At 45.5% G+C, this 72,089-nt stretch overlaps 1 protein-coding gene across 1 annotated transcript; it reads right to left on the reverse strand.

Moving 5' to 3' along the window:
• Positions 1–8,052: 8,052 nt before the first annotated feature.
• PRR5L (proline rich 5 like) lies at positions 8,053–41,467 on the reverse strand. The gene is made up of 8 exons (XM_075152367.1): positions 40,324–41,467; positions 38,850–38,930; positions 35,361–35,409; positions 23,363–23,420; positions 20,209–20,300; positions 16,729–16,869; positions 15,160–15,286; positions 8,053–8,564 (listed from the first exon to the last, which is right to left on the reverse strand). The coding sequence occupies exons 1-8, from the start codon at positions 40,491–40,493 to the stop codon at positions 8,182–8,184; spliced, it is 1,101 nt and encodes a 366-aa protein (XP_075008468.1). The 5' UTR covers positions 40,494–41,467; the 3' UTR covers positions 8,053–8,181.
• Between the last annotated feature and the right edge of the window lie 30,622 nt (positions 41,468–72,089).

Genomic DNA, 72,089 nt, shown 5'->3' on the forward strand with positions numbered 1-72,089 from the left:
GGGCAGAGCGTGCAGCAACATAACCATGTACAAAATCTATCCTTCTCCCTAGCCTTTGATCTCCCTGTACCCACAAAATCTGTGGCTCAAAGCGGGGGGGAACTTTCAGGGGATGACTTTACTAATTCATTTGCTTGTCCAGTTTCCCAGACACCGTTTCTCACACCCGGACCCCAACAGCTCATCACTGACTGATGGTAAGTGGCACAGAAAGGAATGCCTCTGAAACAAGCAATTCTGATACAAAGCAAGCTAGAAACAGGGTTTTTTTCCCTTTGCAGTGTGACCTTCAACCCTTAGAGCTGTTCATGCCTGTTGTTACCCTCTGTTGATTGTCCTTCAGACATGCAAGCTGATCTCTTACCGTTCATTTAACCGTTCATTTAACCTGCTTCCCTTCAAGGTCACGAGATGATTGCGCTCTACACCTACCTGAAAGGAGGTTGTAGCGAGGTGGGGGTTGGTCTCTTCTCCCAAGTAACAGCGATAGGATGAGAGGAAATGGCCTCAAGTTGCGCCAAGGGAGGTTTAGATTGGACATCAGGAGAAATTTCTTTACTGAAAGAGTGGTCAGGCCTTGGAACAGGCTGCCCAGGGAAGTGGTGGAGTCCCCATCCCTGGAAGTATTTAAAAGACGTGTAGACGAGGTGCTTAGGGACATGGTGTAGTGGGCATGGGGGTGTTGGGTTGGGGGTTGGACTCGATGGTCTTAGAGGTCTTTTCCAACCTCAGTGACTCTATGAGATAAACTTACATCCAGCTGCACGCTGAATCCCTGGAAGGCTGACGGACAGTTTTCCCATATAACAGAGTCCCCTGCTGTCCAGGGACCTAAATAACTGACCTCTGCCGTCCAAGGCTTTAACAATATGTTTCTCATGGGCAGCTTGCTAACAGAGCTGGCGGTTTTGGTATCTATTTTCTGTGTCCGAAGCAAAAGAAGATTCCAGCGTTAATGGCAGGACCACGTTAGTCCCACTGCCACCCCTTCCCTGAAGGCTGCCCTGCCTGTTAGATCCAAGCCTGCTTTGATGCCACAGAAGCCGCGCCTCAGCCAGCATTTTGACCCAATTGTTTTATGAAGGGGTGATTGCAGAGCCTGCTGGTGACATTTGTTACCCATGATTTCTCATAATTTAAAGGCAAACCCGAAAAAACTGAACCGGTTTAGGTCTCCCAATTTGGACTTCACGCACCCCTGCGGTTGGAGAAACTTTGCACGCCGGCAGCGAGCCCCGTAGGGCTGCCACGAACAGGAGTTCAGTGGTTTCCACTGGTTGCATTCAGAGACACCCTCTTTGACCAGGGAGTGACCAGATGGTGGCAGCCCCTTTTTGCCGCAGTGCTGTTAGGGATGAGCCACCGCTTTTAACCAGGACGGCGGGCGCAGCGGGCAGCACGCCCCCGGTCTGCCGCTGGGCTTGCAGGGAAGAAAGATGTCTAACGTTTAAGAGCCAGAAGAGAGACCGATGATCTCCAGCGCCAGGCCAGACGGAGGAGCTCAGAGGAGCTCCATCTGCACTACCAAACGCAGTGATGCTCAGCACATCATAGCTGCCCGCCGCTGTCTTCTGAGGAAAAACTGAGGATGGGGGAAAAATCACAAGAAATCCCCTGCTTTCTCCCCTCCCCAGCACTCACTCAAACATGTAAAGGAGAGTCATTCTGAATCCCTGAGATACAAAGTCCCAAACGCACATCGGAGCTCCCCTCCCATCCCCACCAAAGGGAAAAAAAAAAGTATTAGAGATTTCTTGTAAATACAGTGGATATACCACCTAAGGGGGACTTTTCACACGTACCGACAAGTCCCTTCCTTCAGAACAGCCTCTCCCACCCTCTCATCTCTTATTTCCAACCACACAGCAAATAAACGATAATTCATTGGCCTGAGATGAGCCCGAAGACAGACGGCAGGTTTAGGACTTGTAATAGTGAAGATGCCCCTTAGAGACAGATACACGGGAGACAAGGGAGGACTTGTTTCTGCTCCAAGAACCATTGATACATGCTAGTCGATAAGCGTTTAGTGTGAAGTGGATTAAAAACCCACAGTGGAAAAGAGGGCTGGCTTACCAATAATGGGTGTAAATCAGTCTAAGAGGCCTACAGGGTAGGTGATGTATGGCACAGATTCTGTGGTTTCTCGCTGACATTTAATATATATAAATTCCGTTACTTTCCAGGTAGTCTAGTGCCGTACTGACTTGAACCCGGAGCATCTTGTAACTGGCCTTCTGCTCTTTGAGGAGCCCAAGCATTTCTCACAGAACTCATGCTTTCGGGCTAAAAAAAAAAAAAAAAGAGGAAAAAATAATTTTCAATGATGATAGCAACCACAGAAAACTCCTGGGTGGGAGCCAAAGCAGCTGTCTTCATAAATTTTGAGATCAGAAAGAATGATTCTGTGACTCTAATTTATTTTCCAACGTAACAGAGGTTGTTACTGCAGTCTGTAATAATTATGCCACAAGAATTATGAACTAGCTCTTGGCATATGCGAGAGTTCGCTCTGAAGCTTAACGACAGACACTTCAAACAGCGACTCCCTGAATATTGCTGCAATTTACAGCTACTGCAAAGCTGCTCTGTACTATGGTAGGAGTTTAGGGTAGGTGAGACCCTTCAAGCAATTGTATTTTGGGTTTTTTTTTTTAAGGAGTTTGCTTTCCTTTTGCTCATTGGAAAGTCTGATGACCAAACTATAATTAAGCCTCTACCCCACCTTCTGTTATACCAATTATCTGGGAAAAGATTAATCTAGTCAGCTATTTCCTTTACCTGCATAGATTTCTTCTCCCTTGCCCTCTCCCACACAGATGTGTCTCCTCCACGCGCACCCATATTTGCGGCCCAGAGAGCGTGTTGGCCATACACAACTAGCAACTACTGATTAACAACGACAATTTCCAGTTCACTTATTTCCTCACTGGAATTGCTATTTCTTTTTATCATTTGGACTGGAGAAATGCAGCCCAAACTACTGCTACGCCCCGAGCTGCCACTCCTTGTGTGCTTAGGACACTTTCACTGGACCTGGAGAAGTGCTTGCGGCAGGATTCGTCCCCTGGAAGGGATGAACTTACACATAGGGGAGACGTAAACCACCACCCCAATTATACAGCACTTGCTCTCCCAGGTGGGAATACTGGTTGGATATAACTAACGTGGGTACTCAAGGTATTTCAGGTGCAAGTAATGAATGAAGGGCAGCCAGATCTCAGGTGGGAAGTGGCAGCTATTTTACTGCGTGCAATTTTGAGCACCGTATTAATAGGAATGTGCTGCTCCTTTGCTGCTAAGCTGCTTTAAAAGCTGGCATTTCTATTTTGAAGCTTTTGTTTATTTAGTTAAGTGCTTGGTGCCCTCACCCGGAGCTGTTGGGATTGCAAGGGGGGCAGTAAGCACTCTCCAAATGGGTGGCTAAATCAGCTAAATCCCATTTAAGCTGTTGTCGTGCTGCCAGATCCGCCTTCCACATTTGAAAAATGAATAGGACGACTAATTATGTCCTCTTTGCTTAGGGAGATACCAAACACTAGCCCTGCTCTTCCCACTTTTAATTAAGAGGAAAATTTGCGGCGACTTTCGTACGGAGCTAGTGTTTGTGAACAAGAAACAAGCTGACTGCAGGCTGAATTTCCAGCTCACGTTCCCCTGGGAAACTCCCTGGGCTCCGTGGGGCACCTGCGCCAGGGTAAGTCTTGCTTTCTCACCCGCTTTCCCGAGCTCCGCCGCCGGCTGCTCCGCGCGGGAAGCGGTGCTGGCTCTGCAGAGACCCGTCCCACGCCGGGGAGCGCAGACAGCCTGACCCCCACCTCTTTGGGGAGTTTAGACGCCCAATTCGTGGCTCGATATCACGCGGACGTTCCTTTCAGGAGTGGGTGGTTTACCAGAAAGGGCAGGCTAGCAGGAGATGCGCTCCCCCAGCCTCCACAGCCCACTGAAGACATGCCACTGACCAAACCGCACGGGAGATCTGCGGGGCCGTGGGAAGCTCCGGCTCGGTGAGGAGGGGCCCCGGCTGATGGCACAGAGAGGTGCCTGCTGCACTAAAATCACCGGATAAACCACAGTCACTCGCTTCTGCTGGCTGCAGTTTCCACAGCTGAATAGATCTTTATCTGCCTCTATATTTCAGTTGTGAATGAGGAGAGGAGCTCACTTTCACTTGTATAGCACCAATACTTAAAAATCACCCTTCTTCAGCCTTTCCTAAGTATGAGAAAGACCCATAGAGAGCGTGAGCGTCGCGGCAGGGCCCTGCCTGCAGCCCTCTGCACAGGCAGCACCTTTGCTCTGAGCACAGAACTTGCAGTTCTGGCTCTGGCATCTCGGTGCAAGTCAGCGTCATCAACGTTGGCTGAGTTTCTCCACCGCCCAACTCCCCTTTCTCTCGCTGGAACCCCCCCACACACAATACGAGGGGCCTGGCCCAGGAGCCCGGCTGCTGGCACGAGGAAGGAGCCAGGTTGGGAAGGAACAGGGAATCCAGTTAGGGAAACTGGCTCCTCTGGGTCTATAGCAGAATTAAGAAGTTCAGTAGGTACACCATAAACACCACGATTTGTCCCTCACTAGACACTCAGTTTCTGCTCTCTGGGGCACACAGGCTGCCTGTAAGAGCCCAGCATTTTCAGTCTGTCGACTCAGGGTTGTAAGCATCAAAAAACCATTCCTTCCAGGGAAACTCATTGCCATTTGGATCCAAAAAGAAAGGGCAATACCTTACCTCAGCGTCAGTCAAACCCTGCAGCACTTCCCTTGCTGCCACCAGTGCCAGCACCAAGATCTTCAGGTAGAAGAAACAAAAAATAAACCAGGTTGCTGCCCACCCAGCCGGGGACTGAAGCAGCTCTGCTTGCTGGCAATAAAAACATGCTGCGTGCCTATGGGGGATGTCAGGAAAAAGGCCGGTTGTACTAAGAACAGCTTTCTGCTGAGGCCCCCTCAGTAAGATTATGACAGAACTGTAGAGACACGGAGAATAAATCAATCACTTACCTTAAGAAGAGGAGACAGAGTAAAAAGAGAAGACAGATTTGGTGTGATGGGAAGTTAACTCAATCAAGGTAATTACCCAGTTAGAAGGTAACAGATAGACTTTGAGAGATGGTGAGAGAAATCCCTTCTTCCCATTCTGACAGCTCTTCCAGGAGGTTTTCTCAAGTGGATGACAATGAGGGTAGAAAAGACCTGCCCTGTGCCCCTGTCACAGCTGTGTGACATGGTGAGTGGCGAAGAAGTGTAGCCCCAGACCAGAAGCCCGTATCCAAAATGCAAGTGTTTCTCACGCCGCAGCTCTGGCCCAGGGACAGTCTTTGCTCTTCGCTTCCAGGGGACTGAGCCTCCGCAGGCTGAGAGCATCCTCAGCGGAGAGCGGCCACCCGGCGTCTGCCCCCACAGCCCTTCGGTGCCAGCCTCGCACGGCAGCCGCAGGGTGCAGCCTTCCGACCGCTTCCAGTTCACCCAGTCTGCCTGTAAAAGGTATAGGCTTACAGAGGCTTGTGCATCTCACGCGGCCGTAAAAGCGGTGCTCAGGACCAGACCCTCAGTGTGGTTTACAGAACAAGTTTTGTTTACTTCAGTTTACAAAGTAAAGCCACCAGCTTTAATTCTCCCTAAAAACCAAAACAACTGGGGAAGTGCATGATTCAGAGTGGCTTGGTGCAAATTTTTGCAAAGTAACAGACACAAAATCAAAATAATTCAAATTATACATACATGTAAAACAAAAGAAATTCAAGTTAAAACCAGGACTGTATTCCTATTAGCCCTAGAGATGATCCAAGAATATGTCAGGAAATAAATAAATCATTCTAATTTTCACCATAAAAGAGGGCACTGCTCACTAATCCGAATGGTTTGGGTATTTACAGAAGGCAAATGGGTTAGAGGAAAAACAGAAAGAAGAAAAGCATTCATAAGAGTGAACTGAAATGCTGCAGGGTGGTCACCTCCCCACATGCCCCACTATGACTAAGAGAAGGCCTTGAATCACTGCAAGGGGCCAAAAAAATTCCTTTTGAGCAAGATGCCATCATCTGCCCCACGCTGGAGGGACTGTGCCAAGGTAAGACCAGCACGGTCTGCGAGGTTTGGCTGTCACCACAGAGATTCTGAAGCTCCACCACAATCCATGTGGACAGATGACAACAAATAAGTTGGTCTGGTCAGTCCAATTTATGAATAGGAGGGCAATTTATCCTAGAATCCATCTGAAGGGAAGGGTACTTAAAGCCACATCTTCCTGGCCTTCGCTGGACAGTGCATGCTCCGAGAAGGAGGCAGCCAGCACAACTAAATCTCTGTTCTTCAACATGTAAGCACAGCTGGTGACCGAAAGACTTGGCATTTCCACAAAGGCCCATAGCTAGGGTGCCTTAGGTGACTGCAAGAACAAGCAGGCCCTTTCAAGTATCTCTTTCAACATTTGCAAGCCACAGGAGACAAAGCAACACCCTCGTTTACAAAGGCAGTGTGACTTGTGCTCATCGCTGGTATTTCTGATGCTTTGTTACCAAATAATAGTCTGCTTTCTTTTTGCTGCATATGTTACTAAGGCCAAATCCTGACAGGTCGGAGCTGTACTTTCGGTGCAGCCAGTGGAGCAGAAGATGCTTAATGCCCAACAGAAGCACGGCAAATTCTGTAGTTAATGTCAGAGCACGCAAAAAAACATCCTGAAGGCTCATCCTAACCTTCTGTTTCCTTGTCAAGACAGATTTATTTACAGTCAGTACCACAGAGACTAGATTCGAGTGGCAGTGGTGTTATATCCATATTTTTAATGGGATTTGACATTTAAGGCAGCATTTCAGTTCACCTCTAAGCCTGTAATTACACTTGCAAATCTGCTTAGCAAGACATCAGCCGAGTATCCTAGGGGACTGCTCGAACAGATCGGTTCTGTTCTCATAGAAGCAGCATTTGAGTACCAAGCGATGCCTCAAAGCAGACACTGTGGACTGCAGTGCCTGCCACAGACACTTGCAAACTCGACCCACTCCTAATCTTCAAAATAGAAACAAAAATAAAGACTGCAAAGAGCCCTCACTTTATCTTAACAGCAACACCGCGCTGCATCAGATACCACTGGAGGTCAGGAGCACTTCATGAATACGCTACCGAGACAGGACTCCTTTCTACACCCTGCTGGTTATCTTTGGTCTTATGAAATCTGCAAGTGCTGAAAGTACCAGAGCAGCCCAAGGACGAAATCCTGTTCGTCACCTCCTGGTCTGGAACCACGATGCCCCAGTGTTGAGAAGCACCTTTACGTCTCCCGCACAAGTGCGGACTCTGCCCAGCGTCTCCTTCCCAAAGGAATCCATTTAGATTTCTCCTGTCATTGTAGCCCTACCACCACTGAAATTTTGAGAGCAAATTGATGCCAAACGCCAGGATGCTCAGGACTACATTTTGCCCCCAGTTTACACACCCACCCCTCCTTTGCACCCAGTTTACACCACTACCCCCAAAGATATGACTGGAACCAAATACAGTACATATGAAGTACTCAGCTGGGACTCCATGTATACTCAGTTCTCGTGGGGAAAAAAAAAGTCTGATTTGTTCAGATTTGGACTTTTCATCCATGCTCATGGGAGGCAAAGTGAAGGATCTCCTTCTCTCACAAGCCACCTGAGCAGACCTTTCTGCAGGATGCAAATGGTTTCATCCCTGAGTTCAACTTTAAAAGAGAACAATGCAGTCCTCAGCCATCACCACCCTAGCGCCAGAAGCAAAGAGAACATTTAGCACAGGGCTCTCTGCTGCAGGAACAAAGAGCAAACAAGCAGCACAAAGCTGGGAAAGATGGAGAAAAGCAGAAAGAGGCTAATTTGTATCATACCAAAGAAACAGAAGGAAACCTGAGGCCAAAGGGTTTGGACTAGGAAAGGAAGAAAGCTTACAGAAGGTAGACTGCGCTGTTCAACAGCGAAACCTTTGCAGCCCTCAGTGCTCATTTGGGAGCAGCCTGGTACCTCTGTCAACAATGATCCCAGACAGGCAAGAAAAACAAATCTAGAGAGCGTTCCCAAAGAGACATAAGATCCCTCAAAGCCATTTCAATGACATCAGCAAAACTCGATTTTTTCTCTTTTTTCCCAGCAGGGATGACACGACACTTTGTCCAGCTTAGTGCATACAGTTCTCCACCCCTCAGCAAGACTTCTTCTAGCTGACCGAGGTGCAGTTCAGCTCTGCAGGGTCCTGCCTACCTTCTGCCATGACTCCCTCTGGCCCGTCGGCAATACTGGGCTCACTGGAGCACTGCCTGTGGCTAAAACTGGGCTGCAGGAGGAGGCATTTGTCGGTACTGTCTGACTCCTCAATCACCATGCCTGTGTGCATCATGGAGGCCATTGCCAGGAGCTGAATATCTGAGTGAGCGTTGGCAACAGTGTGGCGACGGATGCTACCACATTTCTCCAGGTAAGCCTCACCCTCCTGCTCTGTCAGCGGGGTCAGGGCCATCTCGCTGGGCTGTCGGCTCGTCACCACGTGAGATGAATAATTCAGTCCACCAGTCTTTAGACGGGATCTGGAGTACCGTCTCTCTGGAAGAGAAAAAGGGAGCAGGAACGGTCACTAGGGCACAGACAAAGCATCGCCCCAACTGCTAGGCTGGCCTCAGGGATCAGAGAGGACTCGGCGTGCAGCCACAGAGCACCCCACCTCGTTACTGCCAGGGAACAGTCAGGTGCTCATTAGTTCATGCTGCCAAGGGTTTGGAAAGGAGGTCTGCCTCTCCCCCGGTGAGGAGACACCTCCCATCCTGCTGTAAGGCAACGGTGCCAGGGAGCCAAAAAGTAACAAGAGCAGCAAAGGGACTTGCTTCAGCATCCTGATGGTCTCCTCTCTTACCCAGGGGGGTGAGGACCGCGTAGGAGCTTTCACGTGCAGGTTCACTAAAATCAGTGACGCTAAAGTGGCACGAGCCCCCGAGGAAACGTTCAGTGAGGACCTGAGTTGCCATCCCTTTCTCTGGAAAATTTCTCTCAGGAGATGCCGTTTGCTGGTGCCAACATGAAATTCCTGACGCTTACATTGCGCTGCCTCTCCAGCTGCCTAGGGAAAGGCGGTTCTGCTCGTATTATCCCACTGTATTTTTTAAAGATTATGCAAGAAAAAGAACATTTCGTCCACTTTAAAACATGTCTGGTTTTGGGGCTAGACACTGAAACGGTGCACAGCAACAGCCCGGGGGGAAGGCGCAGAACAGGAAGGCAGTACTTGTGGAGCACTGGGTGAAGGCGGTGACACAGAATTGATGGGTGCAGGGTCTACGATCTGCTCGACAAAAACATTAAGGGGAAAAAATGCCCGGTTTAAAACTCAAAGCCAAGGTGCAGTCCCCAACCCCGTATCATGAAGCACCATTTCAATTCTGACACTGAAAGCTTTAAGAAAAGCAGGGGCCTGAGTTTGTGCCTTGGCTCGCTGTAATTCACTCCCTAGCAGGCTGAATCAGACAGTATTACTTTTCACCTGCTGGGAACGCTTCCGCCGCCGTGCAGCATTGCCATGTGGTGTTAAACACCTCATGTGGTCTATCCCCGAAACAGCTGAGAATGCTATTCCATACCCATGTCTCTGTTTCTCACCAACTTCCTTCAAGTGCAGGGTCTCATTTCATAAAGTCGGAAGCCTTTAAACCGTATAAAACACTTCCACCAAGAATGCAGAGCATGAGAGAGAGAGTAAGAAAATGCAAAGCAAAGCACTCATCACTGAAGGTTATGAAAGAGTTTTGGAAGCTTGCATCAGGAAGAAAAGCAGAAAACAAACTCTATATTGTTGCAGGGAGGAAAGGGGGAGCAGCCAAAACTCCACCACTGGCAGCAGCCAAGCTATGACAACACTTCACCCCGCTGCTGCCAGTAATACATTCATTCAAAACAGTTCATTTTGTACTTAAGAGTATGTGCAAATAATTTTTGAGGTTGGTTACATTAAATATACTGTTTAGGTGTCATCTGCAGCTCAAGCCACAGCAAGCTGTAGTGTCGAAGGGCATTGGGAAAAAGTAATTTGGGGGGGGAGCCACACAAGCATCCTTCCGCTCTGCACCTCCTCGCAGCTCCGTCGGCAGCGGCAGGCAGGGCAGCGGCAGGCGAGCATCCCAGCACAGCACCAGCGTCACCAAACCCCATGCACTGCCTTAGCGTCCTGCTGCTGCCCGGGCCTGGGTCTTGGGAAGTTACCCTGGCATAGACAAGACCAAAATAACACCGGTGTCATTAGCAGTAGCTGCTTCTCCACCTTCACCAGCACTTACCAGGGCTTCTTCATTTCTGACTTCTGAACAAAGTGAAGTATTGATACCAAAAGAGTATCCAGTGGTGGGGGCAGTTATATACTTGCAACGTGACCCACGCAGGCTGAGATCTTTAAACGCATTTAGGTGCCCATCTCCTGTCTACGTTAGGAAGTCAGACACCTTTGGGAGCTGTTCAGCTCTTGGGCTGAGAGGAGAAAGAGAGCTCAGTAGCCTCTTGAGGTAATGGTTCATTGCACTCCCCCATCCCATGATTTAATATTTACGTTATGCCCATCCTGCAGTGGCTTCAGCTATGCAGAGGTGTCTCAGCTAACTAGAGAGGTCTGAGGAGGTTAAACTGAAACGTGCAAAACGCTGCCGACTTTCCAGACTCCACAGCTGCAGATTTTGTAGGCAAGGGCTAAATCTTTGTTCTCCTCTGTTCCTATACAACACATTCAAAATTAAAACATGCTTCATTTAAACAGGGACAGTTTGCAGCCCTTCCCAAACAGCTAGGATACACAGGAAAAAGAAAAATCATGGCCATGGCCTGGTGTTCACTTAATAGATAAATAAAAACATTCCCGTGAGAAAAAAGTGCCATTTTTGTGTGTAAACTTTTAGTGCTGCTGAAAGAGCCAAGTCTGATGACCTGAGAGATTAAAGTCCACTAAGAGCAAGCATAATATAGGAAGCAATAATACAAAACTTTTCCTGCCCAGCCTGGTGATCCTGCCTTCATATGAACTGGCAAAGAGATCCTGAGATCCTTTTCTGTCACGTCCTTGGCTGCTGTGGTAAAATGGCCTACTAGTATCATTAGTTACATCAAATACCACGGTAGTTTGCAATCCAGCCAGTCTGTGTTCATCATTTCACAGGCTAATACACGACGTATGCACTCGGGTACGTGTTGGCGTGGGTGTGTACGTACACACACTCACTGACTAGCAGACTGCACAGAGCTGATGCACATGCCAGTGTTTCAAAGTCTGACATCATTCAGCTTTTGAATATAATCAGGACCTGGATGGGGAAATTGTAAAAACCTGCTAGTATCAAAGGAAACACCGACAGTAATTCAGAAGACCTCACTCTTCCCCTCAGACCTACATCGGCATGGAAACAGGAGCATTGCACCGCCTCCTGCGTGCAAAAATAAAGCAAAGGTCCTGAGTTTGACTATACTGAAGTAACTACTGTAACCCCGAGACGTCCTACAATGAGCTGAGCCCAGAACCGAGCAGAGGTTGCAAACCCACCCAGGACTCTGGACGGACAGGCAGGCAGCGTGCGCTGGGGCCCGTGCTGCCGCAGCACGGCTGCTGTTCGCCTAAACCATGCAGCTGGTTACCAGCGTGAGCATATTTATGCTAAAAGTAGACCGACATTTAGTCAGCATTCACATGGCATGTTTTTTAAGTAGGCAAGCAATCGATAGCAGTTTAGCCCCATGCATACGTTAGTTTGGAGAAACTAAACTTTAATTCTTCTCCTCCCTTCTATTCTGCTACAGTCAAGCTGCTACTTTCTGTCCCAGAAATAGTAGCGTTTCACCATACTCTTCTTGCCACCATGATCTTTTGCGATGATAAGGGTGCTGCTCAAACAGACACTATGCTTCAGGTACAGCTGAATGTGAAACACTCTAGTAGGCAGCAGAAGACTTAACCAAGTGAGAGAAAACGCCAGTTTTGAAAATTACCAAAAGTCCCCTCCAACTCCTCTTACAGCAATCTTACCCACCAGCCAGGACAACGCTAGCACTTCACTGGCGGACTTGGAAACCCAACTGTTTAAGTATCTGAATGCCTTTGATAACCTAGACCTTCATCTGTGTCAATCCCTGACCATAAAATTTCACAGAAGTTGGGACAGAGGAGGAAGGAGGAAGGTGGTGGTGGTGTGAAATAAACTAAAGAGGTTAAAGGACAAAGTGCTCAAATTTTATCTGATGTAGCCACAGGAATTATCCAGCTTCACAGCAGCACAGGAATGGTCCAGTATCCTGCTGTCACAGCAAAATGGGTAGGACTCCAGTGAAACGTGTGTTGCAAGCACATGTGAGAGAGCTGGTGGCACTCAATGGAAGAATTTAGAAGACTTCTTTGTTCTCCACCCAGGAGCAAACTTTTTTCCTGAAGTTGTAGCTGTAAGAGCTAGGACTAGGAAGGCTTGCCTAGGTTACAGGAGACCAGGTGGGTGTAACTAACAATAGAAGAGGAAAGGCAGTTTGGTCGCCATCTACTAAGGCTACTCAGTCTTCAGCTTGACTGAGGAAACAGGCCTGGCTTTTGAGTTCTGAACTTGCTAATTCAGTTAAGACCTGATAAGTCTCTGCTCTTATTTTCTCCCCACAACGATAGCGAAGACATTCTTAAGACATTAAGCAATGCTTTCTAATGCCAAGGGTGAGGGCTGCAAGAAACTGCATAGAGGAGTTGCGGAGCTTCCCTCAGTAGAAGTTTTTAAGAGCAGGTTAACTGTAGAAATGGCTTACATATGACTGACCAGGTAGTGAAAGAGAGATGGACAGTGAGGAATTTCTCAATGTTTACCGAGAAATAAATCTGACTCTTTTGAGGAAAAAATACCCACAGACAATTTTTGTGCAACAAAGTTAAAATCCTTTATGATGGGAGGTAAAAATTAGGCTAAACTCTGAACATTCATTTATTGCTTTACTTTTCCCCCTTTACTTTCTTGGCCACAAAAGACAGTCTCTTAGGGGAGTTGTCATGCATAGTTTAACTATAAATTTTATTTCTATTTTGGTGTGTTATGGCCAGGAACTCCCATAAACTGGGAGGAGTTTTTAAGGGATTTTTTGCAAGCAAACTCAAATCAGCAGTGATGTTAGGTTTAATCCATAGGGAGAATAGGGTGAATGTTTTATCTTCTTCCCTATTCCCAATTTAAACATTGTTTCTTAGACAACTGGATCCCTTCAGCATACTCCATCCTTACAACGCAGGTTATGGCTAATTTACACGGGCAAAGCAAGAAGGGTGGTAACAGAAGAGCAGGTGGGGACGCTGCCCTCTACGAATCCCCTCTGTGAGCTGTCCTGCCCCCTTTCACACCTATACCTGCTGCACTCTTCCCTCACTTTAAATTAAGTTTAAGATACAGCAGCCTTGCAGGCTGGAGCCTTATGTGTATTCACAGCTGTGATCAGACACCTTCAGTCACATTTTTCAACACGTTCATCCTGAAGGCTCCAGTCCAGAGGGCAGTTCGGCCTCCACAGCATCTGTTGAGACTGCAAGCGTACCCAAAGCCTAACAGTGCCTTTCCAAAAAGCTACTACAGGGAAGCTACTGGGCTTCATCGTCATTACAGGCTGCCTACTGAGAGAAGAAACTGGTTCTGAGAAAGCAAAAAGGTGACAGAAAGAGGGAGAGAGGAAGAGAAAGAAGTTTGATTAGAAGTGGGAGTTAAGGAAAAGAAACCACCACCACAGCAGCACTTTGAAAATACCAAGATTATCTGCAGAAAAGTGCTGCTCTGCTGTCAGTGTCATGTAATGCAAACACAAGTTCTTTCTTTCCTCCCGCTCAGCACAGCGTGGAGCAGGGGCAAAAGCCACCTTCGAAATACACACAAATAACAGCTAAAATCAGAGTAAATACAACGATTTTAAGGCACATACACTTTACAAGGCCAGTTCGTGTGAAATTTTTTTTTAATGACACTAATGCCTTGTTCAGCTGGCGGAAATCCAGGATGGCTAGAAACTTCAGTATAGGTCAGGCAGCTACCTTTCAAACTATCCCAGCAGCATGCAGATGTCCATAAACAGCAAAACAATCAAATTTGTCAAAGATCAACTTTTATGGGGGAATGCGGTCTAGATTTAGCCTCAGGTTAAGGTCTGCAAATCCATGCTGAACCGTATAACCATGTTCACTTGCATAAAAGATACTTAATTGCCCGACAACCACAAGAACAAAAAACCTGAGCCATAGCTTGCCTAAAGTGATGCCATGAGTTTGTTACAGGCACAGAACGACTGAGTCCTGGTAAGTCCTTCTACTGCAAGACCATCTTTTCCCCTGTGCTGCTAAGGTGTAGAACAAGGCAGGTTGTGCGTCTCCAGCTTGCTACAATTTGCATCGAAGCAATGGCTAAAGCTTATAAAAACAGAGGGAGACTGAGCTTTCTTCACTTGTTCTATTTAAATCTTCTTGACTATCAAATCAGTATCACTATATCCATTTCTTAGCTAGCCAATCTATTCTGGCTGGCCACGCGTGTAAGCAAAGCTCCTGGATCATGTGCGGAGAAGTTTTCCACCCCTTCCTGAAGCAAAGTGCCAGTTCTCTCAGCTAGACCCATTTATCCACAGTTTAAACACAGATTTTTTTTTTTTCCCCTAAACAGAGTCCTCAGATGGAAGGAAGACTCCATGCAAAAAAAACCTGTAATCCCTCAGAGTGAGCATGCAACAGTTTTGCTGTTTGCAAAGGCTGGCTGATGCAGCAGTGAGCGTGGGAATCCCGGCAGCCGAAGCGGGTTAGCAAGCAGGCACAGAAAGCAGGCAGCGAAGGACCGGGATGAGAGCAGCACATCAGGCATGGACCAGGGAGTTTTAAAATCCAGCCCATCTCCAGAGAGAGGGGAGACTTTGCACGTGTGTGTGTGTGTGTGTGTGTGTGTGCAGTGGTGGGGCAGTAATAGTTCACTCGGTCATGGAAAATAAAAAGCCCATCACAAAAATCTACATTCAGAAATACATTAATCAGGACCTTCTTAAGGGTGTTTTAGCCTTGTTTTCTGTCTCTCATGGAGTCGTGCACTGTCTCCTTTTCTAGCAGAGATGTGCACTGCCTCACATTAACCAACCTGTGTACCCCAACAAGAGCTTCTGTGCGATGTGCATGTCTTACCAAGCAAGCAGGTGCTACCAGAGAAGTTGTGATCCTCACACAAACCCAAGTACGGCGATACCACCTGCTTGACCAGTTCTTCCAGCTGCAGGTACCCCTCACTGGGGCCAGTAGGTTCATGGACACTCTGAAATTCAAACATAAAAAGCCAACATTAACCTTCCATAGTTTTGAGTAAGGTTTTTGAGTAAAGCCTGGGGTCTGTCAAATATCTCTGCACTGGAATATCCCAACCATATCGGTAGAACATTTGGAGGAGCACAGCTGATAAGTCCAAATGGAGGTTCAGGTGCCGTTCAGGTCAATCTCCTTGTTCAAGTCATAGCCATAACCCTAGGGACACTGAGCAGCTAGCTGTCTTTTTTCTGACCAAGGGATAGGAAGGTACAAGGTATGCTTACACTGAGGATTTGCACAGTGTAACTACAGCAATATAAATTATACCAGGGCAGTTCTACCAGGAAACGTCTCTTTGTAGAAAAGCCTTAACATACCTTGGGCAAAGCACTGCTCTTTTCCTAGGCAGGAGTGCAGAAAAAGCACCCTCTGTAGTTCAGCTTACAGCTGTGAAGATGGTAGATAACACTAACCAATTTAACAGCAATTTCGGAAACCGTTCACAGATTTAACTTCCTGCAAAGCCTCCATAAGCTTTTCTTTCTCAAATGCGTCGCTTTGCCCTCAAGATTCTTTTGTTAAAATATTTCAGGGAAATTGAGCTAGTATTTTAGTATCTCCTGCTATTACAGTCTGGGTCACGAGGAACACCAGAACAGCGAGAACTCATACAGAAATACCAGCTTAGCCACTTTGCAATTTTGATTGTACTTCAGAAAGTTTCATTCCCCGCCACTCATTATAAGGTATATCAAAGAAGAAATAAAAGTGAAAGGAACCCAAACAGCCACCTGTAATATGGTATTTTGCAAGACTGTCAGGCTGGGTGATATAAAAAGATAAAACAGCTGGTATAATTGGCTGTATTTGGCATGCTTGGAAAATACTCTTCTGAGGTCTGGATAAAGAGGATAGTCCTCACAGAAGGTCTGGGTCTCTTGGGGAGGCCTTTGGAAGATGTATAGCATCCTCCTCTCATGCGCACTGCTCAGCATCCCAGCCAGCCGAGGGGCAGCGAGGGCAGCCAGCAGCCACAGCTCGTTCAAATTCCACAACTCACTGTGATGGAGACTCACCCTGTCATTGCAAAGCTGAGAAACTAGGAGAACTAGGGCACAAAGAGGCATTCAGAGAAGCTGGGAGATGAAAATTTGTGTGAAAAAAGAGTCCCGAGACTGTTCCTAGCTGGGGAGGAGAGGTACCAAGAAAAATACAAATACCAAAGAGCAGAACCCGGCCCTTTCATGACAACATCCTTACCTGTTCCCAGGAAAGCTCAGGACACTCAAATTCAGCTCTCATTTCTACATTTACCGCTCCCAAATAAGCGCATATCACTTCCCCTTCATCACACCCTCTACGCTCCCCACTCTCTTTTCCAGGGTTCGTATTAGTTCAGTGAGGTCGAGATACCCCAGTGGCATCAGATGAAGAAGAGCAGAGGCACCCCACCTGCAGAATTAACAGCATCTGGACAATGGAAGCTGGGAGCTTTGTCTGGACCAGAGGAAGAATTTCTTCCAGCTTTACTTTTAGCAAGACCAAGTCCCTGAAGCCAAGAAGAGCAATCTGACGGATAGTCAACTCCTGACCCTAAAAAACACAGAAGGCAAAATCCAAGAGTTGGTAAAGGGACGTGTGAGCATCGCACCAACACATGTATGCACACAGACAGAAAGGGTCTATCCTGCCCGTTGCTGCTGCGGCAAAGCACCCCCCAGCTGCTCAGGTTGAGGATTCATGGTACTCTTTGGTCACCTCCCTCCCAGTCTCTGTCCCACACAAATTCTGAAATGAGTAACACCTCATCTGAGGCACCACTAGGTTTGGAGCGAAGCCAAAGATGGGCCTGTATTTCACCAAAAGAATTTTGCATTCAGGAAACCCGACTGCCGTCCAATTTGGTCACAAACATCCAAAGTCCAGGATGGGTGCAGCTCACGCTTTTGCCACTCACAGTTGAGAAACCAGAGAAGGTTTGGTAGGGAAAGAGGTTGGTACAGAGTATTCCTGAACTAAGCCTACCTCTGGTCTGTGTTGGATCCTCTTTTTGCTCAACATCTGCACTTTAGACCTTGCTGATATGATAAAAATCCACAATTCAGTCCATTACAGATTTTAGGATTTAGGCTAGAGCAAAGCTAGCAAGACTGCTTGTACCAAACATCATTTAAAAAAGCAACAGCTTTGATTTCCACTGCAGGGCCCTCTGTGTCCTCCCAGTTACTTTTTTACATCAACAACACAAGCGAGCAGGCTTAACAGATGAAGATGTTGTAATAATTCTCTGCATATTTAAACACAGTTGGACTCCATTTGGCATTCTGGTGTTACCGCCTTTCCCTGTGCTATGCCCAACGTCCGCACACTTTTTCTCTTGCCCCACTGCAGCTTAACAGCAGAAATTGTCCTCCCAGCCCTGCCCAGCACTTTCCAGCCCGAAGAGTTTCCCTTGTTCTTCCCAGCACGTTAATCTCTGCCCCATGGTCTGTTTGGGAATCATTTTATGGTCTCCATAACACACTAAACATGGCAAATATTTAGCTGGAAGGAATTAACAGCAGTTAATCATTAATTCATAATGGGTTTAATGTCATAATTAACAGCATCATCAATATGTAAATACGAATTAAAGCCAATAGTCTGGAGGGCAGCTTGGCCATAATAAAAGCACTTTGCTGTTTTAAACCATCACTGCGTGTTTAGAAACATGGAGGTGTAGAAAAGACCGGTACATATCTCTGAACTATATTTCAGCAGCCGCACACTTTCTATTTATATCATGCAGTTTAGTCCCGTTAACTTCATACCCCATTTCAAAATGCAAACATTTCGCTGTGCCAAACAAAACAAGATTTGCTATTCTTTTTCCACACCAAGTGGTTACATCAACAGCTGCAACTATACAAAAGCCAGTGACCTGTTTACATAGTTTCCCTCTGTACAGCAATTTAACCAACTTGGCTGCTTAAAGGTCATATTTCTGCAACAGCTATGAGCCTCAGGTTTAAATTTAGCTGAGATGGGAAGTTACTTCTAGTTACTACCTTCGGTAACATATGCTCACACACTTGGCTGACTGACTTACTTTCACTCTGAATGGGCAGCTGCTGGGATCACAGAAGAGCACAGCTAAATAATCGTGTTGACATTTGCAGCGAAGGATGGGGAACCAAAAACAAATTGACTTTCCCGTCTACCAGAGTAGCGCAGGAAGACCTGCGACTTGGTAAAAGAGATTTGCTAGACGAGCTATCTTCGCATGTGGTGACACACGGTATAAACAGATACGTACAGTTCCCTATTTGTAGGAAGAGCCCAATCTTGCTATTAGGGCACTGGCCTGGGATAAGAGCAATTTCTTATTGCTTGCTGCACCAGTAACTCTCTCTGTGGTAGCCTAGGGCAGCTTACTCAGACTCACATTCTTGGATGTATTTAGGCAGTTTAAATCCACATATTTGTGTAGGACTCAGGTGCCTAAAAAGCTTTAAATATGCTGCCCGTTACCTTTGAGTTCCTCATCCGTAAAATGGCAATACTTCCCCAACTTCACAGCTTCTGTGAAATATTTTTGAGTGACTCAGATATTGTGACAGGACAAATTAGTGAGAAAGTTAGGCTTTCAAAGAATCGCAGCATCCCATAGTCACGCTTTCTCCACTACCACCAAGTTACTTCCAAAAGCTGCACCCACTGTGCAGTAACTTTTGTTCAGTTTCTCATTAGAGACATTTAATAGCAGGGGAGTAGATTTTTCTGAGGAGTGGGTATGACATACAGTTCCCACAGTGCACAGATAGCTGCAATGCAGACAAACCCCTGCTTAAATAGATTAGGTCACTCCCTGACTGAGAATTCGTTGCAAAAGGAGAGAAAGGGAGGATATTATAATTGCGCAGTTTTACCTGCCAAACACCTACCTTTAAACATCTGCAGCAAGGAAAGAATAAAAATAAACACAGTAGAAAGGTTAGTGTCTGTCTCTACAGAAGTCCTTTCTCTTTTAGGAAATGTCAACTTTAATAGGATTAGAGGAAAAGGGCAACCTTTGAGCTTTACCTGCTGCCTTTCAAACAATACAAGGGAAAAACAATTTTAAAAGGCTCTGGAAAGCATGCCTTGTGGAAGAGGCAAAAGTCAAGAGGAGGCGGCTAGCATTTCCACGAACATCAGTCTCCTCATGAGGTACATTTTTCTTTTCCTCTGATGGAAGAGGAGATCAAAATAGGCTGGGGAGGTAATTGGACCCTTCGTATGGAAACCGTGACTAAAAGTACATTAAAAAATGATACAGCTCAACACTTCTGATGGAATACTCAGCTTTGAAAATACCCAGTGTAAACAGGTCTTACATAAAGTTGTTCATTCATCCTCTACCCATAGATTTACTTGTCCCCTTATTAAAGCTTCAAAAAACCCAACAGAGGATTTTCCAAAGGCACAACTGGGACAGAAGCCCTCCAAAAGTAGTCAGAGCAAGTTAAACACATTTGCTGCTGATCTAGTCTTCAGATTTGTCCCTCTGAAGACAAGTGTCAGTGTTATCATCTGCAGCAACAGAGTCCCAGGTATTTAAAAATGGAAGAACTATAAATACAAATGGCCCAGAGCTTCAGTCTAGACAAGGTATAGTCCAATAGTTTCAGTGTTCAAGCTTAGCTAAGCACAGACAGAGGGTAGACAAACGGGAATAAATTCAGTCCAAAACACTGTGCTTGCCCAGTAGATTTTAGCAGTCCTTCTTACACAGTTAATGATGACTTGGGCAAACTCTACTTCCTCCTAGATTTAGTTTAAAGGTTTTGAGACCTGTTTAGCCACTGGCCAAACAGTGCTGCTGGAACAGAAGAGAAGTTTCCATGTGCCATTAGCAGACATTGCAGTTACATTGCCTCACCCGACCAAAGGCTGAATTATAATTAAGATTACCTGGACTGGGTAGAATATTGCCTGGAGTGTAGGAAGAGTCTCTGTAAAATAGTGATCCCAGATTTCAGACAGGACATCAATGCGATCCTCACCTACAAAAACAGAGATTGGGAGCAAGAGCTTTAGCAACAGAGACACTAAAATCAAGTTGATTTTTCCCACTACTCTCTAATTCCCCAAATAAGAGATACAAACCCACCCTTCACATTCATGGTTTCCATCCAAAACTGGACATCACTCAGCTAAGCTTTGCCTTAACTGACAGAGACACAAGGCTGTGACCATAAATTGCTCTGTCGCTTACTGCAAAGAAGACAGCTCTGCGCAAGACATGAGACGAATTCCAACGAAAGAGTGAAGCCCCTCTTCAACCGGAGGCTTTAACTCCACAGCAAAGGATTGTGCAGTCTCAGAGCTCACAGCATGCTCAGCTAGCGTAGGAGCATGGCCACACGTTAGCAGCTGAATCTGAAAACCAGCGGGTCACAGCCAACATCAACTTTTCTGCAGCAACTGCGTCAGGGAGACCATTTACAAGAGCTGAGCCCCCTCCGGCACCCCCCCAACTCCCAAGCACAGACACAGCAGTCAGGACCCTGACAAGCCACGGTGCTCCTCTCAAACGTGGCCCTTGGGAAGGTTCCTGATGAAATCCACTTGTGGCCACTCCTCATACGACTCCAACTCGAACAAGCATCCTTAAATGTATTTAAAATGAAGGCAGACTAAGTTATGCAACTCGTGATTCCCATAACAGGAATACAACTGTGGTCAAAAGCCTATTATTAACAAAAAATGCTTTACTGAACATAATCTTTTGAATAGACATTTTAAATTATGCTGATAGGCTTGACTTACAGAGCTGTGTGCTCCTCAGCGTTTGGGCCCAAAGCCTCTTAAGTTTTTTTAGGAGATTTTTCCCATCCCAAAGGCCAAAGGTTTGCAATGTTTTTTCAAGTTTTAGATATGTTCCCCGGAAATTTCATGTGCAAATACAGACTCAGGTTTAATATCACAAGTTTCTGACAAAAGGATTTTCCAGGATATCTTCCACGGAGCCTCAGCTGGAGCTCACAAGCAGTCAAGACTCAAGGAGCAGTAATGGAAGACGGCTGCTCAAGACAGCTTTGAAGGCTCAGCCTCAAGGTGACTAAAGGCCCTACGTGAGGAACTGGAACACGTGTACCATTGCAACTCAAGGGAGCCTTATCACTGTGTACTGAAGTGCTTTCCCCATCTGGACACTTCCACACGGGCTTTCGCTGTGCTTGCCCGTGGGTTGTGCTGCTCAGGACATGGCCAGAGAGCAGAGAGCCAGCAGGACCAGGTCCTGCAGACGTTTCCTTTCGAGCAGAGAGCCCACTGACGACCGCAGGAGGGTTCAGAGGGAGGCTTCACCGCGTCAGGTTCCGACTCCAGCTTCAAAACTGGAACTGCAGGCAGACGAACACCTACCCAACACCCCCATAACAGCTATCCGTTACCAGAAACTGCCAACTGTCAGTGAAAAAGACAACAGGAAACAGACTAATTGAATGTTTAAATTTTTCCCTCCTCTGCCCCCTCCCCAGGACTGCAACGCTTTGGTGTGTGGAGCCAGAACGAAATGTCATAGATCACTTCTCCGTCTGAAGGGGAAGGGGGAATGATTTGTTTCTTCAAGAAATCATAAATCCTACAGGCATTGAGAAAGATTCTGACAGACTGTATAAAGAAAAATCACGTCAAAATAAGAGGCTGTGATTTGAAAAACAGACACAGTAAAACATTGCCATGCCCTGCAGCAGGAACGTTATTCCGTCTCTGAGTACTGGGACAGTAGAAATTTTCCAGGAAGACAGAGCTAACTGAGAAGCGTGTACAAGAAGTTCTTGTTGCTCTGACCACAAGACCTGCAACAAGCCTACATGTTATGAAAGAAAGGTGCCCGTGAGTCATCTCCTGTAGAGATGCCAGCCTGCACGAGAAAAGTGGCTCCAGTGTCACTTCAAACTAGGGACAAAAAAATGAGACGTAGGAAGAGGGTTTTGCTGTCTGCCTGGGAAACTTCATCTTACCCAAACTACTTGAGCAGCTGCAACTACTGACGGGCAGCTCTCGGATTATTACAGACTGGAACTCAATTTTCATAATGCTAAAACAGATACTGGAATAGTTTTATATGAATACAGAAAACAAAACCTCGTTCTGAAGAGCTGGCAGCAGCAGGTACCCACGTTCGGGAAAATGCATGAGTCTGCCTTTTTTCCTCCCTTACAGGGCCAGTGCCAAAGAAGCACACACCAAGCAGAAGGCTGGCAACGGCACAGCTCCTTCATGGTCCGAGTCCTGCTGGCCGGGTGGAGAAGTCACTTGGTGAAGAACGGTGCGGAGGAAGCCAGCACCAACAATGACGCGAGATTATAAGTGTCTATTGGCATTTAATGACCCAGATACAGCAGGTTGGTGATTAGCAAGGGTTCTGCCCTACAGGCTACAAAACTGGGTCAAATCAAACAGCAGCCTAGTTTTGAATAAAGACATGTGCTCTAGACAGCTCGCTCTGCTTGAGCAAACTGTTAATAAACGTGACTAACTCCCCACACAGCCAACGCTGAGAGCCGCTGCGCCACGCTGGCCTGCGTCCACGGGCTCTGTGGTAGCAAGCATCTGCACCCCAGTGGTTTGAACAGAACTTCATGTGTGATCAGCTTCTTTCCTGAAAAAAGTGACTCTTTTCTCTTTAAATTTACACAAAGCCTGTTAGTTCAGCTCTCAAAAGCATGACAGAGTAACCAAAATTGTGCTTACATCGAGCTGCAAATCACATTAAGAAATAAAAGGCAGAAGGCAGCTCTCCGCAGTTTTGCAACAGGATCCGTGTCCAGCCCAAAACTGCTCTGAGGCCAGGTTCAACTGCCACACAAGATCCACGTTGCTGCTCTCACGATGAAGACGTGGCTGGTGGGAGCGTTGCAGCTACGTGCCTATTCAAACAGCCCGCCGTCCCTTAAGCCTCACAAGGGCTGCAGTGCGACCTGGCTCCCGAAAGGTTGTGTGACACCCTAAGACAGTACCAGAAAGGGCTGTACGCTTTCCAGACATGCAAACCATCTTGTTTGACCAAACATCAAAGCACAAGTCCCTTCCAAAATGGGTTTCTTACTATACTTGCCTTCACACAGCTTAACCTTCTCCTCTATAAACAGCAAGCCTTTCGCAAGGAGCTGGTTCTGCCAAGAGAGAAGAGAGACACGCATTTGCCTTTTCTGAGGTTTAAAATAAACATGGAAGAATAGAATTTTTTCAGATGTTATCCACTTTGCATGCAGTTATCTAAAGATCAGTCATATTGTAGTACTTTCTCCCAGCACCACCACCAGACCTGGTCTCACTGTGAGTGCTGTACATTCATTAACCCCCTGTTGTTCAGCCAGACATGAGAACACAACAGACACAGCAGATAGTTGAAACACTTGCCAGAAGTGGGAAGGAAGGATCTGTCCTGGGTCACAGGGAGGGAGTCAAGAAAATAAAATGGTTCTTAACATAAGAGTGCAGCCACATAAGCTATACCTCAGCCATATGATGGAGGTGATCAAAGGGCCAAATGCTACCAAAACATCCCACTCTTCTTCCTTTGCACTAGCAGTAAGCCAGTTCTGCTCCCTAACCCTTACTTCTCTATTCCTACCTGTTCTCTTTCTATAAGGCTTTTTTTTTTTTTGCTATATTGAGCAGCTGGATCATCTCAGTATGCAGTCTCAACCTGCAGAAGCAGCAGCAGGAGCTAGTCTTTCCAGATAAACTTAACTATCACGGACCAGACAGATCAAGATATCGATGTGCCTGTTTGCAGTTCAAGACATCTAAATATCTGACAAGCTTTCTGTTCCCATTTCCCCAAACATAAGAATAGTGCAAAAACAACACCTGCCTTTTTGTTCTCCCAACAGCACTAGGAGAATCAGTTATTCTGAAAAGCTTTGAGAATCCCAGAGAAAGGAGCTGCTATAACCACATAACATGCTATTACCGCATCCTAAAAGGTTCAGTCCCACCACAGAGATCATATTGATAGAGAATAAAGCCTTCTGTCCCTCTGAAAGGATTCAGTACCAGGGTAGCACACAATATTCAGAGACCTCTCTCTCTCTCACGTTCATCCTCCAGCTTTTGTTTTTAACGAGTAACCGGGTCAAAGTTGCACCTTTCAACCTTCCATCAGCTGAGGAGCAAGGCACATCTTTTTTCACTCTCAATGGACACTGCTGTTACACCACCGCCTGGACATCACCATGGCCTCCTGAGGAGCTGCCGTACCGCTCTGGATGATAGACCTGCCTGCTGTAACCCCAGACCAGGCTGGCTCGTTCGTGACACACTCAGGCAGGTAACGTGTCAGCCGCCCCAAGCGAGGAGAGCAGCACACCTCCGCATCCTCCCTACAACAAGAAGCAACACTAAACTGGGGTACCGTTGAAGGGAATGAAAAGAAGGAAACGTTGCTCCGTGACATTCTCTGCTTGTACTTGTACTTCGCTTTCCAGAGCAAAAGAAAAACTGGCCACTCGAGAGTCCTACTACTTAGCATCAGACATCACTGAAATGTGTAGAAAAGGGTGGGCTCTTCCTTAAATGGTATCTAATCAAACAGACTCCAGAAGTCCTTTGCAAGTAGGTTGAGGCTGAGGGACCGAAGAGACCACTGTACATCCTATCAGTAAGGAAACATCTCTGGATGCATTGTTCTGGTGGAGAATTTATATTCAAAAAGCTGTCAGGCAGGAAAATACTGAAATTAATAAAATCTGGGGCTGAATTCAAGAAACTCCTTTTGCTTTGGAATCTCACCTCATGCAAGGCGAGCTCTGAGACCCTTTGGGGCCGGGTGCCACTGCAATACCAGAGGGAAATTTTTCCATTGGCATCTTTGTCACAATTTCAGCAAAAGGACCTGGAAGGAAGAACAAGCCACACAAGCTCACCAGTCGCCTCACGTGCTATGGGTAGTAGGGGGAACTTCCATGAGAAGTTTCATCTCAAGTCAAGACAAGACTGTGTGGACATTGTCTTCTTCATGGTGTGAAAGAAGTGTGGTGTTATACAACAGAGAGGAAAATGGGTACTTTTCCTTGGCTGTTGTCCCATCTCATGGCTACTTCATCCACATTAAAACATGAACTCGTGTTTTGCTACAATGGCTTACTTGTCTTAAATGAGCCAGATATTAAGTACTTTTGAGACACTGCTTTAAAAAAAAAGCCTGCATCCCCTAATGTATATCCAGAGTTCAGTCATGACATAAGGAGGAATGGCCATCCAATTCACCAGTGGTAACCTCTGTTAGTAGCAATCACAGTTAAATATCGTATAGTGCATACAAGGGAAAAATAATTAATCGTCATGCTTGTAATTAAGGTAGTTTGGCCCTGCTAGCAGGTGGCTTTTTTTCAGAATTCAAACCCAAAAATACTTAGTATGGTCTTATTCCCAAAATAATGTAGAATTTCAGTTCCTTTTCAATTAGTTACACAGCAAAACCAGAGCGTTTTAGGAGCAACACATGGGATGAAACTGTATTATTTGAACCGCCCATCTAAGTCACAAGACTTTGACCTTTACTAGCTCTAGCAGAGTGCAAAAGCAATCCTCGGTGCAGTACAGTCAAGCTATAAACAAATTTCAACACCCTACTATTAACCAATCCTAGGAATTTCAGCACAGGAATCAGAGCTGACTTGAACAGTCCTGCTTGTCAGAGGAACACGCTAAAATTGCTATTCTGCATGCAGGTGACCGTGTGGAGACAGGAACCCAAAGCACCTTTGCACGTGACCTTCTGAACCCGCTCACAGTGTACAACTGCAGTTGAAGAGCTGGGGACGCCAAGAGGTAAAAAGCAGAGCGCCCTGGCAATACTGCAGAGAGCAAAGCAGCTGCTTCGAGGCCTCACGTAGGGCACGGCTTCGGTTTAGGAGGGCACGCTTTGGTCTTTGCTGACTCCTTCCACGACACCAGTGGCCACGCGGGTTAGCAGGAGCGGAGGGACCTGCAGCAGGACGTGCTCCGCCGAGGGCCTGCCGGCTCACACCGCCTCCATGGTATCTCACCCTGCTTACAACAGCTTACTCAGTTTTAGCCAAAAAGCCATACATTTATTCTGCAAAAAAACCACTTTCTGCAGTTTTTTGGACTCTGGAATTCCCCCCAGTAAAACAATTTAATTCTTTTTCCTGCAGAAGCCTATTTTCTGATTTATTCATGGTCATCAACGTGACAAAAGGCTGCCAGAGGAAGCTGCAGAGAGCAAAGGGAACTTGTCAGTGAGAAATTTTTAATGGCTGAGGGGGCTTTGTCTAGGGCTCAGTCCTCAGTTAGGGTTGAGAGAAAGAGAAAGCTAGAGCTCCCAGCAGAGCGCAGGAGGAACGGAGCTCCAAAGGATGGGTAAGCTGCAAAGAGAACGTGCCTGGGAGACACTTTTCACCTGGGCAATGACAACAGCAATTAGCAAGTTGGATAAATATGTTCACACAATGAAAAAAAAATGCAATGTTTCCAAACATTGTTATCAACTAATGGAAGGTGACTATTTTGCAGAGATTCTCTAGCAGAAATGTAGGTTTTGGAGGGAAATATTAAGTTGTTGGGATCTCCATTCAAATTTTAGATTTGTTCAGCAGAAATAAACGACTACACGTCAGGCTCTGGACGACAGGAAAAAAAAGACTTTCCAGGAAAAAACAAACAATATGTGAAAAAGGAGGGAAGAAGAAACCTGGAACAGAAAAAATTATGAGGGGGAAAAAAAGTGAAACTTACACTGTAAATATTTTTCTGCCTGTACAATAAGATAATGTTTGGAGTGATATTGCACTTTAATCCTTCCAAATGCTTTCAGTTTATTAATAAAGTACTTCAATTCTTCATTTTTCAACCTATAGCTCAAGGTAATTACCTCTCATATATCGCAGGGAAAATTTACAGAGGGTCTTTAATACTGTGTCATTTTAAACTACTATCTAATAAAAAAGTATATGCACATATATATATGGGGCATCATGCTTGGTTTTTTGTGTTTCTCTCAAGAAATATGAATTCCTTCTCTATCTGCACTGGAACATTAGGTTTCAATTTACATATGCTTCCTGAGCACTGTGGATACAATTTTCCAGCTACTTTGCTTATAACTTAGTATTATTGATGCTTTCTACCTTCAGAGATTTTTTTTTTATTTTACAGCTATGTCAGCAAACAAAATACACATTTGTACACCTTTATGGGCAGCACAGTTCTATCTATTAAAAATAGATATATTAATCATTACCCTGTAGTAAAGAATTTATAATGCTGTTATGAATGTATTATCAGTAATTCCATGTGCTAAATGGATCATCTCATTCTTAAGGTTTCTAAAAAAAAAAAAAGCTTAGCTCCATATAGTTACTGCAGATGTTTCAATTACCCTCTCAAACTTTCCCTTTTCCTGTGGAAGAGAGAGACTTTTTTTTTTTTAAAAAAAAAAAACACACCACACTTCATTTCCCTTCTCCCCATCTTAAAAATATCTTGAAATTTTACTTATCTGTCTTTTCTGGTAAAGTCACAGGCTTAGAAATGGATTAAATCCGAACATTACCCCCTCAGGTCAAGCCAGACAGGTAAATTTTCATTAAAAAAACCCTACAGGGTTTGCTGACAAATCAATACAATCTAACAAGTGCAGCGGAGGTCTGTATCAGACCTTGTCTAGATTACAAGTCTCATTTTACTGCTTTATCCCTGGTTTCCAGAGGCAACACAGAGGCACAGAGCTAAGAGGAAAAATAAATATTTTATTTGCAAGCAAGACCAGATAAATTCTCACACCAAGTGAGCTTGAAGGGCCCATTTATTTGAAAAAGTTTAGTTGCCACCTTCCGTCTCTTTGCAATTACAGCTGAACGGGGCGCTTGGGGAGGCAGTTTCTCCCTTCCCTCCCCAAGTCAGCTTTCCCTGGATCCCCAGGGTGAAGTCCTCACCCTGCTGTTGGGACACCGCAGGCTGCTATACGCTCGCTGCGGGTGCTGCAAACCTGCCCTTACTCTCGCTGCAGGTGCTGCAAACCTGCCCTTACTCTCGCTGCAGTGAAGCATGCACTGCAGAGAAACGAAGCCCTGAGTTAACCCCCCACATGTACACGCAGGCGAGAAATTTGGAGAGATGTTTTGCAGCAGAGAGAAGTGACCTTGTGAAATCTCGCAGGTTGAAACTCCCCCTACTTTTCTCAGTGCAGAAGACCACAATAACTGTTTCAGGTATACCACCAAGAAGTGCAGCTAGTTTTCAAATTCCCTGAGTTTTGGAGGGCAGGATTCAAAGCTCCAGAAAAATCACTTTTCATTTTTTCCTCAGCAAAGACTCTCCCACAAATTGCGTGTGCTCGCTGCTCTTGCAAAGTAAGCTGCGCTGAAATCATTGGGAATGAAAAAAAAAAAATCTGAAGGCAGTCACACACCACGCTGTAAAACGTAGACACTTTCCAGGTAACTCCTTTTTCCCGGCACAGATGTTTTCCCCTTCCCCTTCCCTGTTAGAGAAACGGAGGCGGGTTTCTCCATCCATACCCAGAGGAGCAATTCCAGTTCCCCCAGCACAATAACTGAAGGTGGAAGCTGTCGCAGGCGCAACAGCAGGGGCTCCTCTCTCAAACCAGCAGTGCCGGGCACCTTCTCCCTCCCTCCGCCTTGTCAGGAGCTGGTCATCCCCAGCGGGGGCCATGGAGGCCCCTCCTGCGTGGGCTCCCACGGCGCTCTGGGCAAAATGGTACCCACCTTTGCCAGAGGCAAAGTCAAGGTTGCCTGTCGGGAGCGCTCTGCCAGCAGCCTGGTTGCGGTGATGGCCTCTGGGCAGAACAGGAAGGATTTCGGGGCGATAGCCCTGCCACTAGCACGGCTTGCTCTGCTGTGGGTGGTACGTTCAAGCAGAAGGGTGGCGAAAAGCCGCTACGTAGTTTTGGCAGCAGCTCCACAGAAAACATCAAGGAGGCTCATGCCATCACAGGTGACTTCACATCTTGTCTGAAAGCCATGCCTCTGCAGTGTAGCAAGGCACAAAGGAATTCTCCTGCTAATCAAAAAATATTACTATTTCCCAATAAGCCACTACTCTTGTGGGGGGGAAAAAGTTTACATGAACACCCATTTAATTTCAGACAAATTTTGTTTCCCATTCATGTCTCCAAGCCGAACATGGCCAGTATTAAAATTAACCACATTAAAATTAACGAGTTAATACTAGTTCATTAAACAGAAACATAAGCTTGGAACGGGAGTAAACTGTTCCAGAGCAAACTCAAAATAATTGACCCCATTTTGCTGGGTGGGAAAAAGAAAAAAATCAGTTTTTCTTCTACACATGACAGCATTTCTTAAATGCAGCCCTCTCTTCTAGCCAACTGAGGCTTTGTGTTTTAGTGTTAAACCACGCTTTTACAGGCTGTACTAGCGCATAGTCGCTGTTTCTTGGATAATCTCATGTTAATTTGAGAAGAAAAGCATCACCCAAACTCACTTGGCAAGTATTTTCTACAAAGTTATTGCCACTTGCACACAAACACCTACCTACTTCTTGGCAGTGTTTTACAAAATGCAAATCTATGTGAGCTGCAGCATCTCATCCCTGGAGCATCGCCCCCATCCTTTTTTTTTTTTTCTAGAAAGAGGGGAAATAGTGACAGAAGCAGAGAGACCATTTCGATCCTACATAGAGAACAAATTGCAAGATAAATATGAAATAACATCCTAAAATGACTCTTCTAGAGTCAGCTTTGATCAAAACAGATAACAAGAAAGCCCACTTAAAGAGAGAAAGTGAGGCAGGGAGAGTAAGAAGGAGAGCAGACCAGGCAGACCGAGTAGGCAGCACTGCCACAATCTAGACCACAACGCGCCAGCGAGGCAGCAGCTAGGGAAAATCCCGCGGCCGGGCCCCCCGGCTCTGCGCTGGCAAGTCGCCGCTCCAGGCAGGAGCCCTGCTTAGCCAGGACATGGCACCCCGTCCCACGCTACGCTTTGAGCGGTAGCAACCAGGCACCATTTCAAGTGAATCACGCACGTCTACGGAGCCAATGTGCGCAGGGCCTGAAAGCATGCGTCCCTGCTGCCGCTGCCACCCAAGACTAGGTCCTCTGCTCGGCTCGCAGTAATGGGGCTGAGCTGCTGGGTGACTCCGTCCATGATAACGAAGCTGGCCAGTTGCTATGGAGTCTCTGGAGCTGCTCCATGAAAGCTCAGTCCTAGAAAGTGCCAAATGAAGCAGAAATAATGAGCAGACCTGCATGAACAGGGGTTCCCCGCCAGCGAGGAGAGAAATACAATGATAAAGACCAGCTTGACCCAAAAGAGTATTGTAGACATACGGCCGAGCTCTGCAAATCACACAAAGTGTGAATTCTCTCCGCTTGTGCAGCGGCCGAGTTGCTGCAGCCCCTGGCAGCAGGCACGAGACAGGACTTGGCCAGAGAAGAACCAGTGCTGCCTTATCCAGCGATAACCATCGCTCCAATAACCCACACCACTATTTCCTTGCCTTGCTACAAAACCAGTAGAAGTAGAAACCTGGCGCCAAGGAAAGAAATGTCGCACGCACCAGGTTTTTCTCTTTGACTAAGCAGGAGAGAGGGACATGTGGCATTTTCAGCTGTTAGCATGGCTTTACAAAGCAGCATTTCAAAGGAGAGCAAGCATCACGAGAGACGCTGGGTAGGCTGGAGTCCCAGAAAGACATTCAGCAGGGACACAAGCAAAAGCTTTACATGCCACAGTAGAGGGAGGAGTGCACGTTTCCCCCTAGCGCTGCAGCCGCCTTGCACAGCCGGCTAACCTACAGCGAGAGGGACTGACCACAGGAAGGTGCACCAGTCCCACTTCTGACCGCTCTAAAGGGAGCGGACAAAATCAAATTTGGCTTGGATCCAGGCTTGCCTCGTCACTGCTGCTGCTTACTTTCACAGCTATCCATTATCATCTTGTTATTTTGACTTTGCTCGACAGCCCAGCAACATGGGTGCTCGCACGTTGTGGTTTCTATGGTTTTGCACACAAACAGAAAGCCAGGCCTAATTCTGAGTCAGGACTTGTCACCTCCCGTGGCTCTCCACTGCAGCAGGCTGGAAATTGTGTAACAGCTTCGCTTCTGGTTTTAAGACATCAAAGCTCTCGTTGGATTAAATGAGGAAATACAGTCCGCTCACCATCCCTCACCTACCAGCTCTGCCAGCGCAGGCAGTGGACGTCAGGCTGAGAGGCATCAACTCTGGGCGTTTGACTTTCTGCACTTGCAGCCCGTGGGTGCTGGAAGAGGTTACAGAGCCTGGGAAGGGATCGGGTCTCTCTGCCTCAGGAGGAGACGGTTTGGAGTTAACATGCATAAACCGGGCAGTTCTGCTAAAGTGGTTAGCTGTGAAATAGCTAGCATTTCCATTTTCCCCTGTGAGTTTCAAGATTAACAAGCCCCCAGAGAGTGAAAAGAAACAGTTCATCCTTTCAAAAGGTTTTTTTTTTAGGCTGTTTGCAGAATCGGGAAGATCATGCATCAATTTATCAACACTCACTAGTTTTATATTTAAAAAATTTTCTCCAGAACCATGAGGTCAGAAAGCATGAAAATGAAGAGAACTTATCTGAAAAATCTTACAGCTGGCCCAGAGAAGTCCCAATCACCAACATACCCTGTTCCTCCAAATCCCAGCCTCTTCCCTTCCATGGTCATAGGATTCCTCCCTGTTGCAGTTCAGCTGACAGCAGAGAACTAACCCAGCGGTGAGAGCAGATGGTGCCCTGCTGGGTTACTGAGCAGAGCGGTGGGTACAAAGTGCTCCTTTTCAGCAGCAGGAAACTATCGGATCACTTCACGGGCAAAGTCAGTACCGGAAAACCTGGAGCATGAAGCATTGCTTTAAGGCATATCTGCAGCAAATATTACGAGTCCCACCTCTGGCATTTACACTTAGACTCCGATCCAAGGAGATGGCTTGTATATATAATAGGGTTGCTAAAAGAGCAGATGTATAAACACAAATCTCCTTCAGAATGAAACATCTAAGTTCCCACCAAAACCCTTACAGGAATTACATTTCTCTTTCAAATGCAAAACAGACTCAGTAACTCTGGTATGATGATGGTTTGGTAGCAAGAAAGACTGCCTAAACCCCATCCGTTTCCTAAACATTCCTTTAGCAACTTCAGGAGCTAAGAACTGGTAATTTGCATGAGTGTTGGTGAAAAAGACTTGTGAGTAATCAAGTCAAGTTGATCACAAAGGTAGATTTGTCTCACTATAAAAGCTCTGCTCCATTTTAGTCTTAAACATTCAGTGGTCGGAAAAATTGTGCGCGCGTGTGTGTATAAAATATACATAATGTAAGAGCCAGAACTCTTAAAACAATGGAAAATGTGATTTTAGAAATTACCTTAGTGGCTCCTGTTACAAGGGCTGTGGCATAAGAAATGGAAAACATTTAAGTCAATTTATCACATCTAAATATTACATGATCCAGTTAGTTGCTCTAATTGCTGCTAGGATATTTAAAACTGCCTGGTTACACATGAGAGCTGATCCTTCATTTCAATCTAAGAGAAGAGCAAACTTGGTTCTCGGGATAGCTTTTCAGTGGGCTTTAACAGATGGAGGATGCACTTCCACTCCACTCCCCATCCTGGTGACCCGCTCCCATCACCTCCCCCATGTTAGAGGTGATGGGCACAAGTCAAAGGAAGTAGTTGAAAACTTCGTTTTTTCTTTCAAGGTTATTTTTCAGCCAAATCAGCAGCCTGATTCAACTCTGCTCATTTTGGTGGCAGCACTATTGCCGTAAATCAGCTGGCATCAGCAGTGAAACTGAACCCACAGACAAATGAAATAATGTTGTCAGCCCTTCTTTGGCACATGAATAGACTTTCCCCACTCCACAGCCCAAGGATTTTTGAGTAAAGACATTCAGGAGGGAGTGGTAACTTTTATCACTGCCACGCGCTGTCAGTCTAGAATCAGAAATAAGCCTGCAACTTAGCTCACAGCGGGCAAAAAAGCTCATTTCCTACAATAGCCTTTATCTCACAGTTTGTCTCATGGCTTGCCAGCACCAAGAGTTTTACTTCAGGCTAAGTCTGACGGATGCCAAGTTCCTCCTTTTAACATTGAGCAAAAAAATTCCCAGAAATTAAATTTGAGTCCCAGTGGTTTCCATGGGAGAACAGCAGCTGCAGGTGAACTAGTACATATAAGCTGAGGTATTTGCACGAGTGTGAACAGAGAGACCGACAGAGGTGAGCGCAGCCAAGCCGTCGCACTGCACGTTCTCCGAGGCAAAGGCCACCATCTCTCAGCAGTGGTGCAGCGCTGAGTACCTACATCACGATTGTGGCCTGTGGCTGAAGTAGTACAGCCCTGCCTTTAGGGTGAAAGAGCACAGTTTTTGCTCCTGCTTTTGCAGAAAACAGTGCTGGTGACCAGATCCTTCTCCCGAGACAAGATCAGATGCCCTCAGCTTGCTACGAGTGATGGAACACAGATATCTAGCCTCCAGCAGTGAGCAGGCTGTAGTCTAAGCAGTCTCTTCAGTCGTCAGCTCTACTACTAAGAGATCTAAGGTGTCTCAGCTAATGCCAGTAGCCCCAGCGTGACTGTGACAGGCTTGAGGTTTACAGTCTGGAGGAAGAGAACAACACATCCAAACCCCAGTGCTGGGAGCCATCCGGTCCCCAGCAGTCGTCGGCTCCTCTTGCGCAGCAACACGATGCAGCTGTGTCTTACTCAGCGCTGGAACCCACCCAGGCCTCTTTGAATACACTCTGAATTTTCAAAACCAGATAACAGTCATACGTCAGCACCTCACGTCCCTCGGGACCGTGCTCAGCTCCGTGCTCTGTTCAGGCTTACGGGTGTATGAAGTTGCCTCTGGACACTGTCTGCTTATTCCAGCCTTGCACACCTTGCCTAACACTGTAGTACTGGGTACCTAATCAAGACCTTTCAAATTTCAATTCACCACATATATCCAGTTGCAAACTTTCATTTGCCTGTTTTTAAATTAGCAGGAGCAATAGCAGATTTCCATTTAAGCCAGGCACTTCGTGCTACAGGCTCACAGCCTTTCCGCCGGGCTGCCACCATACCCCACTCACCGTCTAGGAAACGTCCCGCCATTCGGCGCCAGCAGCCGCCTCTTTCCAGTAAACGACTTGTGCAGGTAGGGTCTAAAGAAGTGAGACATAACTACCCCTGGGCAGGAGTTTGCTTCTCACTTGATAGCACAGCCTGGGGGATTTTTTTTAAGTCATGTAATCTAATACTGATAGGAAACAACACTAGTCTTTTCCCCCTTTCTAAGCTGTTAGCACATACGCAGCAGTGTCAGCCGCTTCAGAAAGTACTGAAATTTTCTCTCGCTCTCTCTTTTACTCAAAGGGAAGAAACCCTCTTGTTTTCAGCAGCCACCTCCTGTTTTTTTAATCAACACTACACTGAACAACTTACAACACTGAAAGCCATCAGTGCTCTCTCAAAACCATCCAACACACTTTCATGTGGTTACATTTGAACCTCTGTCTATCTGGACAGTATCAGTAAAAGGCAGTACACTTATTCACATTTGTGATTGATCAGGTTTTCCCTCATCCTTCATCTTTCGCTTTTTTCACAGGTTGCATTTATATTTATGGAACTAAAAGGCAAACAGTACCCAGGTTGATTTCCTGCTGATAGGGACTTCCTTCTCTGCCCCCTCAAAACAGACAGCCGTTATCTTTTCTCTTCCCTTTTGCTGGCCCCTGTTGCAGAAAACCTACTCCTGAATTCTCTATACTAGAGAAATAGGGTGAAAAAAAACTATGAAAAGGTATCCCATCTTCTTTAAAAAGTTCAAGTGAATTCCTTCTTGACCTTGGCAGGCTACTAGAAGCCTTTCTTAAGCACAAAGGAAGATTATCCTTAATTTAGCACATACCCCCATAAATATGATTACTCCCAAGCCTATATGACCCACATTAAAAACGTCCAATACCTCCATCATCTTCTGTAGCAAAACAAAAATGAAACTTGTAAGCTACATATAAAAGGGGTCCTAATTTTTTTATGGGTTAAAAAGCTGAAGAGAGCAAACCTCAAAAGAAAGCAAGCAAATCACGTAATACCTGAAAGTAATCTGTGATGAAGGATCCAAGTTCACTCTTCAGCAGCCGTCTGTAGACAGAAGGAATGCAGCCATGAAGTAACAGCCATTGGGGGTCATTTCTTACAGGTATATTTAGTACCAGTCATACCAAAGATACATGAGTATACGTGAATGTGTTGTTTTGGCCACGGTTAGATTTGGTTTACATTTAGGTATATATTCTACAAATGCCCACAAAGGCTATTCTCAAATTATGAAGGAACGAAACAGTTTCCCTGAAGTCTTCTATTTATAAACCATACACCTAAAACAAGCAAAAAAAACATTTACCCCCCTGAATGCACAGAAAGTTGGAGAGACAATTTAAAGTTATTTAGTTTGAAATTAATCATTTTTTCTGCTTTTTGTTTAAACAAAGATGCCTTTCATTTCACTGAAAATAGCATATCTCCCTAATGCTGTACTTCCTTTTCTCTTGGAAGTAGAAGGTGGGAGGATAAGGAGAGGAGCAATGAAGTAAACACACAAGCAGAAGCTGCGGCTTCCCCATGACTACGGCATTTAAAAAAAAAAAAAAAGGCATATTTTTCAAGAAAGAAATTCTAGGAATTTAACAAGAGGCATTTTAAATACATGCAGGCAGATGCCACTCTAAACAAGTATTTCTGATAAAAACTGTTGGATTTTAAATCAGGCTGTGATAAAAGTTTTAAATTTTCTAATACATATTTATATTTCAAAACTCTGATATAAAAATCAGGATTATTTTACATCAGAAGAAGCATTAAAAAAACACTCACAAAGTTCAGAGCATTTGCACTTTCAGCTTTCAGTGACTGTGAGCATAAATTCTGTAGCAGTAAATTCTGCCTAAAATTTAAAAGGCGCCCAACACTTTCTGCTGCAAAACATTGCATTTTTTTGCTATTTTAAGAGTTTTGCTTTTCACCAATGTGAAGTATAATCAAGGGTGCTCGAAAATGGTATTTGAATCCGGGACCACCCAGTTCTCAGGCTGGGTTCTTACTAACAAACTACACCACTTTTTCCTAATCTTTGCTGAAAGTCGATTTCGACAGCAACTTTCCTCTCTAACCATTTTGTAACACTTCTACATTTATTCACACGCCAACATGCCCTTACTCTTTCTCTCTCAGAGCGGTTATATTCACCCCGCCCATCTCAAAGCACATTTCTATTTCTATGAGATGGATAAACCAGTTAAGTCTCTGGGGGCCCGTTTGCCAGAAGCTCTTCCACCGGCTTCGGCAGAATCCATGGGGCTCTCCGCCAGCTGATCGACAAGCCCACGGCAGGGCTTACCCTCATGCAGGTAGACTAGCAACCAGAGGCTTGCACCCTAGAGAGAACCCAAGAGGGGGGTCTCCACCTAATCACGGCCAGGTCACCTCCTGCTTCCTGAAATCCCGTCTCCCGAAGGCGTTTCTTACATTTCCTCTTGCTGTGACAACTGACTTTCAGAGCAGTAAAAAAAAGTATCCAGTGAGATGATATCAAATCACAGCAAGATAAAAACTTGGTGGCAGCAATCCAGAGCAAAATGTTACCACCTGCTCATCTCCTGGTCTTGTCATTACTGTCCTACTTTAAAACTCTCCTGTGTTTCCCGCTGTCAAATAACCAAGCTCAGTGCAGAATCTCCGAGTCTCTTAAAGCACTGCGTTTGCTAACTCCCACCAAGGAGCTGAATGGAGAACTACAAACAAGGGAAACGCCCCAGCTCGACCTAAGGGCACAGAAGAGTTGGCCGTCTGACAGCTTTTTGCCCGGTGTCAAGCTAGAGGTTCACCTCGCGCACACAGAGCTAACCGTGCGCTGGGAGCCACGTCAAGAGTCGCAGGTGCGAGGCTGCAGGTGTGCACCCAAACATACATGCAGACGCATGTCTTTTGCTCCTTAGATGGACATTAACGAGCTACTTGAACCTTAAAGTGGCCTATTTAGAGAATGACATTTGGAGAGGTGACCAGTGCTCAGGGCACCTGCAGGAACATTAATCATGTATTTCGAGATGAGTGTTTCCAAGTGCTGCCTGGGGGTGCCTGTCCGTGGAAGAGGGCATTTCCCCTCCCACCATCAGCACTGCTTACACAGTTCACAAAGAATTTCCTCTTCTTCGCCCGGCTCTCGAAAAGTCTAGATCCCCTTTAGTAACCACCATGAAGAGAGCGTGGTCCAACCACTGACACGGCTGTTCTGCCCGGCGTGCTGCCTCCCCACAAGGGTGGGAAGGAGCACCTGCCTGCACCCTGCACCGGGGAGGGAACGCAGGCTGCAGCCAGCGCGGCGGGCGACAGCCTGGCAGACGAGTCACAAAACCCAAAGCCATTCCCCCGGTCTGCCAACAGGCTGTGGGTTAGGGTATTTCCAAAGTCTTAGGACATTTGTTTTTCTTTTCACGTACAGAAATACTCCTCCCATGGAGAGTTAAGACTGTTCCAAGTACTTGAGGACTTCTGACCTGAGCACGCTAGAATACCATTAAAGCATGAGACACTGCCCTCACCCAGCTCTCAAAAGGAATGACATAAAACTTTCACCTTTGGGACCAGACCAAGTAGGACAGAGTCTCGTGCCCTGCAAGCTGCATTTATTTTGAAAGTAGGGAAAGGAGTAGTTTAGACTGCTGCTTAGTACGTGCTTAGCCCAAATTGTGATTTGAATCTTGGCACTCAGGAAATAGGGATGGGGGGCATATAAAAGGAGAAGCGGAGACCTATATGACAGCATTCATGATGAATTAATATGGATGTAGTGGGAAAGAGAGAGGGAGGAGGAACTACACCCCTGAGCTCTGACAATACTCCTCTTCGCAGCACTTGGAACCAAGGCAAGAATAAATTGTTCTTTATCTACTCTACAGTCCTATCTAACCAAACTTTCCAAATAATCAGAATGAAACCACAGATAATCATGAAACCCGCTTTAAAAAAAAAAATTATGCTTTTAATCATCACTAGCACCAGTGTTAGAAAATGTTTGTTAGGCTTTTAGGTTTTTTATCTTTAGGGTTCGTATTTTCAGGTCTTGCTCTGCAATTATCATGTGAAGATTAAGCTTTTAAATGAAATGCTGTGTTTTGCTTTCATTTTAAACACACCACAGTTCTGAGAAGCTTGGGTTTAGAAAAAGAGATGTTACTACCATCACGAATGCCCTGATAAAAATGTGTAAAAAACAGACAGAAGAGGCAAACTCCCTACGAGGGGACAAAATCCTTATAATTCAAGTCAATACACATCCTGTCCTTGTCAAAGCTACACAGCCACACAAGTCAAAGAAAGATTTTCCAAGTGTCCCATGCCATTCACTCCACCCAATAGCAAAAAAGAAGTAATCCTGAAACCCTAAAGCTGTGCTTAAGTTTGCTTCGATCCCTGCTCCTCCCCCCAATATCCTCTAACTGCAGTTCTGTAGGGGAACGAAACCAAGCAAACACCAAAGCAGCAGCAACAAAAATCCCTTTTCACGCATTTCAGCAACCTACCTGATATTTTCGTTGAGAGTGTAAAGTTCATTGTTCTGCAAGCCTCCCCCTTTGAACACATTTATCACTGCTGTTTGAACACTGCCAAAAAAAAAAAAAAGAGACAGTACAACATCCATAAATAACAGCCACCAGTATGATTTAACACAGAGCGCAATGTGAGCTAGCCGCCAAAAGCTGAGTGGTTATAATGGGGTGGAGAGGTTAATTGCACTTAAATACTTCCACTCTTTCTCCCCTGGAAATCATCACTCTTGTTTACCTACATCTCTCATGGGAGACAGAGCAGAACCAACCTCAAGTTGTGCCTAGAGTAAGCGAGGGAAAGTTGATACAGGGACACTGTTCACAAAGAACATGTTCACACCAGATATATCTTTAACACGACTGTTCAGGGGATCTCTGTGTGCGCTGCAGGCTAGTAGCTATGAGGAGACATAGATTTTTGGCAATATCTGCCAAACACATCACATTGCATTATCCAGTGATGCTAGCAGGAACCACCCAAACTGCAGCATCTGGCAGGCCCCTGGCTGTGCTGGAAGACGTTCTGCAGCCAGCATCACCTCAGCCAGACCCAACTTTAAGCCCTGTTAACGCTTGTAAGATGCTGTTGGAGGATATGCTAACTCATAGTTCTCTCACCAGCACAGAGGAAGTCATAACGTGACAGCATACAAGATGGGTTAGCAGGTCTAAGGGCTTGCCATGGGTAACAAGAGGAGGTGTCATTCCCTTAACGGGCATTCCCTTCTGTGGGCCGGTTTCGGCATTTGCACGCCTCACGGACCTCACTATCCTGGCACAAAACTGCGATGTTTTTGCCGGGGTACTTTTGTGCGACATTAGTAAGCTGAGCTAGGTCAGCAAGAGAGAGGGGCCTGCGGAGCGCAGAGCTGGTGCAAGTTGGCAGAAGGGAAGGTGGGAACACCCACTTTTGGTAGCAGCAGACCATTAGATCAGATCAAGATATCTCACTCTTCACCCTACACATTGTTTTTCCAGTTGCCATTGCGGCATGACACGCACTGCAGGCAGGATTTGGCTGTCAATAGGAAATGCTGGTAGAAGCCACAAGCTTAGCAGTTGTCAGAGGAATTTGACTGTGGTAAAAGCTTCACAATATGAGAATAAATGCCTGTTGTGCATTAAGAAACTGGCCTTTATTACAGTACTAGGAATGTGTTTTCCTAAATGATACTTAAAAGATGCAACTGTTAACAAAGAGGTACTTCAAGACAGCACCTCTGAACAACGTTGGCCAAAAACAAGGCTGAACACTACTAAGTCTAATTTTTTCACCTCCATGGAAGCTTTCAATGCCGGCAAAGCTTGGGCATGCCAAAAATCCACGCGTGCTTATAAACAGACGAACTTAGCCATAAATGGTCTGAAGCACAAAGATCAGACACGCACAGCCCTTATTGCAGGGCTGCTGCAGGTTGAGAGCTCAGCCCAGGTGGGTCCTGCTCACCTGTTCCAGGCAGAGTTGGAGCTGAGCTGCAGAGCCTGCCGGGCTGCCTGGAACCGCGGCAGATCACTGAGGACCGGGGAGCTCATGAAGCGAGGTCGGGGCCTTCTGAACGAACCCATCTTGTGGAACTGGAGAGCAAAGGATGGAGCTAGGGTGAACCCTCCAGTCATAGGGTCAGGCGGAGTGGAGCAGGGCCGTCAGAAAGTCTTTCTCTTGAAGGTCGAAGCGTCAATCTCAGTGATGTCAACGAGTCGTCAAACCCAAGGACTCAGCCTGCAGCAAAACCAAAGAGTCAGCCTTGGACTAGCAGTTCCCCACAGTGTCAGGTTGAGACACGGACACGCATGGCAAGACGATGAAAGAATTCAAGCAGTCCTGCAAAGCGAAGAGAAAAAAAAAAAGAGCAAGACAGAGAAGGTACGGGTGAAAATATCCTATCCCATTAACAGCAAATTTGGGCAAATCTTCCAGAGTTCTTCAACAGCAGCCCCCTCTCCCATCTTGCCCCTTAATGACCCAACAGAGCCAGCCAGAAATACAAGCATGGTCTCTCTTTCCATTTCAATTACCAGAGATGCAAGAACAGAGGTGCCTAAACTCTTCTGCCAGAGGCACTTTACAAGTTCCTTTAAATACAGATAGCCATTCAGCTTGTAGAAAGTAGTAGAAACTGGAGAATGAGAAAAGAAAACTATTTCACTAGAAAGGAACAAAAGATGAACAATGGAAGAAAAGATGAACAAACACAAAGGTTTTTTTTGAGAGGTGTTGTGCAAGGGAATAAACCTACTCGTTATCAGTCCATTACAAAAAGGGTACAATAGGGAGCTTCTGCAAAAGAGGTTTGGCAACCAGATATCTTGAGAGTAAGCAGGACTTCTATGTTTGTTTTGTTTTCTGCAGAATGAGAAGTAATTGCCAGGCCAAATACGAAATGCCCATATTTTCCACTCTGATCATCATCTCCATATAGACAAATATGTAGCCCCAAGTAAACCACAGAAATAGAAGAAGTTAGCTTGGATAAAAACCACAAAAAAACTTTGGCAAAGCTTCTGTACTTCGAAATCTTCCCACTTCAGACAAATACAAGCAGTATATGTAGTTGGCAGTTTGGAGAATGGAGATGTGGGAGAAAGGAGAGAGGAGGGGAGGAAAAAAAAAAAAAAAAAACAAAAAAGTTGTGTTACTGAACTGCACACGAAAGACGTAAAGCAAAATCTTCTCTTTTCCACTACATCTTTAGCATGAAGTGAAGAGAGAGACGATCAGCCAAAGAAATGTTGTGTATCTGCACAGTGCTTCTAATTTGACTTAGTGCTCAGCTTCAGGAAACTCCTTCCCCTCCCCAAACCATAATTAACTCTTTTACATGTAAGAGAACAGCTTTCTTCCCACCCGGCCAGCCCCATTTCACGCTGAGCTCACTTCGTTACTCCGCCTCCGCATGGCCTTGTCAGATTCTGATCAACCACCACGAAGCCCTCGCAAGCCCTTGCTGTGCCACGGACACCACACGCCCTGCCGCCGAGGAAGTTACAGGAGAAAACACAGAGAAAACAGCTCATTTTTTTAGGCACTGAAACATGCGGTACTATCATTCTTGGTGCTATTCAAGAAATAAATACGGTTGTTATTCCCCCCACAAGCTAAATACAGTTTGCACAGATCTGTGGAACTGGAACATGGCTACAAGTGCAACTTTTTTCCTGTCTTTAGACAACTCCTGGCTGTCTTTAGAGATGATAAAGCCCAGACAGTCTTTCATGACATGAGCTTAGCCTTGACTGTTGTTGCTTGAAAGGGCAGCAATCTGTTGATTCTGTGGCTGCTCTGTTCCAATTTAAAAAAAAAAAAAAACAACACAAACAAACAAAATAAAGTCGTAATTTTTAGAAATTAAGAATAAATGTAAACTAATACAACCAAATCAGCAGGGTCGTCTGTGTGCATTTTGAAGTAACAGTTCATTTGACATTGCCCACACATTTTCAATCTGCCAGCAATTTCTCTATCGGCATCAGAAATCATCAGAGGAAAAAAGCTACAGCACCTTGGAGAGCCGAGGGCAGGCTTTTCTCGCAACATAGCAAAACGTGTCCAGGAGGCAAAGCGTAAGTATAACGGATGTTTCTGTTGCAAAACAAGTGCTCGTGCCAATGTTTGTCGTCTCCAAGTTCCAAAGCTGACAGTGTGAGGAGCTGAATGAGTGACAGCTCACTTCTCCCAGCCGTGCAAGTAAAATTTCTAGCTTAACAATTTTTAACAATTAACAACGGGGGAAACAGCATATATTTTTCAGAGCTATAAAATGCAATATAACTGTTACTTTAGATCCGTTGTAGGCATTTAACAGGGCTAGAAAGCAGTGGTTAAGATGCCTGTGCTAGCCCACAAGCCTCCTCCTATCGCTATTCCAGGCGTCGTAAATGCATCCAAGTATCTTTCTCCCCAGCAATGAAATAATTTTATAAAGCTGCATTTGTATTAATTTGACTTAGATTAAGTTGCAAGGGAAAAGCTTGAATTCAGAAATGTAAATCGGGAGAACAACCTCTGTGCCTTAATATGCATATACTTAAAGTTTGTGTAGGAAATTTTTTGGCCCGTTCTGTGCAAGCAGTAAAACACCACGATCAGGAAGGTCTCTCCTGAGCTTGGGCTATGGATTTACAAGACTGATTCCATAGCAGCAGAACCGTGGCATTACACAGGGCCCCAGGACAAATTTCCTGAACGCCTCTTACCAAGGGAATGTGCTTGTGTCTGCTCACAGAAACATACACGTTGTTTTCCTTAATCGCTGTTAAAGTCACCCGGATAGATAATAACAAGCTCTTGTTTGCGAAGAGCAGATAAGACAGCCCTCTCCCCTTTCCTCCCCCAACCCCAGTCTGCAATCCCATGTAACTGTCAAGTCAACCTTACTTTAGGTTCTCATCAGGAATTTAAGACAAGATCTTCAGCTTTAGGACCAGATTCAGAGTCTTATTTTCATTTCTTCAGGATTCAAAGACACAAATCTCTCCTATCTTATCTAAACTGGTAACTGCTAAATGGCAGCAAACTGTTACTCTGAAGGCAGGCTAGCCACCAAATGGCATCCAAACATAACTGACCCTCGGGTTATCAGAACTGGAAATGCCAAAGTCTCGGAGAAGGACCATCATCTCCTCATGCCCACAGCCTATTTAAACTATTTTCAGAGTTTCATAAAGCTCGAAATAACAGAGCGTTTACTAGAAAACAGACTTTTGGCACAAGTAGTTTGTAGATCCTGTACACCTGAAGGTACAACAAAGCACCCAAACCCAACCAAAGACTTCCATCAGACCAGATTTTCCTTTCACAGCAACCAGTTTCCACGGAAAGTTTTCCCCAAAGCAAGGCAGCCTTGTAAATACTGCTTCATTTTCGCAGGGAAGTTGCATTAGCAGTTTGTTGGCAATGTCCATGGTGTGCATTCTGCAGCGTGCAATTTTTTGGCTTTTTCCTGAGAGGAACTACCCTTGTGGCAAGAAAGGCATTAACATAGTTATAGGTTAGTAAGAAGCCCTCATTGTATTCAGGCTATTTTAGCTATTGGGCATGAACAGTATTTAGCAAAATGCTGAGCACAGCAAGGAACAATTTTCCTCTTCAGTTTGCCGTGAAAAGTCTCATAGAATTACACAGAAATATTCAGAAACAGATATTGTCCTCCTAGAGGCCTTCAGTCCAAACTCCCTCACGTCTACAGTCTCCTCTTCCTAGGATTAAAGTGTTTTAGAAGACTACAAAATAAAACCTACTTCTAATAATCATAGTCCTATTATTTATCAACCACAGAACTAGCAAAAGCTTTCCAGAGAAGCAATTATTATTTTTCCCCTTTTATACAGAGTGAAGGGTGCCTTACGTGGCATCAGGGCATTTCAAACTTCTTGCCAGCCGATATATCCTAAAGCACTCCCCTCATCTCGCTTAACGATCCTGCACATCTTTTGTGGCAAGAAGCTTGTCATAAGTCAGAGAGACAGGTATTGCTCTTCCTTCCCTCCCAGCTGTCCTACCCGCTGCTCTTTTTTTTCCTCTAATCCTTGATTATCATCTCAAAACCCAGCTATCAAAACCCTCTAGATCTCGAACGAGGGAGATATGTCATCTGTATAAAACCCAGGAGCTGGAAGTCAATGTTCTCAACTGGGGGAGCGAAGCAGGACGATGAGTCAATCTGACAACAATGTAATTTCATCTACTTGTAATTCATCACATCTGAGTAAACACTTTTAGGATTAATCTGAATCTTTAAAGAGAAGAATCAAGCATGGAGACAAATCCTTTTCCAACACACATAGATACAGGCATTTATAAAAACATTACAGTCATCAAGCTAGGAAATTTTATCGTTTGTTTTCTGTTAGCCATGAAAACGAACAGAGAAATAATTATAAAATGATTTCATGAAAAGACCTTTCCCTCCCAACAGACCATAATACATCTGACCGTCTGGAGGAAAAGCAAGATCGGGCAATACACCTAGATCTCTCTCTCTACTAAAGAAAGAATAACCCAAAGAAAAAGTTGGCAGCAATTCCTTCAAATTATGAATCTTCCTTATAATCTTGAGCCAAACAAACAAAAAGCCCATGGTAACTGAGATTTAACAAAAGAACAGGCAATTTCAAATTCCTCTGATGCCTTCTCTGCAAGACTCGGAGCAACAGCCACTAATGGACGTGACGGGGCAGCAAAAACTACAACTGTTTTTGCTTCTTAGAGGAAAACTTGTTCCAACACTACTTCACACCAAATTCACACCAAAACGCCGAAGTCAAAAAGTAACTTTAAACCAGATGACACGGGAGGGAAAAGGAGAGTGGAAAAATCACAGGATTCTCAATTCATCCAAACAAGCATTTCCCAAGCAACAGAGAATGAGGGGTTATCCAGATATAAGTGATGTTTTGCCATTCAAACTTTTTTTAGCAGTAAAAAACCAGCCCCTTCATGAAGAAAGATATCCACTTGCCCATTTTCCTCTCCTTTATATGCTTTGTGCAACTGTGACATTGATGACCCATAAAGTACACAAACTGGATACTGCAACATGCACCAGAATTTTTGTTCATGATTTTCGGTGTGGAAGAAGCATAATCTTAAGAAAAATCCCCCACTGTAAAAGGCCTACAGACCCATAATTCATCCTACCTCAGACACAAAAAATAGGCAGCGAACCAGCTAGATTCTTGTTAGCCGATTCTCCTTCCAGTAACTCCTTAACAAAGTGTGTGATTGGCAAAATCCTTGATTCGAGGATTTGAAACCGACAAGATCTGAAGACACTACTTCTGACAAAAATTCCTCATTTATTTGCTACACAGCCACACTGAGAAGTGGAAAAGCAGCCCGCAACCCATAACTTCATCTTTTAGGTCATCACAGCTACATATGCACATGCACGATATAGTTTATATTCTAAGAAAACACAGACAGCATTTGCCACTGTTAAATTTACAACACATTCAGTTCCTCTTACAGCCCCCAATTGCTCAGTTTCTTAAAAATAAACAGGTTCTGCTTTTCAGAAGGAGATAAGATGATCAAATCGAGATTTATTCAATAACTAACAAAGGTCCTTTCTGGTTAACATTGATCAGAAGCTGTCAGAAATTATTGAAAGCAAGAGCGTCAAAAATTTTGGAGGCAGTCTGGGGTCCAATCTCAATGCATGGTCCTTCCTACACCCGCATCCTTTCGTGCCTTCACACCTTTGGAAATCTGACTCATGAAAATTGTAGTGCTTAATCCACAGCCTATCAAAAACAACAGGAATCCAAATATCGGTCTTAATATGGTTTGAGTCAAGCCCTTGAAACAGCAAGGAAAAGCGCAGATACCTTCTCCTGCGAGCAGATCCCTCGCATAGGAACAGCGCATCTTCAGGTGTGCTCACGCTAGCACCAGGAACACAGCCCGTGCTAAGAGACATCTCGGGAAGGTAAGCGGAAGAGCGCAGGACCACCTTCAGGTCTGACAGTCTCGTCAGTAGGACCCACTCAGGTCGCAGACTTTAAAAGACAGCTTCTTCCACCCATGCGTAATGCCTCCCGTTTCTGAAACCCCACTGACAAAACCAGCTCAGAAATTTTGCAAGGGGGAACTCTCGTGAAGCTATGATCAGGGATCGCAGGCCACGCCGTGCCCCTGCTCCTCGGCACAAGGGCAGGATCCAGGCGGGAAGAAGGGGAGTGCCCCACGGCACCTCACGGGGCTGTGCCCCGGGTGCCGTCCCGGGGCGGGACGCGAGGTCGCTCCTCAGCTCTCCGTGCAGGTTACTGCCAGCCGGCAAAGGCAGGGCTTCAGCCGGCCGAAGCGCATTACCTGCGGCCCCACCGCAGGCCTCCTGCCAGCCCGGGCCTGCGCCGTGCCACGCGCTGCCGGGGCTGCCCGCCCGCCCGCCCCACGCCTGCGGCCTGCCCTCCCCGGCCTGCCCCACGGGGTATCCCCGGCAGGCTCAGCCCCGGGCCGACGGGCCGCCCAGGCCTGCAAAACGCTCCTTTCATCAAGGGCTCGTGGAGGATTGCTAATAAGAGTAAAAATAATCATCTCCGTTTTCTGGCTGAGGAAACGAAGTTGCAAAGCCAATGAAGTGGCTCACCCGGGTCTTCCACCTCCCAAGCCAGGATCCTATTCACCAAACAAAAATATCCCTCTAAGCTCCTTTAATGAAGCTTTTCCAATTATTCCACGGAGTTGGAGAGAACAAGGGTTCATCTGATCTACCCCTCCTTTCCAAAGCCAACTCAGTACCAAAAAGTGTCAACTTTTTTTTATTATTATTATTATTTTCCTGGACTACCCCACCATGAAGGCAGCAACTTGGTGCCCCATAAATAGTCTGGAGGTGTTTTACTGGCCTCACCTACCCTTAATTAAACTTGATAGATTTTAACTATCGAGATGAAGAATGTAAAAGAAGTGACATCAACAGAATATGGGAAAACAGCCCTGTCAACACAAAGCATTGACACTCTGGTACGCACCCATATATCCAACAATTTTACTGCTGCTCTCTGACTACCCAAAACAAGATCTCACCTCTCCCCTACCTTCCTAGGACACAGCCATCTCCACAAATGAAACCCCAGCATCCCTGCCTTCCTCCCCCATCTTTTGCATATTCCCTCTTCATATTGGACCCACATCATGCCTTTCTTCATAATACATCTCAAACAAATTCACAGACAGATCTAACTTGGCTCTGATAGCAAAGCCATGTAACATTTGAAAAGAAACTCAGTGGTTTCCACTTAGTTATGCTTTGAGTGCCTGAGGTTAAAGCAAACCTGAAACCCAAAGTGAAACTCTGCTTCGAGTGAGAGGAAATACCTGAGAAGAGGAGAGGGAAAAACCTTTGCTTATATCCCACCATGGTCTGAGAAGCTTCTCTGTAATTCAGAGACCACTGCAACCCCCTTGGAGTCGATGGCCAGTTGGAAGTAAGACTGCTACATCACATCTATATACATGATAGTACAATTCCTCATAAAAAATTGTAAGAAATCAGTAATGGCACAGAGCGAGCCAGTTCAATGTGAACTAAAGAGATCAGGTCACAGTAAAGAACGTACAGAAAAAGAAATATTTTGTAATATAGGAGTAGCGTCTAAGACAACAAAGTTATTTTGTTCTCTACCGCAGGTTTTCTGTGTTATTTCAAAAACATTACATAATTCTTTGGACTCACATCATTCAAAAATGGAGAAAATTGTTATGGCTATTAAAAGGCGCCACATGTTTGCAACACACTCTGAAATGCCTGGGTGGAGAATAGAGGAGAACACCTCATTAGAATCACTTAGCCGATCAGTATGAAGCTAGAGACAAATTTGAATTAGATGCACTAACAACGGATTGAATCTGGTTGAAACAAATTGCATTCCCTATATAAGCAACTACTACACCAAAAACCTAGCTATGAAAGGCAAGAAGCAGAAACGTAGCAGAGTTTCAGAATCATAAAACTGATGGACTGGATCGGGACTAAAAAAATACACTTACCTCTTTGGTTAAATAAGAACTGCATCCAACAGAGAAGAAAAGTGGAGATATATCACCATTTTCTGATTCACTGAAAGCGTTAGGGTTTTTTAGGCATTCCATAAAGTTGTATCCATGACAGCTACAGTAACTATCCTTTCAAAATGAACTCAGTGCAGTGCTGTCCTAATCCATGGCAGCTAGCACAGATTCTTTCAAGCAGCAAGCTTATTCTGCATCCCTCTTTTGACTTTCACCCACCAAAACGTAGCTCGCTTCAGACAGCAGAATTAAAATCACCATTGCTTTGTCTCCAACTCTATAGCAAGGCTTTACTCAAGCCGTTACACTCTAAAAACCACAACTGATTTAATAGCAAAGTAGTCCTCCAAGGAGCTCAGGCCCCCCGTTCAGTGGCCTATGTTATTCCCAGGCCTACCAGTCTTAAACTGTTGATTACCGAAATGACTTTTAATCAGTACAGCTATATGGGAACAAGCCATAGCATGAAAACAAAGATGACACACACATAAATAGTTATTTCCTTCCACTGTCGGGAGTAGCATTTAATAGATGCACTAGTAGTGCATCCCTACTGGAGCAAAACAGGCCAGGAATGTATCAGTTGAATGACACGAATAAGCTATCAAACTTTTTACTGTAGAAAATACCTTTGGATTGAATTGACAAGTGTGTTTTCAAACCCAGAAACTAACTTAGCAGCTTCAACCTGTCTCCAATAACTCCCAAGTAGCATCTGCTGCAAAATTCAGGAAATATGTGTATTAACTTATTCAAAACAAACTACAAAGTACATTGAACAGTCTGTAGAGATCACAACGGTTTTGCTTAGCATACGGAGAAGCCGTTGGCTTGTATTTAAAAGGAACAAAAGCCATAGCTGCTCAACAAGTAAACTGTTCATATTCGGCAGTTACATGAGCAGCAGAACTAAAACAGCCCTGCTCTCCCACATCACGCTCCCTTCTGAATTTCACACGTGCAGGAGGGGATAACCCCCACCAAGAGCCCTTCCTTCAGCATGGGCTCTAAAAACGTTCTCACAAAGCTCAGAGAAACTTTATCCTTTTAGACCTTTCCTTCCTTGGTCAAATGTGATGAAATTCATAAAGTTACAAGAGGGGAACAGGGAAGGGAGAGCCACAGGGATGCTTTCTTAAAGATGCCAGGCAGAAGTATTGAGGGGGGGGGAGAACACAGTTTCAGAAGCAAAAAAGTCCTATCAGTCTAAATGTAATGACATGTTTAATTTTCTAGGAATGTTAAACAGAAAGCATGCAGGATACACTTCACCAAAATCAAACAAAACATAAGCAACTGCAATTATTTTAGGAACTACCTCTGCTGCAACTAGAATGACAATCTATCATCTTTGTGCTTTCTTGCACTTCATACTTATTCCTTTTTGTTTGTTTTTTTGTTTTCACATTCCGGTTGTTGTTATTAAAAACATAAGCATACCCCACATTTTTAACCCTGGGGCTACAAAACACGGCAGTTAAGTAGCCTGCTCATACATCACAGCCTACCCTCAGCCAGCTCCAGTATAATCGGGTTTTTGCTAAAATCCTCAGCACAATCTTCCACCCTCTGAGTTGCACTTAGCCCCATCTCCCGTAGTAAGAACAGGTTGTTATGCCCTACTGAATGAGCCCTGGAACCCAGCACATACTTAGTCAGTGTATATTTATGCTTGAATTCACATCAGCAGAAACAATGAGTACAAAAGGCCATACATTATGGGGGAAAAAACTCACAAATACAGATGACTAGAAAAGTCACATATGAAAACTGAACTCATTGAAAATGAGTTACAAAAAGGATACAATTCTAGTACTTCTTTGCCTCCTATTTCTACGCCCTTGATGATACATTCAAGTCCCATTCCTCCACTCTTCCCATAAGAATGGAAACTACATCTACTTATTTCTCAAATAAAAGGTTAAATATCTCACCTATTCTGTGCTTTGGTTGCTGGAAATTTAAGGAATTGAAATTCTTCCAAAAGGGATTGAGGAGTCAGTAAGCACTACCTCTGTTCCAGCTGAACTTTGAAAGTGAACGTTGGAGTCATCAGGCAGTTATCAGAGTCGCAGCTGACATGAGACAGCCCATAAACACACTGCACAAAAATAATTACAAAGAATTTTACCCTGAAGTCTGAAGACAAATGCAAAACTGTCACATTAACTCTGCTGTAAAACTGCCAAAAGGAAATATTGCTATTAAATTGCTATTAAATAGCAAAAAAGACTCCCATACGGGCTTGAGTGCACTTGAACTTCCCTGCCCACCCTTGGCACTGCCAGCTTGCAGGTACCGTCCATGTAGAACCCAGTGCAATGCACCATACCTGACTTTATGGCTATTTCAATCAGAGATTCGGGACACCCCCATCATAGACAACCACACAATAATCTGCCTCTGGAAAATTTTCTTCCTAGCTTCACGAAAAAGCAGCTGGTTTTCGATCCAAGTCCAAGAATCTTGCTCCCTCCGATATGTTATAGAAGTCCGCGGCACTAAAATCTTAGCAAGAATGCCGTATGTTGTCTATGAACTGTGTATCAACAGTGCACATTGTCTTAGATTACTGTGAAATTTTCATTTGCTTGGGATGTGAAATCTGCTTTTTCTTATGTTTTGGAACACAAGAGAATCATATTTTCTTCCTTTAGTTCAGTACTTTGGTAGCACTTTTAAGTTCATTAATCTCTTAGATGTTACAGCTAAAAAAAAGGTTGCAAACCGTCTGCGGGAATCTCTCAGCACTCACATCTACCTGTGACAGGTAAATCAATCACAATGGTCCCTCTTGGCTATAAAAAACATAAACAGCTTTAATAGGAGAAATTGAATCTAAACAGCAAAAAAAGAATGCTAGTGCTTTTACATCACAATTCTCCACTTACCTACATAGTAAATGCCATTAGATTTGGGTTGCTACCACAGATCATGTTCTCAAACCTAACATCCTTCACATGGCTGTAAAATAGCTGGCGTGACTTACTGCACATATTTTCAGCTATTTCAGGTCATTCTTTGTTGCCAAAATACTAACAAAGTTGTTCACAGGGGTCAGAGGACGGGATTTTACCCCTAGCTAGGTGGTTTCCTAGTTCCAGGAAAGTCAGTTTACCAGGAGAGCACAACGTCTTGTCTCCGCTGATCTATCTATACCATTAGGGACTACTGCACAGTTGGACTGTGGCATCTGTTTTAGAAAAAAATTACGTAGTCTACACATCAGCTTCTGTGTCTCGTGCATGCTGCCTCACTGTGAAACATGATCTATGGGTATATACATTAAATATGCATGCACATACAGCACTACATGCAAGATGTAATCAGCTCATGCACACTGATCCAGGTACCGGCGAGTTCTGCACAACTGAAACCTTTCATACCACAAAATTGCAGCATTGCCTATAAATACGCTCAGCACTTGTTGCTGACAAACAAAAAATCCCTCTAGTCGAGACAGCCCACTTACATGAACAAATCATCATATGACTGGAAAAGGCAGAAAAAAAATCGCTGCGCTTTGGACTACTCTTTTCAGCACAGCCAGCCAGGAGCTGCGTTGACTGGGGTCACTGCTGGCATGACGCACGGCTGTGGCTGATGTCCCGCAGAGAAGAAGGTGGCAGGGGACGGGTTTGGCAGTTGAAGGAACCGAAAAGTAGATTACGTCCACGAAAATGGAAAGCACTGTAAACATTCCTAGGGCAAAGAGGCTCTGAGTGCTTGTCGGGGAAACACGGGTGGCATCACCATGGGGGAGAGGCCCGAGGGAAGAGAGAAAGGGATGGGGCTGCCCTTCACTTTTTGAAACAGGCGGCCCGCCACTCACGGCTTTTGTCGCCTCTTGCAGCGGCTACACGCTAATTCAGTTTATTTAGAGAAAGAGGGGAGAAAAATCTCTTTCCCTTCACCCCTGGTTTCAGAATTATTGTGTCTCCTGGGGGGAAGGGTTAGACCGAGACGTTTGGTTTGGAAATGACTCACTCGGCAGCGCTGCGGAGCCGGAGGGTCTATTTTTAATATTTTTAAATGGAGAACTTACCCAGGTTGTATGCCCGCGCTGTGCTTCAGAGGCACCCGGCGAACATCCCCTCCGCAGCGCCAACGGCGCCCGTTTGATGCCGGCACCGCCGCCAGCCCCGGGCCCCCGCGGGCGGAGCAGAGCCGCCCGCCGCCGCCGAACCCCCCGCAGCCGCGCAGCGCTCCGAGCGGGGGCAGCGCCCGCCCGCGCCTCCCGCACTCACCCCGCCGGGCTGCAGAGCGGGCGGCTGCCGGGGCGCGCCGCTCCGCGCCCCTCCGCCGCCGGACGGACGGACGGACGTGCTGCCTCCTCGCCGCGATCTGGCGAAATTTGCCACCAGCCGGCCGGGATTTTACACTTCCTGGCTGCCGGCCAGCCTTTATTTTTACAATCTGCCCCTTGCTGGCTCCTCCCAGCAGAGACAAAAGGCGGCCGGGCCGGGCAGAGCCAAGCCGGGCCGCGCCGGGCGGAGCGGGGGCAGCGGGGGCTGCCTCCCCCGGCCTCCCACCCCGCTGCGGGGCGGGGGAAGCCCGCCCCGACCCGACCCGTCCCGGCAGAGTCAGGAAGTTTAAATTCTTCTGACCTTTGGCGAAAGAAAGGGGAGGGAAAGGATGGAGGAGCTCCGGAGGCCCTTCGCGGGGCCGCTCCGCCGCCACCCCCGGGCCGCCTCCCCAGCCCCGGCCAGCGGCCGCTCCCGGGTGTCCCGCCGACCCAGCGAGAGATGCTGGACCTGCCGCCGGCTCCTCGCAGGCCTGGCTCGGGATTTGCCTTCACACCGAGCTACCGATAAAGAGACGGGTCGTTATGGCCAATAAAACGTGCAGCACGGGGGAAGGGGATGTGCCGTTTAAAGATAGGGCTTATTTTATTTTGATCTCACGGTTCAAGGTTCCTCCGGCAGCCGCAGCCCCGCGCAGTTTGCTCCGCTCAGCTGTGATAGTCTGCAGCAGGTATCAGACAGGAAACTGCTGAAAAAAACCCACGTGTAATTCGGGGTCCTTAAAGAGATTAAAAAGCCGCAATTAGTTGCAATCAGCGAGCAATCGCATGGAACGTGGAACTCAAATAGTGACGCCGACTTTTAGAGAGCCGCTCATTAACTTAAAGCGCTGAGAGTATTTAAAGGAGACGGACAAAATTGGTTAAATAGTATCGTTTTCTCTAACTCCTTAAGAGGCTTTTGTGAATTAGTTTATGCACGGTACTGCTGATGCTTGGTAACCCAATGCCCTACTTGTTAAGAGAATTCAAATCGTAACTTTACAACTGAGTTGCATCTGGTCTTCAAATGAGAAAAGTTGATGCTACTCTGGAACCAGTAAGTTAATCCATCAGCCCATGCTGGGATCCTCTAACACTTTTAAGTCGTTCTGTAGATATCCATGGCAAGCTTAGATGAGAACACTTGCCATATCTGTTTGTAGGAGAGGTATTCTCATGTCTCTCTTCCTCCTTTTCTATCTCTAGATGTGTAAAACAAAGACTCACTGAGGTACTGTGAACCTTACCTGCTGCCCATTGCCACTACGAGTTACACAAATAGGATTTACTATTCTGAACGTGAAATCAGTACCTGGGGCTTGCAGACAGGACTTTACTGCAAGCTGTATGAACACATACAAAAACATGTTTCCTGTCCCAGACTGATGTGGCACATGATGAGAGTTGATACCTATCCAGCACATACAATTTTAGTGCATCTGTTAATCTACTAACAATTAAAAGTGTCATTCATTCTGCAACTGCTTTTCAAGCCAACAGTTCTAATTTTTCAGAGACAGCATTGCTGAAGTGGAGTTTGAGTGTGGTCGTAATCGGTGGCTCATGGTATAGCCGGGAAGTGACTGCCACTACGGGTAAATTGCAGGAGCAAGGATGTGATTTATCACAGTTGAACTGTTCTCTGTGGGCCAGCAAAGAGCCTAAGGAATTTGCAGGTGAAGAGAACGGTGGCCTGACATATCTGGTCGGGTAGCATGTTCCATCTGAGAGAAATTCTCAGGTTTTCTAAAGAAAAACAGCACACAAGCTGGCATCTTTCCCCAAATTTTAACTCTCGTGGTTATGAATCAAAACTTGACAATACATTTCAGGTGTGGGACAAACACCTGCACATGCAGAGCAGTGGAGCTCTGGATGTCCGAGGGGGAAGCTGTTTGCCATACCCATGTGGTTCTAGCTTCAGGACTACCACCAAGGGACACCATTGCCACAACACAGACTTACTGTGACCATCCTGATGTATGGCTGGACTCCCGCTTGTGGGAGAAGAGGGAGGAAAGAGCTGAAAAGATCCCTGCCGCCGCACCGGGAGGAAGGGGGAGGTCCTCTTTGATTTCCTCATTAGGAAGAAGTGAGGCTTCCGTGGAAAGGAAAGAGTCCTTGTCACTGGGAGAGAGGCCCCCCAGATATCTTATGCAGGAGCATAGGTACTGGGAAGACTTTAATATATGGCAAGGGCAGACAAGAAAGACAATTAGAAACATTAGCCCAGCAGAGAGAGATAAAAGACTTAGGTGGGATTCATTTTACCTAACTTTAGCTATCTGAGATTATGCAAAACACACCTAGCTTTCAAAGTTAGGTAAGGTAAATCCTGCCCTAAAGCTTACCCGAGTGGAATAGGGTTGCAGTGAAAGGGATCTGAAGAAAAAAGAGTTATGTTTAGATTGACAGATGAGAAAAATGACCTTTAATAGCTCCTTTTTCCCTTTTAGCTCTGGTCAGAGCAAAAAGAGAAGAATATGGTTTCCAGAGAGAGCTCCTTGCCTTACACAGACAAGTGATAATTTACAGACGTCTGCTCTCAGCACCGAAGCCAATACATGGTGCAAATGGACTGTCGTGCGCTTTGTGTGAGAGGAATCGACTCTTCTGTGGCCTTGTTCAAGTCTACAGCATCGTCTCAGAGAACTGAAAAGCAGGCAAATTGACAACATCGACGATGTTGCTACAGACATTTATATAATGAACAGATATGCGAAAAATAGCTACAGCCTTAATTTTGTTTTTGACACTCTGCCTCAACACCACACATCCTCTCTGCAGCACACTCTATAGCAAGACAGCCCTGAGCGCACACACGTTCTGCTCTCACACAGCCTGGCGTTCAATAAGAGCCAAACCACAAGAGTTGTGACTAACAGATGTGACCTTTTGTTGGTTTGCTTTATAATGCGCTTGATGATGGGATGAATCCACAACATATCGCTTTGCTTTGGCTGTGTGATCCAACAGGTCTTCAGCATCATGTGCTTCCCAGAAATGAGTTCTGGGAAAAGACCCACAGTGTGGTCTATGAGGAGGGCAATGAGGAGAGTCATCATTTCTGAAGAGCATTCCTAATTCTGACACTCGTTTTCAAAGAGCTGAGGGTTGCAGCTGAACCAGGTTAGGAGGTCACCGTCCTCCGGTTTATTCTTATCCTATCCACCAAAGATCTCTTTCCCTTTCCATCTGCTGGGATGGCATGTATTTGCTCCAGCTGTCCAATGAAAGAATGAGAGAGAGAGAGAGAGCGCGGGCGCACAAGCAAGTGAGAAAAAATTGACTTCACCTAAAGTGGATAATTTTGAAGCAAAGGATTAGGCAGCAGCTACACTTGGAGTTACCTTGCAGATTCTAGCAAGGAGTGTGGGGCAGATGGCTGGGGATAAGCTGGGAGCAGCAACCTCCTATCCCAGCTCAGACAGTGAGGACAAGTCTGGCAGTCCTCACTGACATTGTGCAAATTATTTACCAATGCGGTTCACCTTTCTCTCGGGGCTGTAGTGAGACAATTCCATGTATCAGTCATGCTACGAAGCTTGAACAACTCCTGCAAAGAGAACAAAAAACCTTAATTTTTTTCTTTAGTTTTCTTTTAATATTCATTTTTATGGTTTCAAGCTTGGGGAGAGGAGGGGAAGGGAGGGAAACACCTCCAAGCTGTGGGGTTGAGGGTACATTATTCTATTAATTTTACAAGTCAAAGCTCTGGCACAAATGATATTCAGGAAACAAAATGTAATTCCACAGGGAAAAATGCAGCTATACTACATCTGGTGAAAAATAATTCAAATCACAGCTATTCATTGGGAGGAAGGATTCTCAGAAGCTGTAATGCTGAAGACCTAAAATAGCAGGAGAGCAGACAGTAAATTAGACATGCCTGTAACTTGAGATGACAGGAGGGGGAAAAAAAAACAGAAGTGAGAAAACAATGGGATAGTAGAGTTCATAAACAGAAACCTGTAACAAAGGCCTCTGTTAGTGGTATTGTAGTGTAAAGCCCCTGGAATACTGCATTCAGTCCTGAACATCTTCTCATCAAAAAGACATCGGCAAACATAAAGGAATTATTTTTTAAAAATGTAGAAGTGATGAGGATTGACTTAGAGACGCTGCCATATGAGTTGAAAGAGCTAAATGCAGCTGTGCACAGCGTGTAGGACACAAAGCTACAAAAAGGAGGCACCGTGGGAGAACAACTATTTAGGTTTGCAGAAGTGAGAGTGTTGTTATTGTGAGGAAGGAGAAACTAGGATGAAGTGAGGCAAAAAGATTAGGATGAGTACTGTTACAATGGCTTGGCTGTAAGATCCACTGCCTGGTGGAGCAGTTGCTCCGGAAGACTTCTTCTTGCGGTATTTTAAATAAGCACAACGCTAGTGTTTATTCCTTGGCCTACCAAGCACAGTGGGCTAGTTGATCTTTTACAGAGGAATTTTCCATTTCTAATTTCTGTGTTTGTAAAGCTTCCTCCTCTGTAGAGCACGGTTTGTCACGTCAGTGGCAAACCTCCGAGGAGAAGACAAACAAACTAGCTCACAGGGAGAGAAGATCTAAAGGAAGAGAAGAACTAAAGCATGTTTGTGTGTGATACTTTACAGTCACTCCACAAATCATAGCCAGGCAAAGGCAGTGGCAACCAGTCTTCCTTATATTGACCTCTGCTAGAAACCATAATACAAATTTCCAAAGGACACAAGCAAGCAGAACAGGCCCTTCTTTCCATCCTCCTGCTTTAATTCTTCCCATTCCACTCCTGACTTCATTTGTCTCTCCAGCATCTCCATCCGCTCCATCTCCCTCTTGCCTTTCATCCCCAAGGTCAGTAAACTGAATGTTTAAATTCATTACTTGGAATCCTATACGTCCACCCTAAACCCTCTCCAATCTAGTTTCTAGGCATCAGAGTGGCATGTCACATTTTCTAAACAGCACGTTTCAGTCAATCCTCAGAGCAGTTCCCATCTTCTCTGATGTGTCGGCCATTTTTGAAACACACTGCTGTTCCTTTTGCCTTTTGTTTTCCCCGATGGTCCTTTTGTGGTTTCTTCTATCTTCTTAATTGCTTCATCATTGTATCCTCCTTCAGCTTCCTAATGGAGGGGTTTTTTCTTTTGGTCACTTTTCTTCTCCTTCATCTTGTCTCCAGGTAGTTTCACATACACAAAACCAGTTTAACTACCAGTGCATGGTTGTACTCTCTACTCCAGCCCTATCTCTTCCTTTTCCAGTTTACTATACTATACTAAAAATGCCCCCCCCTCCCCGCCCCACGCCTATAAACATTTATTTGGGCATTGTTTTTACCTGAGACCTTTCTTTCTCTAGGTCCTCATATTCAGGCAATGTCTAAATTTTGCAGATACTTTCTGGGTGTCTTCTTTCAAATAATATCTGCAGAGCAATATATCTCAGCCTGACTTTAGTCACTTCATATCAAAATTACTGTGATATCTTTTCCTCCAGCTTTCAAAAATATAATCTTTGCTCATATGCAGAATAGTGCTACAAATGTCATTGCTCACACCTCTCATGTTGAAAGCAATACCTTTTACTTTCCATCCCTCTCTTGGCCCGTCCTTCTCTGCTTATCACCTCAGCCTGTCTTCGTGTTACTGCAGTTTCTCACATCGTAGTTTCACCAAAATTAGCTGTGATTGCCACTGAAAAAGGCCATCTCACACTCACCCTGGCTTTGGCCATTAGCTCTGCCCAGCACCGTCCCTCCCTTGTGCCACCAAATACCTATTTGACTGCACAGTGAATCGGATCAGGAAGATGAACTGGGTTACAAAAGTGACACCGCCCTCGCTCCCCGCGGGGAGCTTGTCCTGCCTCTGTTCTGCTGACGGCATTGGAAAAAGGCAGCTGGGCCAGTGTGTGAATCACACAGCGATACCAGCCTAAGGGCCCAGGAGAACCTCGGCATGCGCCCTCAGCGTGAGGAAAGCCCGGAAAGCGGCACTGCAAGCTTCTCCGCCGTGTGCGCTGCCTTGTTGTGAGCCTGCTCCATGGGGCTCGCTTTCAGGTCGCTTAGGATCTGCAGGCTGTCACCGCAGGTCACCGCAGCAGGTAATTTTGGCAAGGTGACCAATGGCTCAGCTACCAGCTGTGGAGAGGTCTGATATTTCATGTACCAGCTGTCTGCTGGCAAATTCAGGTTACATTGTCTTTCAAAGCCGCACACCCAAAAGAGTATGCACGTGGTGCAAGACATCTTTCTCATGGCAAAACGAGTGAATCACTAGGTGTTAGATGACTCTTACTGGTGAATGGATGCCAAATCACGCTGTTCTAATTACAGGAGGTTTTTCTAAGGTGCCTTTCCTTATTCATCCCTGACTTGCTGTGATTCATCTGTTGGTTTTCAGTCTGTCTTTTTTTCACTTCCTACACCTCACTTGCTGACCATGCTGTGCTCTGCGGGACAGAAGCACTCCGACGCGGTGAAAGCCACTACCGGGGGTAGAGCTCTCTTAGTGAGAAAAAAACAGGCTTTCCTCCTTAAAACACCTAAATGCATTCAGCACCGTCACTTTGGTGTAGCTGTCAGAGCCAGCTGAAGTCAACGAGTCTGTGTGGACGCAGCAGAAGGACACGTTCACCTCCCGAGCTGACTGGCACAAGAAACGGTTTACTCGGGGGCCAAGAAGAAATCGTGTGTCGCACCAGAAGTGATCGCAGTGGCTCTGCCTATGTTTATATTCAGAAAGAATGCGGGAGAGACTTGAAGCCTCCTGGCCATCCCACAGTTGGTGGGATGATGAGCAGACATGCCTTTTCCCCTCGGAGCAGGTTTCTCATTTGTTGTCGTGTGGCATATGCCGCTGATTTGGCGCAGTGGCTGACAACTCAGCCCGCCCTCCCGGGGGTCACCCTGCCCTCCTTGATAAAGGGAGGAACGACAGAACGCAGCCAGGTGCCATAGCCTGAATTTACGGGTTTACAGCTCGGTGCTTATTTACTCGTCCGTTCTTGACTTCTGCTGTAAATGCCAGGTCATTTCTTCCAGATGTAGCAGTGCTGAGGTTGAGCCAAACTGGAAGATGCCTTTAGTAGCTAAAGGATCTTATTTTGTCTGTCCAGGAATGGGGTTGTGCTATGGGGGAGAAGGCTGGGGGGCGTCAGGGGAGAGAAGAAAACCCTTGGCCATTCAGAGTTTATCTATCTACACAGGAAAAGGGACTGGCAGAATTAGAGAGTTATAACTCTGTAACTATATCCCTCTTTCTTGACCAGTTATACTCCTTGAATAGATGCTCTCATCTGGCATAGGAGTATCAGTGACTTCTGGCACAGAAGTGATGTACACAGTGAGGCTATAATCGTACAGTACGATTAAAATATGGAGGCTGAGAAGGCTTGGTGGACAAATGGGGGCATTTGAAAGATGGGCTGCATTTCAATATACAGAGTAAGGGTAAGATGCAAATACGCAGAATATGCACGCCTTGTGGTAGTTATGTGGATGGTAAAGTGAAGGACAGCTTCATGGAGTATTCCTCCAGGTTATCAGATGCCTCTGATCCCAAATTATCTATTGTTATCAGATAGAGCCTTTGTACCACAAAGGCACCATAAAGTGGGAGGAAGGATGTAAGGTGCTGAAAGTGCTGCTTAAATGAAGACTCTGTATCAATCTTCTGCATAGGATGAGTCTTTGCAAGCCAGTAGGGCCTGTGCACTTGTGGAATTCAGCTTGTGATTGCCAGAATAAATGTATTTAACTGGAGAATCCCATATGCATGTGTTCGTATTGCTTACAAGCAATACTGTATGGTGGCCAAACGGCTGTGTGTGCAGACACGCTGTCCTCCAGAGAGCTAACATGGGTGTTTGAAGACCAGCTGTGGAATCTGTGTCTAGGGCTCTGCGATTGTGTGGAAGAGAGTCATATCCTAACCACGCTAATATGAAGCTGGGCAAATCGGTTTGACACATCTCCAGTTCTCAGAATTTTTCTCAGTCTCTCAGGTTTTTGATTTATTTTCAAAAACTCTTCACAGAGACTGTTCTTTATGTGGAATTTACCCTTCTGCCAGGCAGGACTGGAATTTCAGCCATTCATAAAGGAAATCCAAGATTTTGTGCATGTGTGTATAGTGCCAACTCACTAGAACAGACACAGGGCCAACACTTGGGCTTCGTAACCAAAAAAATTCAACAAATAAAACAGCCTGCCTCTTTTCCTTTCCTCCCTCTCTCCCTCCCTCCCTTCCCCACCGTTTTCATACCTTGCTGAAACATGTGAAATCAAAATGGCAAAAACATTCCAAGTAAACTGTAATTTACTCGGGATTATTACTCACCGGATCCATGCGCACCATGCCCTGGGCAGGCGTCCCCTCTGCAACAGAAAGTGCATCTGCTAGGTCATGGCTAAGGAAAGGCTCCTGAACTGTGGAAAAAAATAGCTTTAATGAGACCTCAGTAAAGCAATGCCTGGGCTAGCACTGCATTACGGGCCGGGGGGTCTACCAAATGAGGCACATATGCAAAGAACAACAGACCGGGGTGTTCACCTGCAGCTGGGGAACGTGTCTTGTGAAGGGACTCTGTTAGGCTGCACCTCGCGCATGGGGTTGCTCAGCGGGAGGGGTGAGGTTCAGGGCTAGGCAGGGGATTTTGGAAGTGAGAGGCAAAAGCAAGGGTGGGTACGTGTTGTCTGACAGATCCATTTTCACCACAAATTATCAACCTGTTTAAAAATGAGTAGTTCTACCACTGAGAGACACTTAGAATCATAGAATCATTAAGGTTGGAAAAGACCTCTAAGATCATCGAGTCCAACCATAAACCCAACACCACCACGCCCACTAAACCATGTCCCTAAGCGCCTCACCTACACATCTTTTAAACACGTCTTCCAGCCATGGTGACTCCACCACTTCCCAGGGCAGCCTGTTCCAATGCTTGACCACTCTTTCAGTGAAGAAATTTCTCCTAATGTCCAGCCTAAACCTCCCTTGGCGCAACTTGAGGCCATTTCCTCTCGTCCTATCGCTTGTTACTTGGCAGAAGAGACCAACACCCACCTCGCTGCAACCTCCTTTCAGGTAGTTGTAGAGCGCGATGAGGTCTCCCCTCAGCCTCCTCTTCTCCAGACTAAACAGCCCCAGTTCCCTCAGCCACTCCTCATAAGACTTGGTTAGTCTAATTGTACGATTGTTACAAGCAACTGGAAATAGGGAACCTGTCTGATCGCATAAATGTCAGCTCAGGCAGGCTAGCAGGGACCCCAGCCAGCTTGCGTTTGGTTACGAGGCAACGTAACATATTAATGGCCAGAATGGGTCCCTTTAGCTCAGTTTTCTGTCTCCAACAGTAGCCAAAAGTAGATGCCTTAGATGCACCATAGGAACAGGAAAAGCGTATGGAAAGATGACTTCTCTCAGCCATCTCCACCACTATTTTTACCTGTATTAGCTAAGTTCAAGCTAGCAAGAGGTGCTCCCTGCACTTCAATCACTCCTTCTCTACAATTGCAGATGTGTTTGAATTTATTTTCACATCTATGTTTTGCAAAGTCTGCAAAGGGCTTATGTCTTGCTGGGGAAAACTCCATGGCACAAGGATGGCACAGGTTCCTGGGAGGAGGCAGAGAGAAATAACTGGATTAACACGAGTGAAGCTATGTGGCTGCCAAATATGTAGCCACAGCCTGAACTGCAAAGTCAATGAAGTCAATTCTAACTAGCCGTAACCTGATTCCATATTGTCCCCTTCTTTACACACAGCAGTCATAAAATTAACAAAAAAAAAGTCTTCCTCTGTTATAAATATGTAAGTTTAAGCAATGAAATCTCCTGTCACCTCCATTACCCTTTAAAAAGACGTTTTGATGACATAAAGGTATTTTTTTCATCTGATGAAAGTTGCAGTATGCAGCAGTGCTCAGGGGAATGACAGTCCGTATGCAGAGGATACAGACTGCCTGCACCTACCTTCCTGCATGAGCCTGGCAGCAAGGAAAAGAGGGCAGAAAGAACCAAGATTAGCAGCTGACCCGGGAAGATGTGAATTCTTGTAGCTGCAATGCGTTATTACCACTACAATGAGCTTCCAGTGTTTACTGTACACATACAGATTGGTATGCGAGGAGATGGGCTGTCTGAATAAATAAACAGAAAAGGCCAGGGTCCAAGTCTGACTGAACAATAGACTGGGGAGAATGCGAGCCTCCTCTTTAGCTGGACTTCCCTCCAGGAAACCCAACTCGTAATAAAATCCTCCTGTATCCTGTGCCCTAGTCTGGGGGTGTTGACTCAGTTCCAGCTAATCATGTAGATCGTATTTGCAGAAGGAGGTGAGTGCAGGCTGCTGGATGCAACTAAGAAAGTATTCTGGAAGAAATCTCCCTGCTCTAGGTGGGAGGAGAGTTGGCCTCGGCATTTTGAGAGAGGTTCATCTGTTCAAGTCCCCCCAAATGTGACCGCTTCTTTAGTCAAGTCACTGGCCAGGCATCACACCTAAAAAATTCAAAACCTCTCTCCTGCCTCCTTATCTTGAAAAATGGGAATGGTTGTCCAAACACATGATTGTCATGACTCCAGCAGAGGGAGATTTTTAGACTCCGAGGCTCCCACTTCCAGATGCCTGGGGTTTGAACTGCGCAGTATTTGAGGCTTACCTGTTTGGATCAGTGAGTCTTCTGAACATCAAGGAGAAGAAAACTAAGGCATCCGTTTTTCAAACTGTGGCTTTAAGCTGACCAAGAGAAAGAGAGGGACAGGAATTTTCTAACTGAGAATCAATATCCAAGCCCAAACCTGGGCCGTAAGAAAAGCAATTCTCAACCTTTTGTAATTAACAAGCCAAATAGTTTTTGGGGCAAAAAGAAAGAAGAAGTGGGTAGTCTCTGGAACATGTCATATACTACTAGTGTTTGACAATTAGGAGCTCAATAAATAAAGCACCTGACATCTAGCTAATAAAATGCTGTGATTTTAGAAAAATTAAATTACACGTTATAATCACAGCCATTTTAACTGGAGTACTGATACTGCTTGCTGGCTTCCAACAGTCAGAAGTCAGCAAGTATTCCATTGCCTGTACTCTTACATCTTACGGATCGATAGTGGTTCGTAGTTCACAGATTGATTGAATTGATGGACACTGTTTTGGAGCTTGTGGTAGCGGTCTTGAAAATCAAGGTAGTTAGGATCTCTGTGTGCTTTAGTGTTTTCAATGTCACTTCAGAAAGAGCTTTTTTAATATGCTGCATATTCATATCTGAAACTGTTAGGTCATTATACTTGCCTTTTCAAAACCAAGGTAGAGCCTTTTTTTCGGCAAAGAAATGAGATATTTTCACCTCTTTTAGCAGGATTTGGAAGTAGACTATTCCTATTTTTACATTTCCTGTTCCAGGAAGGAAAGAGGGTTTTTTAGTATTTTTTTTTTACTACAGACTTTTCTTTCCTAGCTGAATCAAATCCGAATCAGTGGTGATACTGAAAGAGTTATGCTTCCTGTTTGCTTCTGCTTAAGAAAAAAAGTTCTAGTATGAACTGCTGGAAATGCAGCATATTTTTCTGTAACTAATTTCTGTAAATAAAATCTAACATATTTTTCTGTAATTAATAACGCACTTTCTCCAAACACTGTTTAACGTTTACTTATCAGTGTAAGTCCTTACATTAACCAGTATCACAAATGCTTTTCCTTTTAGAAATGCAGACAGGAAAAATATCAAGGATGCTGTGAGTACTCTTTTTGCTCTACTGTAGAAACCATTTTTCTCTAGGACTTCTGCCCCTGCCTCAGTTTACTGAGTTAGAGCATTTCCAGTCTCTATTTCCCAATGAAATGTAGCGGGGAGGATCCTAGGTACTTAAAAAATCACACTGAAACTTATCAAAAAAGCAGAGAGAAATGCTAGTCCAAATCCAATTTGGGTTGCAATGTGTTGATTTTTACCTAGGACATGGGATTCTTTATGCAATTCCCCTTTTTTTCCCCTCTTCCTATAGTAATATTGTAATTTTGTGTGCTGACTCAGCTGATGCGTTCCACTATAGAAGTGGCTGCATTTTCAGCAACAATTGAAATGTTTACCGGTTATATAAGTTGTGAAATATTTTAGAAGCTGTAGAATAAAATAACATCTTTTCCTCACCGTTATCAGTACGTTTACAGCAATGAGATGTCACTTGCAGTGATACTGTGACCATTCACTGATGATGGAGGAGCAAAAATTTCACTCAGTCCCTTTCATCTACGGGGAAGATGACAGAAAAAATTAGCAGCCTGATTTTCAGTAGGTCCTCTCAATTCCTCTTAAAAATCAAGTCAGGTTACACCTGCATGGTAAGGTCAAGTAGACCAAGACTCTGTAGAGCAGATGCTCTACACACACAGTTGATGCTGAGGATCTGACATGCACACTATGCATATTCCATTTTTTTCCCATTCATACCACCTTCATTTGGGTCCCTTGGACTGAACACCTACTGAGGTCTGAGCACGTTAGGTGCGCTTCTGGAGAATGTTTTCCAGTTTAATTTCACTCAACAGAATCTAGTCCCTGCGCCTCAGAATCAGCCCCTGAAGCAAAATGAAACACAGGCAATAGAGATGATCGGGAGATTTGCATCAAAAATACACTTCTGAACTAAAACACTAGTGGAGACACGTCGTAAGTATTGCTGGCAGGACTGCTGAGTGGTTATACTCTATCCCACATTTACCTTACTTCACTGCAAATTACAACCACAATGCAGAGAAACGGCATAACAAACTGACACGTGGTTCTGTTTCCAGATCGGTATATGAGGTCCTACTTTTAGGCACATCTCCTGCGGTATAAAGTAACTATACTTGTCTAAACTATAACAGTTTGTATCTGAAGATATGAGAATTCGTTCTGCTTCATTTCCAGACATGCTGGTTCAGAGTAGTTGGTGACAGGAAGCCACCTTATACCAAAACCATGCATTTCTGTTGATATAAGCAGTATTTTTACTGGTGGAAGCAATTTTTCTTTGAAGTAGCGCTTAAGCTCTATGGTGTTTGTGTCACTGCATAATGAAGTTGCATAACGTTACATCACTGTATATTGGCAAGATGTGACAACATGAGGATTCAGGCAGCAATGCTCCCATGCAGCACTGGCATGAAGAGTTACAGGCGAAAGTGGAGAATTCTTTAAGGCGTGCTTTACACCACGGTATTTACATTGCCTTTTGTAATCACAGGTTTGTATGGTATGTGGGTACACTGAAACTATAAAGTCAGCCACCGATGTCCAGCCTTTCTGTTGCATGCATAAATTCTCTTCCTGAGCTGACACAAATCCTCAGCAAACCTACAGTTGCCAGAGGAACGCTCTACCAATAAAACCAGGTCTGCAGTTGTCTTCCCTGAGCTCCTGTTCCCCATTTAGTGGCTCTTCTGCTGCTACGATCTGTTACAGTGAGGATGCACAGCCTGGGTAAAAGCAACCAAGTACCCCAGTGACAGGGCAACATCAGTAGCTATAAGGCAAGGAATGACTGCCCAGGGTTGATGTTAGGCTCGCGGTCGTTGGGTTTCCCCTTCAACTAAGGTAATTTTATAACCATGTCAGAAGAAGATGTTTTTAACAGAGAAATACTGGGGAGCCTGGTTTAAACAACAGCTAACAAAACAAAACAAAACAAATTCTAGGTTCAGCCACATCATTTTTTAAGGCTGTGGCACTCCTCAGTAGCCCTTTGATTCAGTCTCTGGTACCATGAGGCACCACGCATCAGTTGATGCTGATCTGTGGCATTGTACAATGCTGTCATTGTGGGGACAAGGAATGAAGTCGGATTGTTTGCCGGATGTACCCGTCAGCAGGAAACAAAACAACAAGCACACCAATGCTTAGGTGCTCTTCTCGGCATGGCAAAAGATTCAGGTAACACTGCAAACTACACATCTTGGGTGCCAGGATTAAATACAGCATGTCCTAAGAGGCTGGGCTTTTTGCAAGCTCCGTTCTGCAGTTTACTGCGAGGAAAAGACCATAAATCACCATAGCCATATAATGTTCTGAATTAAAAAACAAAATCAATTAAATTAAATTAATAAGAACCAATGGGGTACTTGCTACATAAACACAAGAACTTTATGCTTTCGGAAGTAAGCGACCGATGCAGAGTACGTCTCCAAACGTCTCTGGTCCTCCGAACCAGACCTGCCAAACCTCACGTGCGGAGCACGAGTCACACACTGACGGCCCCTCCGGCCACGCCACAGCTTGGTTCCCACCTCGCGCGCTCAGGGTGTCACAGCCCCGCTCTGCATCCCTTGCAGAAGCGGAGCTGCTGGGCCCAGCGTGGCACAGCTGTGCGGCCCAGGACGGTGCTGCCTGCAGCACCGCGGAAGGACATACGGAAAAGAGTTTTGTTTCTTTTCAACTCCATACAGCACCTCTCTCACGCTTGCCGCTCCGTGCTTGTTGCCATTACAGAGTTAGGGTCCCCGCAGCTCTGAAAATACGCTTATGCTTTTATCTTGGTGTACCTCGTTCCCAGTCTGTTCCGTTTCTTAATTAGGAGGGAACTTCTGCTGACTCTTGCGGGAGAAATAGCAACACGGACATCAAAGGCTATCAGAGACTGAAGCGAAATGAAATATTTAAGTTTTGGCCAAATCTGGCTTTGGGCTTTCTTAGTGAAAGTATAGTTCTCCTGAGCCTTTGGCTATCATATCAAACACAAAAACAAAATGCGTAGGCAGTGGAGGCAGGGATGCGCATCCTGGGGAGATTATAGGGATATGGCCCAGGAGTGCAGGGCCTTGGCTAGGGACATAAAAAATAACAAGAAGGGTTTCTTCAGGTACATAGGACAACACAGGAATATGAAAGAAACTGTACCTCCCTGATGAGCAAAATGGGAGACGTGGCTACAACCAACATGGAGAAGGCTGAGGTACTCAACAACTTTTGGCCGTGGTCTTCACCGGCAAGTGCTCTAGCCACGCTGCCCACCTCACAGAATCCAAAGGTAGAGACTGGGAGAATGAAGTACCGCCCACCATAGGAGAAGATCAGTTTGGAGACCATCTAAGGAACCTGAATGTGCACAAGTCCATGGGACGTGATGAGATGCAACCAAGGGTCCCAAGGGAACTGGCAGATGAAGTTGCTAAGCCACTATCCATCATATTTGAAAAGTCATGGCAGACTGGTGAAGTTCCCAGTGACTGGAAAAAGGGAAACATAACTCCCATTTTTAAAAAGGGAAAAAAGGGAAGACCCAGGGAACTATAGGCCATTCAGTCTCACTTCTGTGCCCAGCAAGATCATGGAGCAGATCCTCCTGGAAACTATACTAAGGCACATGGAAAACAGAGAGGTGATTGGTGACAGCCAACATGGCTTCACTAAGGGCAAATCGTGCCTGACAAATTTGGTGGCCTTCTACAAGAGGGTTACAGCATTGGTGGATACGGGAAGAGCAACTGATGTCATCTACCTGGACTTGTGCAAAGCATTTGATACTGTCCCACACAACATCTCTAAAATGGAAAGACATGGATTTGATGGATGGACCCCTCGGTGGATAAGGAATTGGCTGGATGGTCACACTCAAAGAGTTGCGGTCAACAGCTCGATGTCTGGGTGGAGACCAGTGATGAGTGGTGTCCCTCAGGGGTCCGAACTGGGACCAGTATTATGGGGGGACATAGAAAGTGGGATTGAGCGCACCCTCAGCAAGTTTGCGGATGAGACCAAGCTGAGTGGTGTGGTTGATACTCTAGAGGGAAGGGATGTCATCCAGAGGGACCTGGACAGGCTAGAGAGGTGGGCCCGTGTGAACCTCCTGAAGTTCAACAAGGCCAAGTGCAAGGTCCTGCACCTGGGTTGGGGCAATCCCAAACGTGGATACAGGCTGGGCAATGAGTGGATTGAGAGCAGCCCTGCGGAGAAGGACTTGGGGGTACTGGTGGATGAAAAACTGAATATGAGCCAGCAATGTGAGCTCGCAGCCCAGAAAGCCAGTTGTATCCTTGGCTGCATCAAAAGCAGCGTGGCCAGCAGGTCGAGGGAGGTGATTCTGCCCCTCTACTCTGCTCTGGTGAGACCCCACCTGCAGTACTGTGTCCAGCTCTGCAGCCCCCATCATAAGAAAGACATGGACCTGTTAAAACAGGTCCAGAGGAGGGCCGTGGAGATGCTCAGCGGGCTGGAGCACCTCCCCTATGAGGACAGGCTGAGACAGTTGGGGTTTGTTAGCCTGGAGAAGAGAAGGCTCTGGGGAGACCTTATAACGGCCTTCCAGTACTTAAAGGGGACCTATAGGAAAGATGGGGAGGGGCTCTTTGTCAGGGAGTGAAGTGGTAAGATGAGGGGTAACAGTTTTAAACTGAAAGAGGGTAGATTTAGGTTAGATATTAGAAAGAAATTCTTTACTGTGAGGGTGGTGAGACACTGGAACAGGTTGCCCAGAGAAGGTGTGGATGCCCCATCATTGGAAGTGTTCAAGGCCAGGTTGGACGGGACTTTGAGCAACCTGATCTAGTGGAAGGTGTCCCTGCCCATGGCAGGGGGGTTAGACTAGATTATCTTTGAGGTGCCTTCCAAACCAAACCATTCTATGATTCTATGATTTTTCTGCCTGCTACCAGGGTCCTGCATGGCCCAGGGCAAGTCAGCAGAGGTATTTCTGCCTTGGCCACCCTATCCGTGGTCCCACACCCCTGTCCTGCGCTGCGAAGGCCAGTTCACACTCCTTCCTCATGCTGCGCTCGCCCAGGCAGAGCTCACTGACCAGCTGGCACCCGGGCACACTCACCCTGTTATATATGTTCAAATATATGTATGAACACTGCTGGTGGGTCGTTCTGTCTGGCGCTTCCTGCTGCAAGAGTGCTTCCCATAACTCCCAGCCTGTTTCTGACTGAAATAGTCCCAATGCTGGCAAAAGAAATGCAAGTTTCAGGGCTCCACTGCTTTCAACTGAAGCTCGTAATGTTTTCATCCGAACCCCTCCTTTGGGAACGGGAACTGTAAGACACAATGAATGCACATACAATGGTTACAGGTATTTCTTCTAGAGAAAGTTGGTATTAATTTCTGTTAAACATGCGGCATTTACTATGTAATAAATGACATGCGTTGGGGATGAAGACTCCCTCCATGTATCTTGCATAATCCGCTCGAAGAGCTTTCCTTAAAAGAAAGATAATGGGTTTGTACTATTTCGTATTTCATTCTTATTCTGTTGGTAAGAGGCCAGCAGAGAGCTAAGTGGATTCAATTTGTTTGTGGCATAATGTTTCACACAAACATAATCTGAATTCTTAACATAATTAGACAATTTCTGCTGTTCTGAAGTGAATAGAAATGCAAGCATAAAATTAAGCAGCTCTCAGCAAACAACGTGCTCTTAGTTTACGATAGGCGACAAGTAAGGAAATTGTGTTATTCCCCCTTTAGAAAGGCCTAAATCTATGAGGGTGATGGCCGTCTCAGGCCAGCTTGTTTAGTCCTGGCACAGTCGGAGGAGCCCTCATCAGAGCCCTCTTCCCTGTCTGCGCGTGCAAACACACGTGCACGCAGGCATGCACACCCACGCACGCACACACGCAGAGGCTGCAGACACAACTGGCCAGCCATGGCAGGTTCAAGACACTGAATGACACCTCTTGCCTCCGAATAATTTGAGATAGTAATTTCCACAACAGAGCAGATCAGTAGTCCACAGCATTCGTCGCCTCACACACCCCGGTCACTGATATCGGATATTTTACAAAACTCTGCAGAAGACAGCGAAGTACAGGCTGCCAACAGGAAGCTTCTTTGAGAGGCTGGCTGAAATTACAGATGCACAAACACAGACGCATTTGTGCTATTTCTACAAGGCCAGAGGCAAAGCATCTAATATACATTTATATAGATATGAAACACCCTTCTGGGGATTTACTACTTACACCCGAGGAAGTGAACAGTGGCAACAGCAGATAAATAATGAAAAATCAATTATGTTTTAAAGAGCCTTTTAATTTTAGTAGTCCATGGTGATGTAAATAATACAGCAGAGGACATTTTTAAAGCATTTATCTTGACATTTACCCTTATGATGCCTCAGTAATTTAAGCATGTGGTTGTGATGAGGTAGAGCTTTAACAGAAGAAAGAGGGATATAATTTATGTTCCAGTTTCTTAGTTTTTAGAATTCTGCTCTTGTTTTGAGGCATTACTAGAGGCTTTTCTGAGTGTATGGGGTATACCTCATCTTTTCTGAGTTTTAAGCCACCCAAAACAATCAGAGAAAGAAACTGCTTTTTGATTGTTTTCTCTTGCAATTATATGCGTGATCAAGGCATTGTTGAAATAAATTGAGGCTTTATGATTTTATTACTGTTTCTTAGACTTAAACCTGGGCTTCTTTGAACTAGCTAGAGTATTAACGCAGAATGAAAAGACAATCCTAGCTAGTAAGGCAGAAATAAGCCCTTCATAACTGTCATTTCAAAGCAATAAAAGGCAGCAACTGCAACAAAAGGGGCCTGAATGACTCCGGCATTTCCTTGATAATGGGATATGAATCCTTTTGCTTACTGAGATGTAATTTAAACTAATGGTGACTGTTCTCTCACCTATTCTCATACAAAACGAGCTGATGGGGTTCTTCTTGCAGTTCTGGGTCAGAGTCACAACTTCACAGCTGTCCTTACCTCCCGGCTCTGCAGGCAGCCTGAGCCACAGGACCAGCGACACAAGGTGAACGCGGACGTGCAATTTCTTGAAGTACGTTAAGCGCCTGAGGCCAGCTTGATCTGCCACTGCCCAGGGTGCACCTAACAGCCCAGCACGTTTCACACATCTGCCCTTACCACAAATGCAAACTGAGCGCAAGCACAGCCAGGTGAAGTGGTTGAACACTGGCCTTTTGGTGCATTTTGTGTGGTGCCCTGCAAATCTACAAGCGATTCACGTTACAGAAGCCAGCAGCTCTGCGTGCTCTACACTTACACTCTACGCCTTGCTTTGGAGAACATCACACTGGTTTCTTCACAAGCCTTTGCTTACCTGCAGGCAGCATTCCCATCGCAGGAGGATGAGCCGGTGCATGAGTGGCTTCCTGCTGGGAGGCCCCTGGCACCCAGTGGTTAAAGCCAGGCAGTGCAGAGGACAGTGATCCAGTGGGGTTTAGGCTGTGGAAAAGTAGGAGGGAAGCAAGGTACTTTAGCAGACTAAAAATGGTTAAGCAGAGATTACAGCTTGTGTCACAGCGACCTTGGATTGTGCCTGCAGCTGACTACAATGGGCTGTGGTGTAGCAAGACTTTGTAATGAATACAGAATATTAAACTGATGAAATGTTTCTACAGCTGGTTTGTTGATACTGGCATCACTGCACTCTCAGAGTTGGTCCTTGATGTTTCACTCAGTTCTGAAGCCTAAACTGGCCAGAGGTCAGCAAGATGGCCTG

This window comes from Calonectris borealis, chromosome 5 (genome assembly GCF_964195595.1).
Source record: "Calonectris borealis chromosome 5, bCalBor7.hap1.2, whole genome shotgun sequence".
Classification (NCBI taxonomy): domain Eukaryota; kingdom Metazoa; phylum Chordata; class Aves; order Procellariiformes; family Procellariidae; genus Calonectris; species Calonectris borealis.

Bases quoted from the DNA above. Each gene is read 5' to 3' on its own strand.
- PRR5L (XM_075152367.1), bottom strand. From the start codon at position 40,493: ATGACTGGAGGGTTCACCCTAGCTCCATCCTTTGCTCTCCAGTTCCAC. The intron at 35,410-38,849 runs GTAGGTTGCTGA...TTCTGTCTACAG, and splicing joins ACTCTCAACGAAAATATCAG to ACGGCTGCTGAAGAGTGAAC. The intron at 15,287-16,728 runs GTGGGGTGCCTC...TTTGAATTTCAG, and splicing joins AGATGCTGTTAATTCTGCAG to AGTGTCCATGAACCTACTGG.